At 37.3% G+C, this 72089-nt stretch overlaps 1 protein-coding gene across 1 annotated transcript; it reads right to left on the bottom strand.

The window, feature by feature from the left end:
- Positions 1 to 20963: 20963 nt before the first annotated feature.
- lmbrd1 (LMBR1 domain containing 1) lies at positions 20964 to 71876 on the bottom strand. Its single transcript, XM_046843026.1, has 16 exons — positions 71761 to 71876; positions 70615 to 70791; positions 67606 to 67669; positions 57200 to 57297; positions 55638 to 55705; positions 52718 to 52806; positions 45772 to 45845; positions 42523 to 42648; positions 42217 to 42369; positions 36789 to 36853; positions 36356 to 36458; positions 34820 to 34924; positions 34125 to 34274; positions 31340 to 31391; positions 23190 to 23281; positions 20964 to 21679 (listed from the first exon to the last, which is right to left on the bottom strand). The coding sequence occupies exons 1-16, from the start codon at positions 71833 to 71835 to the stop codon at positions 21569 to 21571; spliced, it is 1602 nt and encodes a 533-aa protein (XP_046698982.1). The 5' UTR covers positions 71836 to 71876; the 3' UTR covers positions 20964 to 21568.
- Positions 71877 to 72089: the final 213 nt, after the last annotated feature.

Raw genomic sequence — 72089 nt, 5'->3', positions numbered from 1 at the left:
AAGAACGGCCGCTTTGAGGATGGATTGGACTGTAGTTAATGTCAACAGTCTCCTACACTGACTCAGGACTACTTTTCGCTTCTGATCATCATCACTGCACCGCGCAACATCGTATATCTGCTATAAATGGACATTCGGTGCAACCCAGATGAGGATGGGTTCCTCTTGAGTCTGGTTCCTCTTAATGTTTCTTCCTAATGCCATCTCGGGAAGTTTTTCCTTGACACAGTCGCCACCGCCTCGCTAATCAGGGACAAACTTACTTATAAAGAACATATTCACTTTTAATCACCACATTATCTGTGTAAAGCTGCTTTGATATAATGTTCATTGTTAAAAGCGCAACACAAATAAAAATAAATTAAAATGAATTGAATTTAAAACAAATATAATCTTTAAACTTTTATTTATACATTTACTTCTTCTTCTTCTTCTTTCAGCTTCTCCCATTAGGGGTCGCAACAGCGGATCATCCGTCTCCATACCCCCCTGTCCTCTACATCTGCCTCTTTCAAACCAACTACCTGCATGTCTTCCCTCACCACATCCATAAACCTCCTCCTTGGTCTTCCTCTTTCCCTCCTTCCTGGTGGCTCCATCCTCAGCATTCTCCTACTGATATACCCCATGTCCCTCCTCTGCAGATGTCCAAACAATTTCACTCTCGTCACCCTCGCCTTGTCTCCAAAACGTCCTACATGCCCTGTCCCTCTAATAAACTCGTTTCTAATCCTGTCCATCCTCGTCACTCCCATTCAGAGGTGGCAAAAGTACACACATCCTTTACTTAAGTAGAAGTACAGATACTCATGTTTTAAAATACTCGGGTAAAAGTTGAAGTACTGATTATACTTTTTTACTTAAGTGAAAGTAAAGAAGTCTTGGCTCTGACCTGTACTTCAGTAAAAAGTAGTTATTACTTCTACCCGTTTTAGCTGTTAACTGGACCTCACATCATATTAATATCAGACAGACAGACAGACAGACAGACAGACAGACAGACAGACAGACAGATAGAGAGATAGATAGATAGAACTTTATTGTCATTGCATAGTACAGGTACACAGCAATGAAATGCAGTTTGGCATCTACCAGAAGTGCAAAAAGTAGCAATCGTGCAAATAGTGCAGATAAATATGTAGCATATTTACAGCATGTGATATATATGTAAGCATATGTACAGTGATTAAATATAAAGGCTATAACAGTGCAGAGACATGTGGACATCATTAAGAGCCTTAGCTATCTTTCCACACGGACAGTTAATGCAGTGATACCGGAGAAAGTGCACCTCTTCAAGTCAAGAAGCTTTTATATATAATCATAGACATTTTCACAGATTTGTAAGATGTTTTGTTTTTATCTGTACAATCAATAAAGACAGTAATTTATGTTCGTGTCGCCATTATGAGGGAAAAACCCACAAAACGCCACCTAGAGGGTTAATTGTGTAAAACATGGCGGATTTGGTGTTTGATTTGAGACTTTGTGCAAAAATAAAACAAAAGTTTACTGATTAAAAATTTTTCGGTGGAGTTTATTTATTTATTTTATATCAAAGTAAAGAAGGGAAGTCGTGAATAAGTGTATGTTTTGCTGGAGGTTTAATTTCGCCTCTTTTATATTTAGTTATTTATTTATGTATTTATACTTTTTATAAAAATGGTAAAAACAGAAATGCGCGCTGAATTAATAGCATTAATAACATCTAGCGCCGTTTACAATAATTTTAATTTTGACAGCCAAATTTATATATATTAATACAAAACTAATTAAAAATGTTGTTACCTAATGAATGTATCCAGACTGAAGATCCACATACAGAACACAAGCAGAGAAAAGATGATGATGATCATGAATGTGTCTGTTCTCAGTCATGTTCTCATCACTGACTCCCTCTGTCTCATCCACATTAACCCCAAACTTCTTACTGCCTTCTGCCTGCTGATTCTTATCTTCATAAAGAGTGAGAGTCAGGACTTTATACACCAGCGGATTGAAAAAGACGCGCAGTAACAGGAAATCCATTGTTCGGCTGAAATCGGCCCGCAGTGTAAAAAATATATATTTCACCAAATCAATGGATTAAAAGTAAAGTAACGAGCCGGTTTTGAAAATGTAAGAAGTAAAAAGTACAGATTGTGTAAAAATGTAATGAGTAGAAGTGATAAGTTGTCTGAAAAATAAATAGTGGAGTAAAGTACTGATACCAGAAAAATCTACTTAAGTACAGTAACGAAGTATTTGTACTCCGTTACTTCCCACCTCTGCTCCCATTAAAACCTCATCTTCATCTCTGCAATCTCCATCTCCGCCTCCTGTCTTTTACTCCGTGCCAACTTTCCACTCTTCATCCTCTTAATCACTGCTCTCACTTCCTCCTTACTAATCCTATTCACATCCTGCTTCACCAACTCCAAATCATCCAACCTTCTCTCTCTCTGATTTTCCTCATTCATCAGCTGCTCAAAATCCTCCCTCCACCTTCTCAACACACTCTCCTCACTAGTCAACACATTTTCATCTCCATCCTTTATTGCTCTAACTTCAGCACATCCTTCCCAGCTCGGTCCCTCTGCCTGGCCAATCGGTACAAATCCTTTTCCCCTTCTTTAGTGTCCAACCTCTCATACAGCTCCTTATATGCCTTTTCCTTGGCTTTCACCACATCCCTCTTTACCTGCTGCCGCATCTCCTTGTACTCCTGCCTACTTTTCTCATCATTCTGTCCATCCCAATTCTGTTTTGCCAACCTCTTTCTCCTTATGCTCTCCTGCACTTCCTCATTTCACCACCACGTCTATTTGTCTTCTTTTCTATTTCCAGATGTCATAACAAATACCTTCCTAGCTGTCTCCTTTATCACTTCTGCAGTAGTTGCCCAATCATCCTGCACCTCTTCACCACCACTGAGCCTCTGTCTGACCTCTTCCCTGAACCTCACACTACAGTCTTTCTCCTTCAGTTTCCACCATCTTATTCTTCTTTCAGTCCTCACTCTCCTCCTCTTCTTCTTTACCTCCTAAGCCATCCTAAAGAACACCATCCGATGCTGTCTAGCTACACTGTCCTCTCCCAACACCTTACAGTCTCCAATCTCCTTCAGGTTGCATCTCCTGCATAGCACATAGTCCACCTGTGTGCACCTTCCCCCACTCTTATACGTCACCCTATGATCCTCCTTCTTCTTAAAATAAGTGTTCACCACTGCCATTTCCATCCTTTTAGCAAAATCTACCACCATCTGCCCTTCCACATTCCTCTCCTTAAAGCCATACCCACCATCACCTCCTCATCACCTCCTCATCACATCACCTCTGTTCCCTTCACCTAGATGCCTATTAAAGTCTGCCCCAATCACCAATCGTTCATTCCTAGGTACACCTTCTACCACTTCATCTAATGCCCTCCAGAATCTTTCCTTCTTCTCCATCTCGCAGCCCACTTGTGGAGCATAAGCACTGATGACATTTATTATCACCCCTTGAACTTCCAGCTTCACGTTCATCACCCTATCAGAAACTCTCTTCACCACCACTACACTCTTACTGTACTCTTACTTCAGAATTACCCCTACACCATTTCTCTTTCCATCCACACCATGATAGAACAGTTTAAACCCACCTCCAATGCTCCTGGCCATCCACCTTTCTCCTGCTTTGGCCAACAGTAGCCCAATTTCCACCGGTACCCTGTCGGCTAACGATACCTGTGGCGGTCGTTGTTAACCCGGGCCTCGACCAATCTTGTATGAAATTCTGATTCGTGATCCGCATATTTGATTTGGCACATGTTTTACGCTGGATGCTCTTCCTAACGCAAACCTCCCCATTTATCTGGGCTTGGGACCGGCACTAAGAGTGCACTGGCTTGCATATTAATACAACTTTAACTAAGATCAACACTAAAAGAAAAAAGAAGAAAATATGAAAGGCAATCTGGACCAGCTCATCTTTTTATTATTATTTTTTGGCCATGGCCACATGTCATTAGCCAGACCACACTGTCAAATAATAATTTTCTTTGTTATAATGTTTTTCACCTTACTTTAAAATGCTAACTTTAGTTAGTTTAAGATTATAAATGTATTATATATATCCCATATAGACACACTGACTGAATCACCCAGGACTTTTAGTAATTTGTTCTGTAATTGATTTTGAACAGTGACACACTGATCCACTGTTTTATGTTGAGAAAATAAACATTTTTGCCTACTCTGTAGAGTAAAATGGGGTTAAAGTGTCTATGAGCAATAGACTATATATATCAATATAGATCATATTATATATTGCGTTTAAAAAATGTGAGTGTAAAGTAAATTGTATTTATTTAAAAAATTATGTAGCATGAAGGAGGCTGTTATTTAATATACTATATTTTATTATTAAATATACACAATAACAGCTTAAATACCTGAATCACGAGCTGTGCTTTCTTTGTGTGCCTATTTAGCATTTCTAAGGGATGTATTTGTTTTGCTGCCACCAGGTCAGTATCCAGAAAATTTGGAATTTGTTCATCACTGTTCACAGACTTTTCATGTTCTCAGAGGGCGGGGACACACAATTAAACCCTGATATTTACTGGTTTCACTTCAGGTGTGTGACAGATACTTATATTCAATGGACAAAGAACCTATTCTTCTGCTGGCCTTGATTGGTGAACTTGTATTTAGGTTTGTTAGGGTTATGGAGGCCCCACCTCCAAAACCAAGGCCCTTTGCCTGCTCTGCCTATACTTTAGCTAGTAAACCGATCCTGCCTGGGAATCATGCGTTTCCCAGTTTGATGTCAGGTTGGATTGAAATGCGAATTCAGTCTCTTCGGTAGGTGAACACCAGATCTGTTTTGTTTTACACACATTCAGAGACAGGTTCTTGGCTGTACACCAACTTCTTACTATCTGTATGCTGTCAAGTAATTCTTGCTGATGAGACCCACCAGTGGTCGTGTCATTCTAGAACGATGATGTGGTTGGAGCTGTGCATAGCTGCACAGTTGTGAGTCAGCAGGGGCCTGAGCACACAGCTTGGGGAGCCCCAGTGCTCAGTGTGCTGGTGCTGGAGGCACTGTTCCAATTCAGACTGACTCAGTCCATACTAAAAACTGTGAAAAGCATAAACTATTTTTCTGTATTATGTGACTATAGTTTTAATGATATTTCTTACCCATAAATTAAAATAAAAGGCTACATTAAGCTGTTTGCTATAGAAAAAACAAGCATGAATGCTGGAACTTGTGGCATGCATGTTCAACAGCAGGGCTACAGCACTCTTCTTGGTACATTGTGACATTTTATTTTCCCTAGACTTTGTGTATATTCCCCAATGGTTTACCGTGTAAAAGAGATTTAGTGGCAAATTGATTAAAAAAATTTATTTTGACAAAGTGTGTGAAACCCCAAGCCAAAGGAACAGCACTGGCTACATTTCTTATTCTTAATAAAATAACCATTAACATTCATCTCAATGCATGACTCCAAACAAAGAGAGGAACATGCCTTCATTACAGTAAAACAAACAGCAATAAAATATCTCCAAATACAGAGAAGCCACCCTTATCCAGAGCAATTTACAATGATCTTATTTATACAACTAAGGGTTAGGGGCCTTGCTCAAGGGCCCAGCAGCAGCTTTGTGGTGGTGGGATTTGAACTCTCAACCTTCAGAGCAAAAATACAACATCTTAAGCACCGAGCTACCACCTCCTATATTCATCCTGCATCTACCTCACAGCTGGATTTAAAGTTAAAAAGTTGGATTTAAAAAATTTTATAAAGGTTTTGCATATTTTAATAAGCAGACCCATGTTTTATGCAATATACTGTATAGGATGACCTTTTACTTTAAAGCAGCAAAATCAAAGTCATTCTGAAATGGTTTGTAGTATTGGTTTGATTTTAGTTTGTGCCTATACAGTGCTTCTGTATATATTCTTATTTATTTGTTTGTTTATTGTTTGTTGTTGATTATTCTCATTGTACCCTAAAGTTGTATGATTTTGTGTTTGAATAATCCAATAAAAATAGGTGTGAGTAAAAATCCAATATATATACAGTGAGGAAAATAAGTATTTGAACACCCTGCTATTTTGCAAGTTCTCCTACTTAGAAATCATGGAGGGGTCTGAAATTGTCATCGTAGGTGCATGTCCACTGTGAGAGACACAGTCACAGTAACTATTTATTTGTATGATACAGCTGCAAATAAGTATTTGAACACCTGAGAAAGTCAATGTTAATATTTGGTACAGGAGCCTTTGTTTGCAATTACAGAGGTCAAACGTTTCCTGTAGTTTTTCACCAGGTTTGCACACACTGCAGGAGGGATTTTGGCCCACTCCTCCACACAGATCTTCTCTAGATCAGTCAGGTTTCTGGCCTGTCGCTGAGAAACACGGAGTTTGAGCTCCCTCCAAAGATTTTCTATTGGGTTTAGGTCTGGAGACTGGCTAGGCCACGCCAGAACCTTGATATGCTTCTTACAGAGCCACTCCTTGGTTATCCTGGCTGTGTGCTTCGGGTCATTGTCATGTTGGAAGACCCAGCCTCGACCCATCTTCAATGCTCTAACTGAGGGAAGGAGGTTGTTCCCCAAAATCTCGCAATACATGGCCCCGGTCATCCTCTCCTTAATACAGTGCAGTCGCCCTGTCCCATGTGCAGAAAAACACCCCAAAGCATGATGCTACCACCCCATGCTTCACAGTAGGGATGGTGTTCTTGGATGGTACTCCTCATTCTTCTTCCTCCAAACACGTTTAGTGGAATTATGACTCAAAAGTTCTATTTTGGTCTCATCTGACCACATGACTTTCTCCCATGACCTCTGGATCATCCAAATGGTCATTGGCAAACTTAAGACGTGCCTGGACATGTGCTGGTTTAAGCAGGGGAACCTTCCGTGCCATGCATGATTTCAAACCATGACGCCTTAGTGTATTACCAACAGTAACCTTGGAAACGGTGGTCCCAGCTCTTTTCAGGTCATTGACCAGCTCCTCCTGTGTAGTTCTGGGCTGATTTCTCACCTTCCTTAGGATCATTGAGACCCCACGAGGTGAGATCTTGCATGGAGCCCCAGTCCGAGGGAGATTGACAGTCATGTTTAGCTTCTTCCATTTTCTAATGATTGCTCCAACAGTGGACCTTTTTTCACCAAGCTGCTTGGCACTTTCCCCGTAGCCCTTTCCAGCCTTGTGGAGGTGTACAATTTTGTCTCTAGTGTCTTTGGACAGCTCTTTGGTCTTGGCCATGTTAGTAGTTGGATTCTTACTGATTGTATGGAGTGGACAGGTGTCTTTATGCAGCTAACGACCTCAAACAGGTGCATCTAATTTAGGATAATAAATGTAGTGGAGGTGGACATTTTAAAGGCAGACTAACAGGTCTTTGAGGGTCAGAATTCTAGCTGATAGACAGGTGTTCAAATACTTATTTGCAGCTGTATCCTACAAATAAATAGTTTAAAAATCATGTATTGTGATTTCTGGATTTTTTTTTAGATTTTGTCTCTCACAGTGGACATGCACCTACGATGACAATTTCAGACCCCTCCATGATTTCTAAGTGGGAGAACTTGCTAAAAACAGAGTGTTCAAATACTTATTTTCCTCACTGTATATATATAAAATATTCTGCAGGTTATAACACACTGCAATAGTTCCTGGAGATTTATATATATTTATATATCCAGCAACTATTGCAGAGTGTTTTAACCTGCAGAATATTTTCATTGAAGAGAATTTTGAAAATTGCCTTGCAGGATTATTTATGTAGTAGGGAACCATTTTTGCAGAATATGTGCAGCAATTCTGAAGGAATTATAAAACCCTGGGTGTTTTTTTTTTGTACAGCAAGTATGTGAAACATGTCTGTATATTTTTACAGTACTTCACAAAGAACAAACGAAAGCACAGAGGAATTAATATAGACAAATTCATAAAAGGGTAAATGGAAACAACTGTGGGCAATATAAACATATGAGGGGAAAGAACTAATAAACACCTGCTAAGCATCAAACTAGGAAAGTGTGACAGAGCACTGCTGATAGATATACACTCCATAGTATTTTGCATGACAGGAATACTATCTGGTCTGCATGGCTATTTCTTTAAGTCAGATATTTTTCACCTTTTGCATGAACCCACTTGCCATTAACCACTGGTAAGAACTGGAAATTTTACTTGGACTACAACCTGACGTTTTGAAGAAATTTTTTGGTGTTGGATGGAATGTGGACATTCAAGAAACGGCATATTCTACAACAAAAAATTCTGAACGCTGTGTAAAATGTAAATAATACAGAATGCAATTATTTACAAATTGCATAAACCCTATTTTATTCACAACAGAACATAGAAAACATATATGTTTAAACTGAGGAAACAGCTAAAAAAAAAAAAAGAAAAAAAAGGAAAAGAAGAAAAAGAAACCGCTGGAGAAACATTAGGCAACAGGCCCATAACATGACTGGGTATATAAAGGACATTTCAGAGAGGCAGAAGTAAAGATAGGCAGATGTTCACTAATCCGCAAAAAACTGCATCTACAAATTATGCAACAATTTTAGAATATGGTTCTTCAACATGAATATTAAAGACATCTACAGTACATCATCTTATATGCAATATGCAGTTACATCACTAAAAAAAGTCTACTGAAAAGTTACAACAAATCAAACATCAAAATAATAGCAAATAAAAAAAATGTAAGAACGCTCAGCTGCATAATTTATTCATGCTGAAGTGCATTCTGGGAGTTTTGTATTATTCTGGCACCCAGCATGCATTGTGGCATGGAAGTCTTTTGTTAGTAGTCGCCATTGTTGAGTTTCATTAACTGATTCTTGATGTTTGTGTGTCTCTAAACAGTGCTGTGGCTCTAAAGGTGTTTAAAATGTTTTCTGATAGTTTTAAAAGGTAGTAACATGAATATATGAGATTAATTCAAAATGACCTGTTAGATTAGTAGTTGATCACTAATTGAGATTAGATAATAAGGTCAATAGTGTGGTAATAATAACAAATTGACCAAAACCACTTGATCAAAAATGGATTGATTGAAAACTCAATCACAAAACAGTCTACTAAGAAAGTAACAACAAACAAACAACACCAAAATATTCAGCTGCATAATTTATTAATGCTGCAATGCTTGCTGGGAGTTTTGTACTATTCTGCCACCCAATACACATTTCATTGAAATGGTAATGCTGGTTTTGGAGTTGTTAATCATCCTCTGTTTTAAATCAGTTGATTTTGACTAAGGCTGTATGTAGGCTGTAGTTTTGTAATTCACAGTATACTGTTTATACTTTCTCAAAAACAACAAAATTATTTAGAATGCATCATTTTATAGGGGATTTTACTGTTAATAAAAAACAGCATAGGACTGTCCTGTGAATGTTTGTTTTACAGAATTTTTTTACAGTATGTGCTTTTAAAACTGAGGATATTGCTGTGGGATTAAAGAGTTAAATGTGTGAAATGGCAAAAAGAAATGTAACTGTAAAACAAAAACAGTAGTTTATGTAAATATCAAGGAAAAAAACAGCAAAACCTAATAGTTTTTCTGTTACTATTGTGCAGGAGTGTAGAGCCTGTATTTAAGTCAAGGACAAAGATGGATTGATATTATGCTCCATGGTGCTTTTATTCAAAGGCAGTCACTGTATAATTACTGATGTAGTGTAAATGTCTTTGCTAACTTCAGAATTTTTGTAATTGTAAACAGAAACATGCTGTCTTGTTTTCGCCTGCCATGTTGCCTCCACCTACCACTCACATAACTGCCACTCAGGTATTGAACAGGCATCACTTCAGCATCCCTGCTGTTGTGAATATCACAAGAGCACATAGACTTGGGCCGGAGCTACAAAACTACAGTTGATTGGTCTTCACTGCTGGCAGCAGCAGTGAGAAGCCGTTAGAGCAAGGGTGTATAATCTGTGTCCGTGTGTGTGCAGGTTTTCATTCCAACCAAGCAACCAAGCGCAACACCAAAATCTAATGATTTGCATTGCAAATGATTATCAGGTGTTTTCTTGATTGGTTGGAATGAAAACTTGCACCCACACTGGCTCTTTGTGGAAAAGATGTGTTACAGGATAACAAGGTATGGCAGCTTCTGGGTATCTTTTTGGAATAATTTTTCTAATCCTAGTTTTTCAGCTTTTTATTGTTGTGCCAACTAGAAGTTGCTATTGCTTGAAAATATTTTTTATTTAGTTGGTGTTGATATTTCAGTTGTTAGGCCTTCGAATAATGTGAAGAATTTTAGCATATTTGAAAAACAAATGTTTTCCAAAAAAGTCAATTCAGTGAAGTGACTGCAGAGAAAGAGTCCTACACACAACCTGTACAAATAAAATCTTTGGACTGTCACACACATCAACTATCAGTGTTTAAGTCTCAACATGGTGACAAAAAAATGGATAAAAAAAACAGGCAACCATCTCTAAACATCACAAAATAGTCTACACCAAAATAAAAACAAATCAAGAAAATAGTAAAAACATTCATAATTTATTCATGCTGCAATGCATTCTGGGAGTTTTGTACAACAACAGTACTGTAGCTCTTAAGGTCCATAAAATGTTTTAAAAATGCTGTCTAATTGTTTTAAAAATCTTAAAACTTTGTCTTCATCTTCTACTTCTTTTGGCTGCTCCCATTAGCCACAGTGTATCACCCGTCTCAATACTAATCTGCCTCTTTCAAGCCAACTAGCTGCATGTCTTCCCTTACCACAACCATAAACCTCCTCCTTGGCCTTCCTCTTTTTCTTCTTCTTCCTGGTGGCTTCATCCTCATCATTCTCATGTCCCTCCTCTCCACATGTCCAAACCATCTCAATCAGGCCTCTCTCACTTTGTCTCCAAAACTCTACATGCGCTGTCCTTTTAATAAACTAATATTTAATTCTGTCCATCCTCGTCACTCCCACTGAAAATCTCAACATCTTCAGCTCTGCTACCTTCAGCTCCACCTAATGTCTTTAAGTCAATGCCACTGCCTCTAAACCATACAACATTACAGGTCTCACCACAGTCCTATAAACTTCTATCACATATCACTCCTGCTATCCAACTTCTCATACAGCTCCTCATATGCCTTTTCCTTTGCTTCTGCTACATCCCCTTTCACCTGCTGCCGCAGCTTCTTGCTTTCCTGCCTACTTTTCTATGCCGATCCCAATCCTGTTTTGCCAAACTCTTTCTCCTTATGCTTTCCTGCACTTCCTCATTTCACCACCATGTCACTACCACGTTTCTATTTCCAGATGTCACACCAAGTACCTTTCTAGCTGCCTCCCTCATCACTCCTGCAGTAGTTGCCCAATCACCCACCCCTGTCTGACCTCTTCCCTGAACCTCACACTACACTCTTCCTCCTTCAGTTTCCACCATCTTATTTTTAGTTCATTTCTCACTCTCCTCCTCTTCTTCTTCACCTTCAAAACCATCCTACAGACCACCATCCGATGCTGTCTAGCTACACTGTCCCCTGCCAACACCTTTCAGTCTTCAATCTCTTTCAGGTTGCATCTCCTACATAGAACATAGTTCACCTGTGTGCACCTTCCTCCACTCTTATACGTCAATCTAGGATCATCCTTCTTCTTAAAATAAGTGTTCACCACTACCATTTCAATCCTTTTAGCAAAATCTACCACCATCTGCCCTTCCACATTCCTCTTCTTAAAGCCATACCTACCCATAACCTTCTCATCACCTCTGTTCCCTTCACCTACATGCCCATTAAAGTCTGCCCCAATCACCAATCTTTCATTCCTGGGTACACCTTCTACCACTTCATCTAACTCACTCCAGAATTTTTCCTTTTCCTTCAGCCCACTTGAGGAGCATAAGCACTGTGCTATGCTCCTCAAGTGGGCTGGAGGAAAAGGAGCATGAGCACTGTGCTCTCAACTTGTTCATGTTCATCACCCTATCAGAAATGTTCTTTATCTCCACTCCAATCTTTTTGTACACTTCCCTCAGTATCACAAATACACCATTTCTCTTTCCATCCACACCATGATAGAACAGTTTAAAATCACCTCAAATGTTCCTGGTTTCTCCACTCCATCATATCAACTACCTCTCTCCCTTTACCAGTCATATTACCAACATTTAAAGTGCCCACAATCTTAGACGTCTTCCTCCTCTCCTTCTTCTCCATCGGCCAACAGTAGCCCAATTTCCACCGGTACCCTGCTAGCTAACAATAACTGTGGCAGCCCTTGGTAACCCGGGCCTCGACCGACAAGGTATGAGATTCTGGATTGTAATTTGCATGTTTGATTTGGCACATGTTTTACGCTGGATGCCCTTCCTTAACGCAACCCCTTTCCTATTTATCTGGGCTTTGGTTTGGCACCAAGAGTGCATTAGCTTGTGCAACTCTAATTAAAATTTTGTTTAAATTTATTAGTTAAAAATCATAAAAGTTAACAATTTGAATATATGAGATTATTTCTAATAAGATTAGTCGATGACTGAGATTAGATAAAAGGGTCAATAGATGATGATAATTATATCACTAGCTATCAGAAAAACACTTAACTACACATCTTCTCTTGACTGTTCTTATCTTACCAAAATTATGTTACAAACACACTCATAACCGCCACAACTAAAATACTGTAATGTTAAAAAGTAAAAGTAAAGCAACCACTAATCTCCAAAATGGTGAGGTCAAACAAAACATTTTGAATCAAATATAAACCTCTGTTAAGTCTCTAATACATTTTTGGCAATATATGACAAATAAAATCAAACTGTAATAACTTAAGCTGGTTTTTGAAGTTGTTAAATTATTCTCTGTTTTAATTCAGTTTATTTCGTCTGTAACTGTGTGTCAGTTGTAGTTTTGTTTCTTGTTTTATCCTCCAGTGATTCTGCTTGTTAACAGCAGATGTTCATCAGCGTCTGAATTCACTCATTTGTTTTTATTCACTCTGTCAAGTGGACTGAACTATTATACTAATGTAGGGAATAGTGAATGAGGGTGTAGGGTGTGATTTCAGACACAGTCTCTGAGTGTATCGCTGTAAATTAACAGTATACTGTATACTTTTCTGTGGAAAACAACAAAATTACTCAGAATGAATTGTTTTATAGAAGATTTTACAGTGTTGAGAAAAAAAAAACGTTCAGTATGTTGCCATTTTATTACAGCAACATTTTACAGTGTAGTGTTGAAGCTCCAACCCATGGCCATGTCTTCAAACACGGTCTACAATAGCAGCGCTGAAGAAGTGTTACACATCCAGCACCAGGATAGCAGAACTGGCAGAAAAAAAAAAAAAAAACAGACGCTGCCATTCCTTGTTATCCTCTAATGGCTTCTCAAATAGGGTGAGGATCTGCTGCTGCCAGCAGTGAAGACCAATCAAATGAAGTTTTGTATCTCCACCCCAAGTCTATGTCCTCTTGTGATATTTCACAAAGCAGAGGTGCTGAATTATCGTTTCCCGTTCAGTACCTGAGTGGCAGTTGTGTATGTAGAGGTAATATGGCAGGCCAATTAAGACAGTATTTTGTAAGCTCAAAAATTCTGAAGTTAGCAAAGAAATTTACACTACATCAGTAACTGCACATGACTGCCTTTAAATACCGCACCGTGCAGCATAATATCAATGTCTCTTTTCGTCCTTGACTTAAATACAGGCTTTACTCTCCTGCACAGTGGTAACCCACAAAACAAACAACAGGGATTTGACTGTTAGGTTTTCCAGTATTTTGCTGTTTTTTCCCCTGCTTTTATTTTGGTGTTGTTTAATTTGTTGTGACTTTTCAGTAGACTTTTTTTGTGATGCTCAGAGTTTTCAATCAATCCATTTTTGATTAAGTGGTTTTGGATAACTGGATAACTTGATCTGCCACACCTGTGAGGTGGATGGATTATCTGGGCAAAGAAGAAGCGCTCACTAGCACAGATTTAGACCGATAAAATATTTGAGAGAAATAGGCCTTTTGTGTACATAGAAAAGTCTCCTAAAAAATGGGGACAAAGACAAAAGGGTTGGGTTTATAATTTTGTCCTGTATAATTTACTTATATTTAAACATTTGGTCTATAATTCTTACATTCTGTAAAGATGTTTCTTTGAAACATTGTCCATTGTGAAAAGTGTTCTAGAAATAAGTGAATAAGACACAGAACAGCATTCAAGCACTAATTTATTTATATTAGGTGGTTAAGTAAACAATCACCACATCACTGGTTTTAGGCCAATGATCCAAAAAAGCATGCAACAGCACACACTCTGAGAACACTAGCAAAAAGACTAATGGTCCATACTGAGCAGATCATACTTCTACAATCTTTATGAAGGTATGAAAGGTAAGAACAGACCTTTATGAAAGGTAAGAACAGACTTAAACTACATGCTGAATCTGCCAAACCCTGTTACCCTCTATTGACTTCTCAAGAAGGGTGAAGATCTGCCACTGCCATTAGTGGATACCAGCCAATGTAAAGTTTTGTAGCCCTGCACCATAATCATTTATTGATTATAAAATACTGCTACTGACATCAAACATTTGGTCCATTATTATCTGCCACACTGTACAATGTAGCCTACAGTGGGGGGAGAGCTTTCTCTTAAAAAGCCCTAGAGTTATGGAAGTTTTCATGCTGTTTGTTCCAAATTCTGATTCTGGCATTTGTCTGTTTCAGCAGAAATTGAGATTCATTAGACCAGGCTATATTTTTCTCCAATAGTCCAATTTTGGTGTGTCAGTGTTGTTCAGTTTTCTGTTCTTAGCTGACAGAAATGGAATTCAATATGTTTACCTTAACAGATTGAGGTGTTGTCCATCCTTAGAAACTTTTGTTGATCAACACAATTGTACAGGGTGGTTATCTGAGTTACTGTAGCCTTTCAGTTTACTTGAACCAATTCAAACAATTTTTCTGACACCTCTAATCAACAAGGAATTTCTGTAAGCAGAACTACTTTTCCTTAAATGTTATTTTCTTTATTGCACCATACTAAGCAAATGCTAGAGAAAATTGTGTGTGAAAATCACAGGAGATCAGTAGCTATATTTTCAACCAATCTGGCACTAACCAAATTCATAATTAATAAACTTAGATCACATTTTCTCCCTACAGCTGATAGTTGATGTTGCTTAAATCTGGTGCCCCCTATCGGTATAATTCTATACTACCACACAATTGATTAGGTAAATACCTGAATGACTTAACACACCAAAACAAAACAAAAAGGTACTAAGTGATTGCCGCTTGAGGCTGTGATCACAATAAAAGAGACATTTATTTTCCATCAGAGGCGCAACTAAGCAGAACTGAATCAGGTTGTGTTGCACTCTGTGATGCTTGGAAGTACCTGAGAAGCTCACACATGGAAGGCATCCGAATCCATGGTTGAGGAATTATGTATAGTACCAGCTGCCTTTCTAACTGTCACTAGTGGCTGGATTTAATCTTCATCTGCTAGTTAACTGCAACTTAACTGCTAATCCTAGACTTTCAAATACTTTTGTCACTCAGATATTTAATATTTAAATCTTTTTCTCAATAAATGAATGACCATGCATTATTTTTGCTTGTTAGTTTGACTGAGTTCACTTGTTAGTTTACTTGGCTAATGCTAGGACTTGTGTTATAATCTGATGTTGTCCATGCATTTCTTTGGTTGTTTGCTTGTTAACTTCATTTATTGATTCTTAATGAATCACAAACATTTAGCAAATGTTTCAAAAGACACATACATGAATTTACATGATGAAAAAACACCAGCAAACTGGTCAAGAATCAAAATCACAATGAATTAGAAGATGAGCCTACATGAGGTTGGTTTCTCTCAAAGGCTCTTCCTTCACTTTTTTTCAGCTACTAAGCAGAAACCTCTTTCGTCAAAACCACTCGTAACCTATTTAATACAAAGTTTCTTAGACTTAGAGATCATAAAGAGCAACTCTTGATATAAAGTAATGATCACTTATTTGAAGAGGAAAAATAAGAAGAAAAAAAGAAAAGGGTTTGCCATGTGCCTTGTTACACAAGCCTGGCTTCTCAAGAAGGATTAGGAGCTGCCTCTGCACCAGAAGACACCAGCCAGGTGTTGTTTAGCAACCCACCCCATGGACTTGTGCTTCTACACTGTCCACAACAGCAGGAGTGGTTTTCAATTAGTGTTATGCATCCAGCACCTGGGTAACAGTCCCAAAAGGACCATACATACTGTAGGTTTAAGTCTTGACCCACTATGACTTCTGTTTACAACTGCAAAAATTTTGTAAGAATCTTCTTTTCTCTCTCCCTTTAGCTCCTCTATGCTCTCTCTCTCTCTCTCTCATTTGAGTAAAACATGCTCCTGACCCTTTCTACTTTTTGTATCTACCTGATTCATCCTTACTCTCTACATCTGGATGGAGTTCTCTACAGCATTAAGATCCATAAAGTTGCTGAGCAACTCAAAAACTATGAGGATGATTTGGACTGTAATTAATATCACCAGTCTGGTACAATGGCTCAGTACCACATATTGCATGAACACTTCTGCATTTAAACATCCATCACTGAACTGCACACCTCAACAATGATGAAACTGTAATGAATGGACTTTTTTGTGCCAACTTAATGATGGGTTTCCTGTTGAATCTGATTCCTCTCAAGGTTTCTTCCTCATGCCATCTCAGAGAGTATTTCCTGTTGCCACTAGCTTGCTCGTTAGCATTAGGGATAAAATTAAAGGGATTTATTTATATGTTTAATTGTATACATTATTAATTTATTAATTTCTATTCTTAACCTATTTAACTCTGCTTTTCGACAAAGTTCCCTGTTAAATCCAAAAACAGTTTTATTGAAATTACATTAAATTAAATAGAAGCAATAAACACAAGAATATCTGAATGATATAACCCCTGCGGAGAGCGAAGAACACTGAAGAACTGAAGAACATTCAATTCTTTGTTCTGGAAAACCGACTGATTGCCTTTGCTTTGTGCATTAGATGGTAGATTGAGGACATGTAGAAATGCACATGATGTTGATGGCTATCATAAACCAGTTATTTCTGATTTTTTTTTCTTCATTATTGCACCATTCTGAGTAAACTCTAGAATTGTGTGTGGAAATCTCAGTAGATCAGTATCTAGAATTTGAAACCATCTGCTACCAACAATCATACGATAGTCATTAATATCACATTTCACCTGTAAATGCTACCCAAACTGTTGATTCCTGCTGTATATACATTCAATTCAATTCATTTTTATTTGTATAGCTTTACACAGATAATGTGGTGATAAAAATGAATAAGATGTTCTTTATAAGCGCAAACATACATGACTTTATGCTATAGATCACTTCCATACAATTGTACAGAAAAACAATAGTATATTACTAAGTGTGTAAAAGGGTTGTGTTGCAAACACTATGGCTATACTCTTTATCTTCACAGATTTGATCTTTCAGATAAACTACCATTCAAATAGGGTGAGAACATAAAACTAAGGTGAAGCACACAGGCTCTGTGATGCTTGGAAACACCTGGGAAGCTCATACATGGAAGGCACTGGGATCCTTGGTAGATCCATGAAACAATGCTGTTAAAGCATACATACTGATTATTTTCAAAGTCTTTGCTGCACAATTGTTTCTTGCAGATTGTGGCCCCATTTTCTGTCATCAATTACAAAAAGTGGTAAATAAACAAGAGATGCAATAGTCTCAGAAAGCTCCTCAGAAAGCTCTTGTGTTTGTTCAATTATACAAGATCAGACACTGACCTTTAACTGCTTATCCTAGAGGTTTAGATACTTTTGCCACTCACAGACATTTCATATTTGGATCATTTCTCTCAATCAATAAACGACCAGGCATAACTTGTTTTGGTCTAAGGTCTCTAATTGAGTTCACTTTGACTATTTTTAGAACTTGTGTAAACATCTGATGAGCTTTTAGGCCATATCTTGGTGTTTGCTTGTTAAGTATCAGCATTTTAAAAGACAAACATTCATATAAATAATTAGGCAAACACATAACCCAGCCATTAGGGCTGCACAAGCCAGTGCACTCCTAATGCCTGTCCCAAGCCCGGATAAATGGGGAGGGTTGCGTTAGGAAGGGCATCCAGCGTAAAACATCTGCTAAATCAAATATGTGGATCACGAAAGAGAAATTCATAACGGATCGGTCGAGGCCCGGGTTACCAACCAGGTATTGTTAGCCAACAGAATACCGGAGGAAATTGGGCTACTGTTGGCCGAAGGAGGACTTTAGTAGTTTGTAGTAGGTATACTGTGTATATTATTTAGTAAAGTTTCTATGAAAGTCAAGAAACTCTTGAAGTCTTTGCTGCATTTCTTTTAACCAGATGGGAGAAACAGTTTTTGGAAAGTAGCCCCGTTTCCTGTAGTCATGTCCAAAAACTAGTAAATAAAAAAAACACAACATGTAATTGTAACTCGTCAGAAATCTCCTTGGTTTTTGCCATGATACACTTCCACAAACACATTTTGTAAAGAATTGACTTTGATAGATTCCTGTTTTTTTTTTTTTTTTTTTTATAAATCAGTTCATCACTGACATGATTTTCACCCTGTGGACTGAAAACAGATGAACTCCAACCTGACCTTCAACTGTGTATTCAGATATTTACTATTGGATTATTTTTCTCAATAAATAATTAACTATAAGTAATAATTTTGTGTCATTGTTTGATTAGGATAACTTTGTCTACTTTTAGAACTTGTGATGAAGTTTTGTTTCATATTTATGCAGAAAAGAAACCAACCAGATCATATGAAAGAACAGAATTGCTTTGTGCCAAATTCTGACTCTAGCATCTGTTAGCATCTTAGCAGAAACATAGAATTAACAGACAGTTAACAATCTTTAATTGTCAAATTGTGATAACCCTGTGCCCTTCAGCATTCTGTTCCTGTCTGACAGAAGTGTGTTGTGTATCCTGAGGCACTCACCACGATTGTACAGAGTGATTATCTGAGTTAATGAAGCCCTTTAGGTCGGTTGAACCAGCCAAGTTCTACTGATAGCTGTCATTGAAAATGCATTTCTATTAAGCACTACTAAAAAACTACTGCTAATTTGATTGTTTTGTCTATTGTATAGAATTTTAATAAACAATATTGCAATTCTATGCAATAAGATTTGATATAAACAATAAACAAGTGGTCTCCAATTGAAGACCACTCTATGCAGCTGGGGATGGTTCCACATCAACAGCCCACAGATCAATGAAGTTACTGAGCATCTCAAGAACTTCAAGAATGGATTTGACCTGTAATTAATATCACCAGTCTACTACATTGGATAAGGACCACAGTTTGCGTGAGCAGTCCTGCTTTTATCAACAATGATTAACTGTAATGAATGGACATTAGGTGTTGAGGATGAGGATGGCTTCCCTTTAGAGTCTGATTCCTCTCAAGCTTTATCCTTTGTGCTCTACAAATAAAAATGAATTGAATCAAATTAAATTAATAAACAAGTAATTAATTGTTTCATAATACCTTCATCAACAATTCACCAAATGCATTATTTACATATACAACATATAATCTGTTTAGGGTTAAATGAATAAAAACGAGCATATACAGCATTTTTAATAGTTTTTTAGTAAAATATATATCATTTTCAAAAAAACATTGACATTGACTTTCAATGTCTTTTGTGCACCTTTTAGAAACTTTTTTTCTTCAAGCTTTTCCAAACATTTTCTTCATAATTTCCCAAAAACTATATATAAAAAAAAAAAGTTAAAGTTAAAAAAAACAAGTAAATAAGCAACAAATGTTTTTTGGAGGTCCTCTGAAACACCTGATTGTCACCCTGTTAATTAAAATCACTTAAAAAAAACAAAAGCCAGGGATATGTAGGTGAATGGGAACTAGCAATCTGGTCAGGAGCAACACAACTACAATCAGTCACAACAATTACTGAAGATCTACAATTAGTGACAGATTCTCATTAATTTGACTTTTACATTTAGAGCTTCAACTGTAGGTGAAGCTCTAAATGTAAAAGTCAAATTAACTGATTTTTAGTAAATTAATTAATGTTTAGTATACGTTTTTAAAAGATAAACAGCGAATGGGGGTCTAAATGAGTTTGGTTCCTTTTATTGTTCTTTCTCAACTTTTTCCAGCTAATTAGTGGAAATGTCAGTTGTCAGAAAGTGCTTGAGCTATTAAACCTGTGTGCTTCAAAGTGCTGTAATACTGGTTTACTTTGTGCTCTTACCCCAGTCTCCGAACAAATTCAGAGATACAAAGAAAATAATTTCAGTGTGTTGTAATTGTGGTTCCTCGGATAATGGCATGTCTATGGGATTTCAGCCTCTTGAAGTGTGGATATCACTTTCATATGAGCTTTCAATTGTATTATGTACATGCCAGGGCTTAAAACAGTGTTTAGTGTTTGGTTAAGAGGGTGTTATGGAATGGTATTTGGTATTTGATGGTATTTGGTAGTGAAAAGATTGCTGGCATGAGCAAGGTGCACTGAATAGTGCAAGAAAGAAGTAGCTGAATCTTTCTTTTCATGTGCGATGATTTTGAGGATCCATTAAAGATATTATTGTATTACCTACACTGTGGATCTCAGCCACTAAACTGATTTGTCCAGATATGAACAATTGTTATTATTACTATTTAAGAATCATTAGGGGTTCCCTGGTGGTCTAGTGGTTAGGATGCGGCGCTCTCACCGGCACGGCCCGGGTTTCAATTCCCGGTCAGAGAACCAACCCCAGCCAGTAGGGTTGCACAAGCCAGTGCACTCTTAGTGGCGGTCCCAATCCCGGATAAATGGGGAGGGTTGCGTTAGGAAGGGCATCCAGTGGAAAAACATGTCCCAAATCAAACATGCGGATCAAGAATACTGATGATCCGTTGTGGCGACCCCTAATGGGAGAAGCCGAAAGAAAGTTGACTATTTAAGAATCATTCATTATGAATTCTTCCAAGTTTTCACATCTTTTATTCAATCGAATAAACAAAGATCATTTCCAAAACAGCAAATACACTTCTGATTGTGCTTTACATCATATCCGGGCTCTAAATATGGCAGATTTCTGTTTAAAAATTCTGCTAGAACGTAATCAAAATAACTATTATATTCTCAGTCAGAAACATCATCATCAGTAGGCAATGTAACATCATCATCTCCACACACACAGCCAGAAAATACTAAATCAAAGAATGCTTAAGAAAAGTCTTTCATTTCTTGTTTGTTTGTTTATTTCCATGCAGAACATTTATTAAGAAAAATATAGAGAGCATTGTTTAATCCTATTTCCTTACTTTCTCTAGCTTTAAAAAATGCAGTGAAAGTCTTTAATGTCAAATGATCTCAATTTCTTTTTTCCCCCACAAACAGTTTAAACCAGATCCAAAACATATATTGTCTGGCAATGCAACTTTTTTTCCTTTTATATATATATATATATATATATATATATATATATATATATATATATATATATAATTACCCAATACATTAACAACTCCTTGGATTTAAGAAGCAATACACAAAAAATAACACACTTTAACCACTTTTGTAATATTAGTGCAAATACTCGTCATCACTGCAGTCAGAATCATCAGCTTCCACTTCACCCTCGATCACTGACTTCTTCCCTTTACAGCAGGACACCACCAAACCAATGAGAAACACCTAAAAAAATAAAAAACAAACAAACAAAAAAAAAAGGCATTTTACAACCTGAATTCTGAAAAAAAGTTGCTTTGTAAAATGTAAATAAAAACTGAACGTATTATAGAATATGGGTTTAAGATATTTGCATCACTCCATTATGGTTTTATTTACATTTTGCACAGCGTCCCAATTGTTTTGGAAATGGGGTGGTAATGAATCGCATGGTTTGGTGCGATATCCTGCGCAGTGTAATACATAATGCATTTCTTAATGTTATTCCGCATTCGTTCACTATGGAAAGATATTCCAGGCACTTTTTAAAAGGAATTGCAAATTGTATTTGGAATTGCGTTTTCCACATGTGGACGCGAACATTGGGACGTAATCCAAACGCAACTGCAAATCTCGCATTACTGTTTGCGTTTACGCTCTCGTGAGCGCACAGTGACCGCCAAGTTTCAAATGGAAACGCAAAATCCATTTGCAACTGTATTTCCCGTGTCTATTTAAACAGCACTATAAATGACCACGTCTGCTTTTTCACTTTCTCTGTGTCGCGTGTGTAGCCTGCAGAAACTCACATAGAATCGCATGTGCATTTCCAATTCCTTGCACTGTTAGCTGTCAATCAAGTGCCAGGGGTGGGACTGTATTACTGTTCATGTTTGTATTCGGAAGTGACATCACACGCAGTCACAGCCAACAGGGGAAATGCCAGTAACATTGCGGAATGTTTCAAACAATGAAGGTAGTCGGTGAAATTGTGGCAGACTATATGATGCTCGTGAAGATTTCCTCATACTCATTTAGTTTTGGACATGTTAAATGATTTTGTTGCCTTGATGAACAGCAACATCAGTAATGTTTTCCCCAACCTAAGACTAACAGGCTTTTTGTAAAGGACAGAAAAAACAATGTCCTTTGATGGACATACCAAGAGAAATGACTACGTAATATGTGGTTACTCATGTGTCCAGCTGCTGCATGTAGTATCCACAATTTCGTTGACTACCTCAATTTTTCAAAACTTTCAGCAAAATCGTCTGTTACTGGGCATTTCCCCTGTGGGCTGTCGAATTTCCAATATAAACACGCCCAATAATATAGTCCAACCCCTGACAATTGATTGACAGCTTTCCGTGCAAGGAATCGGAAATGCATGTGCAAAAGGATCTGCGTTTCCATTGGAGTTTTGGCAGGCTACATACATGACACAGATATTATATATAATATATGCTATTCAAATAAGATATGGTCATAACTCGTAAGACACGGGAAATACAGTTGCCATTTGAAATGTGGTCACTGTGACTTCACGGAAGCGCAAACACTAATGCAAGATTAGCAATTGCATTTGGATGATGTCAGAATTTATACGTCCACATATGGAAAACGCTAATACATGTAGCAATTCCGTTTGAAAATGGCCCAGAATACCCTTCCATAGTTCACTTTAGCGTACTTCTATTTATGATGAAGAATCATGAATAGACTCTGGAGATGAAATAAGATCATACACTGTACTTACTGTGAGAAATGCCCAGTTGCCAAAGTAGTAGATAGTGCTGAAGAACCAAAACTTGTGCAAGAAAAGGTAAGATCTGGTCACTGTGCACTGATCTGTAACAAAATAGGAATGAAAAATATAAAGCATTAAGTTAGCAGATACAATTACCATTAAATGGTACTCAAGAAATTCAGATAAACAAGTGTATCAGGCTTTCAAGACCAATTGTGTGAGCTATCAAAAGTGTAGAGAGCATGTTTGCTGCCTGAAATCAATCATGTTTAATTCAATCAGAGTAATAATAATAATTATTATAATAATAATACCAAAAAAGAAATCTAACAAGAGCTAATTAAAGTGGTATGTTAAAATGTAGTCCCTACTTGAAGAATCTAGAAACCCAGGGTACTTAGCAAGCCAGATATTCATTCAACCACCTGAGGGTTAAACAGCAAAAAACCTGGATGCCTGTCTTCCTTGTACTTTAAGACATAGTGAGGTACACTGTGGTTTTCCTAGCATTCCAGAGGGAAAATGGTGTTTTAAAACGGGCAGCTAAAGGTGGTGTGTAAAGGGAAGGCCTGCAAATGTCAAGGGAATGAAGAAGCACTTGAGTGGCCTCTGTGAACAGAAATGAACAGATCCTCCTGATGTAAAGTGGAAACCTGAATGACACTGGATAAGTGATGTGACAACTATAGATGATAAGACTGAGTTGAGTGTCATCTGACATCTGTATAGGATTCGACCTTAGCAAGGACCTAAAGCCTTGTTGGACAGCAGTGGAGCATTTGCATGGGACAGATGTGGTACATATGCATCATGATTGACTGTTTGGCTTTGAAATATGGCACTTTTTATCTTATTATTATTCAGTGGTGTTCAATAAGGTAACTCATTCTCGAGGTCGGATGCCTTAGGGGCAAGAAAAGGGCAGTGGGAGCTATCATGAATTGTACTAGTATTTCATTTTATTACCTCATATAAAGTTGACTGAACAAAAAACCTCTGGTTGGTTGTTTGCACGTTTCTATCACTCTCGCAGACAAGTTCTAAAATGGAAAACTGCTGTATAATGAAAACTTATGAAAGGGAACGAGCATACAGTATTTCAAAAGTGAGTACACCCCTCACATTTCAGCAACCATTTTAGCATTCCTTCTCAAGGAACAACAGTATAGGAATGAAACATATATTTTTTAGAGTAGTTGATATGCAGCTTGTACAGCAGTACAGATTTACTGTCCTCTGAAAACAACTCAACATACAGCCATTATTGTACAAATAACTGGCTGAGATCCTCTGCCACTCCTCCATAATGACGTCACGGAGCTGCTGGATGTTAGACACGTGGCGCTTTATCACTTAACACTTGAGAAGCCCCACAGGTTCTCAATATGGTTCAGGTCTGGAGACATACTTGGCCACTTCATCACCTTCAGCAAGGCAGTTGTCGTCTTCTTGGTGGTGTGTTATGGTTGTTATAATGTTGGAAAACTGCCGTTCGGCCCAGTTTCTAAAGGAAGGGCATCTTGTTCTGCTTCAGAATGTCACAGTACATGTTGGAATCCATGTTTACCTCAATAAACCAAAGCTCCCCAGTACAAGCAGCAATCATGCAGCCCCAGACCATGATGCTACCACCACCATGCTTGACTAAGACTTGGTCTCATCAGCACTGCTGCAGCACTCATGCATTTGTTTTTTGAAGCAACTTCTTTGAAGAACCCTTGCAAGGTCTGTTCTGAGTGGATCCCGACTTGGAACCCAGAGTGAAACCTCTGTATGACCCTGGCACTGTACTTTAACTCAGATTCTGGATGTTACTGATCTTATAGCCTGGGCATCTTAGTGGAGAGCAACAATTCTGATTGTTAAATACTCAGAGAGTCTTTGCCTTAAGGTACCATGTTGAACATCCAGTGGTCAGTATGAGAGAATTGAACTCAAAGCACCAAAATTTAACTGCTCTAATAAGAGATACACAAGTTTGTATGGTTCTGTCAAGCAGACAAAAACATGACCATGATGAACAGGACGTGTGGCTTTGCACAGTTACACAACGTACAGCTTTTATCACTGAGGGTGTACTCACAGTGATTCTGACAATAATGGCTGTATGTTGAGTTGTTTTCAGAGGACAGTAAATTTATACTGCTACTATGTACTCTACTATGTGCATGCTGTAATAGTCAGATCTGTATTTCAGATGTGGTATGCAGGGGTGAAAAGACCCCCCTGGTTACACACCTGTCATGCTAAAGGCTCTGGTTCTTAATACAAGTCTAGGAAAAGGTGGCTTTTCTGAAATTAAATAATACACAGCTATTGTACTAGCATTCATTTTTATTGTTGCGAAAGCACTGGATGTGGCTGAAAACAGACATCTTCAATTCTCTCTTTGTCTGTCTCTCAGTAACTCTCTTCCGTCTGCCATCTGCATCTCTCCATCTGCAGCTGTTACTCTGAATTACAGATCTGGCAAAGCCTCTCACAGATGGTTCTCAACAGTAGTCTGACTAAACAAATGATCATGGACATCACTGACCTCCTGACATTCAGAATGTGAACAGAGGCAAGAAAGGTGAGCCAGAACTTTAATAATAAAACTGATTAGACTGAATCTGATTTAGACTGGGATCTGAAACTCAAAAACAACAAGCAATACAGTCCTAAAGGCAGCGATCGGATTAAAAAAACACCCTCTTTCAATTTGTCCCAGACTCGGTTCAGGGCTTACAAAGTTCACCAGAGACTGTTTAGGCACCAGTCTGAACAAAAGAAACGTCCTTCATGATGGAGACAGGGAAACAGCCATAAAGACTCTGCTGAGTGCATGAGCTGAACCACAGTAGTTCCTGTGGCATGATGTGTATCTTCACTGTCACCACTTTATTATAACATACTGCTTTGTTTGGAGTTTTGGACCTCAAAATGTTCACTCACCTTTAATTCTTTTTTGTAGCTTTTTTTAACCCCTGATGCGACAGAACCAAATCGCAATCTAAAATCCAAGTAGGAATTTCTATCTATTTATTTAAGGTGAGAACAGCAGCATTGCATTTAGACATTTTAAATGAGTGACATCAGATGTGTCATATATATAAAATATATAGATATAAAACAGGCGAAAATGTATTTTTCATCAATAAACAGTTGTTTCACTGATGAGCCAAGTCCCAAATCAGCACCAAAATCCACCATGATGCACACATCCGTCAATTAAAACCGTCCGTGTGGAAACGGGTAATTTAAAACACCATAATTACTTTAAAACATTTGCAAGAATATTTTTTCTTCACGCTCTATGTTGAGCCTGGTTTATTAATAATAAACCTATATATATATATATATATATATATATATAAAATACGATTTCTCATTTACTGCAGCTCCTTGTGCTACACTGCCATCATCAGTTCGGAGAAAAATGATTTCAATGCAAATCCTGAGCAGGCTGCAGTACGAGTGTATGAAGAAAACAAGACCCGCCCACACACCGCAGCTTGAAAAAAGAAAAAAAAAAAAAATAGATGACAGGAAGTTGTTTGCACTATGGCACGATGTCAGAACACAGGTCAGTAATTTTGTTTTATGTCTATAGAAAGCAGGATCTTGCTTGACAACCTTTCGTTGAAAACTAGCGGGAGGAGGGAACAAGAGAATATGTTGAAGTCACTGATTTGAACGTCTGATAGAACATCTTTTGCATACATTTCTCCTAACAACTGTCTGTTGCTAGGAAACAGTTAGGATGAAGTGAATACTCAAATTATCCAGTGTTGCAAATAATCTATTATTCTTAAAGCTAAGAGCCTGCACTTGTGTGGGCTTCAATCTGATAGAAAAGCAATTATTTATTTGACCTTAACCTCAGAAAACAGCCATGTATTTTGCATTGCAACTTGTTTAGAATGAAGCGATGCATAAAAAAACACTCCTTCCTTCAGTATATCTCCATCCATGAGCCATGCATTTAAGATGGGATTATTTGCATGTGTCACATGTTGATTCCTTTATTTCTTCAAGGTCCAAGAGAGCAACAGGCCTAACAGGTGGAGGAGTGTACAGACCTGACGTGTGTGCTGATGAGGGAGGGAGTAATAAAGTTAGAAGTGTCAAGTTAAAGATCACTTGATACGTATTGTTGCTTTTGCCTTTGCACGATACACAATATGTAACTACTACATCATACATTAATATAATTCCAGTTCTACCTAAATCACTTTAACTCTCAATTCTAAAAACAGTTTATACGTTTTGCAGGTTATAAATCGATCTTTAGAATATAAATAATTGATTGTGCAGAAATATAAATGCCACTCACATGATGGTATTGAATTCTTTAGAACGGAATAGAAAAAGAATAATCACAGAAGGTGTGTATGCAGAATGTCGGTGAAAAAATGCATTCAAATGTAATTTATATATAAAAAAAACCTTAAGGACACAAAATCTCTTACTTCAGCATTGAGTTTGGAATAAAGGACTATTAAGTGCCACATTTGTAAAGAAATGTAAGAAGCTAAATGCGTGTTTGACAGGATTTTGAAATGATTTTCAGATGTCAAGGACGATGGGAAAAGTAAGGACACTGTATGGCCCATTTTAAAGCTGCACATTAAACTGGCACACTGAAGTGTATCCATGGCAACAACACTTGATGTGTATACAATGCGTTTTCTTTCGACTCTGGATGAAGCCGGAAAAATTTGCCCCGTTTTATTTTTTTTTTATGTGTACAATTAAGTTAAATGTGCAAATTATCAAAAAAGCATTTCTATTCAGAATTGTTCAGGATCCTATTGGTTTTGAGACCTTCTGGCTTTGTTGTATATCGAAACACAATATTTCAACAAATATAATATGCTGTTAAAGACGTGCAGTTCCTTCACCCTCAGTATCTGTTTGGCCGCTTTTAATGTAACAAAAAACAACTGTTATTAGTTACAAAACAAAAAGATCAGATTTTCTTAATTGGTTTCATTTTTATAATATGTATAAACCTTAGTATTAGACCTTATAACTTAATTAAGGAAATAAGTTAGATTATTATTATTAAATTTTTTACATTTATGGCAGATGCCCTCATCCAGAGCAGATTACAGCTGAGGTCATTTACTGAGCAGTTGAGGGTTAAGGGCCTTGCTCAAGGGCCCAGCAGTGGCAGCACTAAAATTTGCACGTACAACCTCCTGATCAGAGGTCCGACATCTTATCCACTGAGCTACCACTTCCCTGCCAACTACTACATTTATTACTACTAGTACTACTACACATACTACCGTAATTTCCGGACTATTAAGCGCACCCAAATATAAGCCGCACCCACTGAATTTTACAAAGATTTTTATTTTGAACATAAATAAGCCGCACCTGTTTATAAGCCTCAGTGTCTACACTGAAACTAATGAACTTTACACAGGCTTTAATGAAAGACAGTGTCTGTTACACGGCTTGTATCTAAACAGTAGCCTACCAAGAAAGTCATTGTTCACTTCCTTTCACAACTATTTCTCTCGGGAGTTTTTCTTTTGGCATCGTCGTGCGTTTAAAAATCACCATCGGTGAAGCTTTTCTCCCGATGCGGGTTTAAAACGTGGGAAAAAAGTAGCAGCCACACCAACCATCAGACCCATCAGACCAAAACATGATCCTGCTGATTTTAACCATGGGATAACTGTTGGTGATGGAGTCAGATGGGCTGTTTTTTTTTTTTCCTGTACATTTTTATCTCCTGAAATTTTTGTATGCACAAGTTGGTGCTGCACTTCTGCTTACAGAAACGCCTAGTAGAGCCGGCAAAAAGGCTACAGTATCTCAGATAACCACTCTGTACATCTGTGATTAGCAGAAAAGCATTCTAGAATCCACAGCATCTCGAAGCTTGAGGAGAATTCGGCAACAAAAGCAGTTCAAGCTTGGAAAAAATCTAGCCTGTCTGTGGAAACCCAATTTTTACAGATGGTATGGTCAAGTTTTTTTTGTGCCAACAGCAGGAAACCAACATGTCTTTTGTCAACAGCGCAGGCTGATTTTTAGGCACATATTGTTTTTACAATATAGCTCAAACATTCAAGTTCCTCAAAGTCTAATGGCTACTTCCACCATGGACCATGTCACAAGGCGGAAGACATCTAAAAGCTTCATGAACGGGTGATTGAGTTCAGTGTTCCTCACTGGCCTTCCTATCAGACCTGAATCAAGGAAAACATATTTACTAGAATGGGAGATTTGCTGTATGAAAGTTCACGGGAAAATTCCTTCCCAGTATTAAAGTGTTTAGTGAGTGTATATACTCAGAAAAACAGGACATTTCAGAAAACAGTAAACTCTTCTCCGCAGGAGCAAAGTGCTTCTGAAGTAGGAAGTGGAACCATTATGATATTGGAAATAATTGATGTAATTACTGTCGTGAGTGTGGTTGAGTTTCTACGTTTCTTATCAACAAAGGTAAGTTCCTTCCCCTTATTGCACTCGTTGCAACAACAATTCTAGGAAATAGAAAAGAGAATTTCTCAGGAATAAATGCCACCTGATGCAGGAAAATGCCACTCATGACTTCAGGCACTGCTTCATTAATATCAGTTGCTTCCATGCTCACTTGTCCTGTAACTGTCCTGTCTCAGTAATGTATTGTTTACAGACCACTTTATCTCAATGGCTATTTTAGGAATCTAAAGACCTTTAAAATAATTATTATAATAATAAAAAATAAATTAATTGTACATTTCTATGTATTCATGTGCTTAGGTGCTCAGTAGACCTGATGAGCTTTAAAAGAAGGAATAAAAAAACCCTGTACGTTTATAAATGATGTAATTGGTCAGGAACACATTATGTTTTTATTCTTGAATGTAATAGAGTTCTTTACGTGAACAGGAAGTGATTCCAGAAACCTATGGAACAGCTTGGGAATTTCTCAATACTTCCAAAAGAGAAGTCTACGCAAGAAGATCCACAGTGACGCCTCTAATCTGAGAGTAAAATGTAATTAAAGTAGAAGCATTTAAGTGTTAACAGTGGCTGCGGAAATCCTAAGAGAATATCAGTTGGTGGATTCTTCTCTAGTCATGCATTATGGAGATGTTTCAGGAGTACTGAATCCATCTTTATTAGGGACGGCTGTGTGTTGAGTCGTTATAGCGCAATCTGTGTTTTTCTTACATTTATAAAATATATAAACCTGCAGTGGATTGACTGGATAAATCCTACATCATAATAAACAATGCCAAAATGGTCCTGAAGATAAAAATTGAAGTTTTATACAGTATAATACCAGAAATACAATAGATAATATAATTGGAAAGAAACAGGTTTCCACCTCACAACTGGGCATTTTTAAAAGGTTTAATACAAATGATTAAGAAGCCTGTGACAATTTGCAATGAAAAGATGAAGTACTTTTAGATCTTGACGATACCTGTACTGAAATATGCCCACATTTAAAGAGAAAGGCAAACTTATAGACACGGTGTCTGTCTTTATTACATTTAAAAAGATTCTGTGATTCCCTTTGGCTACACTGACCTAAATGCATATTAATAAACTGACAGGACTATTACAGTCATGTCGTCATTGAGATATGGGTGCTGTATTATAGTGCCCTCTTCTGGATAGAGAACCTCACTGCAAATTATACTGAAAACACTACAAAGCGAAATCAATGATCCCGTTATATTCTTTGTGACATAATAAGGTGGCAACTAAACATGAAATTCATGTTTGAAAATCATCAGACCTCTGCGTTTAACATGACCAAATGCATTTACTGTATTTACTGACAGCTACAAGCACAAAGGTATGTTCTGAGAAAAAAGTCTATTATGAAGAGAAAATTATATAAATGCCATACACACATGGTGCTCTTTTTCTGGCTTCTTCCTTGTGCATTAAAACATGGACTCTTGGAAAAATGGATACTATTATTATTATTATTATTATTATTATTATTAAGCAATTTATGTTTAGCTGGTTACTAACAGCTTTTTCAAAAAATTGATTAAAAATTGATATTGATAAGGTTTTAATGGTTCCTAATGAATGCCTATGGAGTAGAATAAAGCATATACCATCACAGACCATTAAACCACCAAAATCATAATATTCACCCAGAGCCCATCAGTAAATCTAAAAGGCTTAAAGGAAGAAAAGAGGAAAATAAATCTTACCATCCGGAGCATCTGCATCACATGTCTTGGTGATGGCAGCAGTGCTGTTTTCCTGCAACACATGCATTTAGAATGCAAGAATCATAAATAATATACTGTTTTTAATGGGCATGCAGATTAAATAGTTTATTTGTAAAGCACTGTTAAAGGTTTCCTTCAACTGCCCTCCAATACTACCTCTTGAAGAGAATGCCAAGAGTGTGCAAAGCAGTAATCTAAGCAAAAGGTGGCTACTTTGAAGAACCTCCAATATGACATATTTTCAGTTGTTTCACACTTTTTTGTTATGTATATAATTCCACATGTGTTAATTCATAGTTTTGATGCCTTCAGTGTGAATCTACAATTTTCATAGTCATGAAAATAAAGAAAAATCTTTGAATGAGAAGGTGTGTCCAAACTTTTGGTCTGTACTGTATATATATATATATATATATATATATATATATATATATATATATATATATATATATATATATATATATATATATATATATAGATAGATAGATAGATAGATAGATAGATAGATAGATAGATAGAGATATATATAGATATCATCATCATATAGATTATAGCTTTTGTTCATAATATAGATTATAAACAAAAGTTCTGAGGAAATAGCTGGATTGGTTCAAACAATTCAATTAAGAACTCTTTACAAATGTGATGAGCAGAAATGCAGCTTAGAAAACATCTAAATCAACCTGGTCTCTTTTTCAATCTTAAACTGGCCAGTTTGTAGTAATAAGATTTATAATAATTAATGGCAAAAAAAAATTTTGTTTTTCAAAATTATTGTTTTATTATACATCGCCGAGCATAACTATTTACACACCTCAACTTAGTTGTCAGGGTTTGGTGCTAAACGACTAATAAGCCTGAGTGCAAAGTTCAGGATAAAATATTCATATAGATTTTCAGAGCAAAATAAAAAATAACCATAAGAAAATAATGGACTAACCAAGAGGTCATGGCCTGTTGGGCTGAAACGATTCCTCGAGTAAATCAAATACAAAAAAAATTATCATATTGCTTTGTTTATTCAATTTAACTACACACATTGTGTTTCCCCACAGACCCTTATTACTAATGCACCACCCGCTAATCTCTGGATAGCTCTGCACGGGTAACACAGGAAAGAACAGAGAAACGGGGAGAAAACAGTGAGGGGCGAGGAGAAGATTCAGACCAATGAAAACGGCAGAAAGTTTCCAAAGTTTGGGATCATTTTAAACTAAAACTTTAAAATGTATTTTAATATTTTTATTTAAGATTTTTTTTTTTTTATTTACATGTTTGTATTTGCACTAAATGGGTTTGGTTTTCACAGATATTCTTGTATGCAATTTTCAGCAATAAAAATGTACAGATTTTATCAGAAATGTTAAATGTTGCTCTTTACTAAAGAAAAAGCACTTCTTATCCGAGTAATCGATTAATCTGTGGAATAATCGGTAGAATACTCGATGACTAAAATAATCGATGGCTGCAGCCCTAGTAGTCTGACATTTTCTCCAATCTGTGCAATGCTGCCATACATTTGGTACAGTATATATAAGTGGTGGGCGGTCAGCCTTCTCTGTGACCTAAACACTATCAGAAGCACTGACCTACATTTACAACATAAATTCTAATATTTGTTCCATGAAATTGTATTAATTTATTCCCAACAGTTTATTCTCTTAATTTTGTAGCGTTTCTCTCGGCTGCACTGCTTCCAGTACGTGTATGTGGATGTTAGATTTGATTAGCTTTCAGACTCTATGTGCTGCCATGTCAATCTAATCTGCCCATGGCCTTTAAAGTCTGGACTGCTGGACTTTTTACCATAGTCTCCTTAAGAAATCCGTCCTCTGATTGGTTGGTAAGATGGAAAGTCAGACTTTTTGTTAGACTTTTTTTATGTCTACTGAGGAAGTGAAATTGATTTGGTCTTGGACATTCTTAAAAATACATTTTGAAGAAAAGCTAGACATGGTGAGGAGGTCGTCCAACCCCGAAGCTAGCTAGCTTGTCTCAGCTCGAGAAAGGGTTTGGTCTCCACTTCCAGACCAGTGAATACGAGCGGTACTACTGGATTACAGCCTCTGAGGGGCGCTGCAAATTATGAGTCTGCATCTCTGGTGAGTAGGTTGGATTTTATTTAATGTTTTAATGTTTTTGTCATGTTATTACACAAATATTGATTCTGAACTGCTCCAGATGTTGTAGGTGCACAGTTGTGGTTGTAGTGTAGAGGTTTGGAGTCTTAACTGGGTTTCTTGCTTTAGTAAAATGGTTTTCACCTCCATATGTGAAATTATTCTCTTTCTGTAATGCCACGCTTTGTTATATTGTGTTTTTTAATGGTATTGATGGTTTCTATAATTGTGACGTGATAGTGGTGTTATTAAGAGGTGGATTAAGTCGGGTACGTCCCCACTGAAGGCCCAGGTGCACGACCCACCACTGGTGTATTTTAATAAGATTGGACGTTCATTGCACAGCATCTATCCTTAATATATAATAATATGTATTTTATTTAAAATGTGTTATATTTAATTTTGCTTGAATTGTACTGTAATCAACTGCTTAGAAAGTGTACTAATTCTGATTCTGCCAGTCAGAAAATAAAGCAAACAGGGTTTGGGGTTTGCAGATTATGGACAAGGGTCTTGTACACTTGAACGGTTAAAGCTATATTTTATTCATTTTAACAGAAAAGTTATAGAGTTGATTCAATCATAAGTGAATATTTTAATATTTATTGTAACACATATACAAACAAACATTCTTATATTCTCACCTGCCAGAGGTACTTTTGACTGCCATACATGACATACTGAGGGGCGAGGCTGTAGATCATGTAGCTGGTGTGAAGCACAATCAGGAGCAGGATCATGCAGAGGAAGAGCAGGGCCTGTGGACGAGTTCTTTGTGGTCTTATCTTGTACAACTGCCCACCCATGCGTGCCCACACACACACACACACACACACACACACACACACACACACACACACACACACACACACACACACACACACACACACTTAAAGACCTGATGTAATTTTTAACTCCTATTGCGTTTGTCTTTTCTGTTACTCAGTAACTCTAAGCTCCGTAATGAATCCTTATACTTGTGGATAATAACAAAAAAAGTGTTTTTTATTCCGCAAGCAAACACCAAGACCATACCTGTCGATAGTCCTTTAAAACGTATTCATTTCTGTTCTGGTTTTCTAAACTTACTTTCAGATTAGAAGCTACTTTAAAATTAAAACATGTTTTGTAAACAATGCAAATTAGACAGCGTCTGTAAGGTACGTTGAAAATGATTTAAATGCATGTTTTATCAAAAGCATGTTTGATGCACTTTTTATGTACATTAAAAAGCAGAACATCGTAATCTTGAGCATGTCCAGGTATTTTACGACAAAGAACTTTTAAACAGCTTCAAATCAACTAAAATGGGAATATGAAATAAATTGAAAAACTTTACCCTTATCCAGAAAAACCATATGCCCATTTCACGAATGCCTGCCATGGAGGTGAACACAAAGTACATGGTGATAACAGTGATCAACACATAGTCAAGAGGAAAAACCTGAAAAAGATGAAAGAAATGCTCTGTCTCAGATATTTTCTGATGCCACACACTAAACCATAAAATACAAATAAACAGCATTTGTTTGGGTGCAAACATCTGTAATGCAAAGAGCTCCAGAATTCATAAAATGAGCAATGGCTACGATACTAAATACCACTTAAATACAGTTCAGAAATGTCTATTCATTGTCAGTAGTGATAAATATATAAAAACATTTACTGCAGAAGGCAGCTTCTAATAAACCCATACCCAAACTGGAGAAATACACAAATCATTCCACAGCCATTTTGACTACTCGAATTAAAAGAATACAAAAATTCAATTCACAAACCAATGATGAATTAAGGTATGAATAGGTGTTATGGTAACTAAATTAACTGGTTATATCCAAGTTGATAAATAAATAGATATAAAATTTGGAGATTGACAGCTGGAACTATTGGCGGAAATCCATTCCAATAGTTTTTCCGGGTTGCATTACACAGTACGAGATCGGCCTCTAGAGGTGAATCACTGATGTCCATGCTGTTTTTTTTATTATTCATTTTGGATATAAATGTAATACCAAAAAAAAAAGAAAATTTTTTTTTTATTTGGAGTAACTTTTTGTTATGTTTGCCTACTGCACGAAACTTTAAATATAAAATTTTATATATTTTTTACAATTTTGTTGTATACCTATATTCATCATAAGACTGGAAAAAAAAGTATGGAAAACCATCGCCATCTGTATTTATTTTTTCTTTGTATTGTTTGTATTGTCTGTATTTAGTAATTTAGTTGGTAAACAGTAAATGCACTGCCACTATCAAGATTGTTATCAATACGTTGTCTATGCCATAAATCTTAACATGGGGTGGTTTAGAGATCTATAGATCCCTAGCACAACGGTGTAATAAAAATCTTAGATTATACATTAGATTAAGACCTAATGTCTCTATAAACTAAATCTGTGATACAGATGACAAGTAATCATAATTATAATAAAAAATGTAAAATGTAATCTAACTAGAAATGAAGAAAATATCAATGCATTGCAATGCAACAACGCATATTATTTCATTGTTTTATATATTTGATACCATTTAGATTTTGTGCAACCTTTACGCATTTAGATATTTGGATATACATTATTATTGAAATTCATGCTGACATCTATCGCTTATAAGTGAATAGAGTATTCAATTATTTAATAAAATTGTTTATTTATATGTGAACTAATCATTGTGGCAATGTTTATTAAGTTGGCAGTGCAGACAAGAGTGAATCCTCACTTATATTCTATACAAAAGCCAATGATTCCAAACTAATGTTTCATTCAACGCAACAACAAACGCTGACCCAGGATTGGATATTTTGCGTTTCTAATGATTCACTGTCAGTAATGTATGTATAGTGGGCAATTTAACGCATCAAGCAGCCCCTCACCGGTTGCATTAGCAGCAGCAGCTCATTTAAGGGGTTTGTAAGGTTTGTTCCGAACAGAATCAGGCCGGTGCTCATCCCAGATGAATGCAGAGCTTTGTCCAAACTGTAATAACAAGCACAAAACATTTCAGTTTTATTTACTATTGCCATTACTTAAAGATAATTGTGGTAAGACTTCACCAAACTCCATTTGAGAAAACATGATTACTGCGGGTCAATGTTTCCATGTGTTTCCATCTAAAAAAACATTTCAGGTTTCATATTTATAAAAAGATCTTACAGGTAAATTGGTCAGAAAGAAATATGCACCACTGTTATAAACCTTAACTGAAATGTCTTTTTATTTTGAAAACCTGATAAATATTGATGAGTATTTTAGGGTGAAGGAGGCGGAGCTTGAGGCGGAGCTTAATATCAAGATTAAAGTGCTTACTTAGAAATGAAGAGAGATATGAAGAAGAGAAGCGCCACTCCAATGAAGAAAACGCCAAACAAAACCTGATGGCAGAGACAAGAAAATACACTGAGACAGAATCAGACAGACAGACAATATTTTCATTTACAGGCGAAGTCCTTAGTTAACGCTCAGACACCTAGCCAGGCCACACTGGATCTGCTCAGGTGTTAGTTTTTAAAGGAACATGCAGATAAATCCTGATATTAAATGGCCTTCGGACACACAAAACAAACAGGAAAGTACCATTAGACAGACTCTTTACTGTTCTGGCTCTGGGGTGGTGGAGTGAATGTTCCCTAGATGTCCAAACAGGTAAATCACTGCCCATCTTCAAACAGCAAGTGAAGTCCTACCTTTGCCTTAAACACTTGAACTAGCACATATTTTTTCTGTTTGTTTTACGTATAGTCAACCCCCGATAATTCGCGGTTCGGAACTCGAATTGAAAATTTCAGTTTTTTTTGTAAACTAACAGCAAGTTGCGGATTATCTTATATATAAGATATATATATATAAACAGTACAGACCAAAAGTTTGGACACACCTTCTCATTCAAAGAGTTTTCTTTATTTTCATGACTATGAAAATTGTAGATTCACACTGAAGGCATCAAAACTATGAATTAACACATGTGGAATTATATACATAACAAAAAAGTGTGAAACAACTGAAAATATGTCATATTGTAGGTTCTTCAAAGTAGCCACCTTTTGCTTAGATCACTGCTTTGCACACTCTTGGCATTCTCTTTATGCCTACTTTGAAGAACCTACAATATGACATATTTTCAGTTCACTTTTTTGTTATGTATATAATTCCACACGTGTTAATTCATAGTTTTGATGCCTTCAGTGTGACTCTACAATTTTCATAGTCATGAAAATAAAGAAAACTCTTTGAATGAGCAGGTGTGTCCAAACTTTTGGTCTGTACTGTATACAGTGGAACCCGGTTATGTCGATGTCCTAGGGGGTCGCCAAAAAGCATCGAGGTAACCGATAATCGAGATAAACGAAAATCAAAATGGCGGCAGTATATTAACGTGCTTGAAATTTCTTTATGTACATGATGTGGGTTAATAAATGAGAATGTGCATGCACGTGTTTTTGGAGTTTTTTTACACAACAGCGTTGCTGCGATTTGTTTGATGAAGGCATGCTATAAAAATGTACATACGTTTGTTAACAACAAAAGGCATAAGTGCGCCTACTAACAGCAGAGATTTACCAGTATACAATACAAACCACCGTCCATTCTCCACACAAACCTTTATTATATTCTCCAACATTATAAACACACAGATCGCTCAAAAAAAAAAAAAAAAACAGCGGCTGCACGGTGCCGTTTCACATTTAGTCCACATGTGGAAAAAAAAGAAAAATAAACAGTAACTAAGTTTCTGAAAACTTATGACCATCAGGCTGAAGTAATCCGCACAAACACACAAAGCAGTGTCCGAAAAAACTTACGTCCGCGATGCCGAGGGGGAGATAAGCCGAGCGAGAGAGAGAGAGAGAGAGAGAGAGAGAGAGAAGCGGAAAAACCCGGAAGATCCAAAACCGAACCTGAAACCAAAACGAGGGACAGAAAAGTCTCACGTAACGGCCGAAGGGCGTGGCAGGTGCTTTCTCTGCCGCTTTCTCTGAAGCTCCGACTTCAACTCCTTACCGAGAGCCGTGCTCCTTACCGAGAGCCGTGCTCCTTACCGAGAGCCGTGCTCCTTACCCTGCTCGCGCTCGGTAAGGAGTTGAAGCCGGTGCGCCGCGCTCCCGTTCATCGCATAACATTTAACAAAAATGCATATGTGCACTTACTAACAGCAGAGATTCACCAGTATACAATACAAACCACCGTCCATTCTCCATACAAACCTTTATTATATTCTCCAACATTATAAACACACAGATCGCTCAAAAAAAAAAAAAAAAAAAAAAAAAAAAAAAACAGCGGCTGCACGGTGCCGTCTCACATTTAGTCCACATGTGGAAAAAAGAAAATAAACAGTAACTAAGTTTCTGAAAACTTATGACCATCAGGCTGAAGTAATCCGCACAAACACACAAAGCAGTGTCCGAAAAACTTACGTCCGCGATGCCGAGGGGAGATAAGCCGGCGAGAGAGAGAGAGAGAGAGAGAGAGAGAGAGAAGCGGAAAAAACCCGGAAGATCCAAAACCGAACCTGAAACCAAAACGAGGACAGAAAAGTCTCACGTAACGGCCGAAGGGCGTGGCAGGTGCTTTCTCTGCCGCTTTCTGAAGCTCCGACTTCAACTCCTTACCGAGAGAGCCGTGCTCCTTACCGAGAGCCGTGCTCCTTACCGAGAGCCGTGCTCCTTACCGAGAGCCGTGCTCCTTACCCTGCTCGCTCGGTAAGGAGTTGAAGCCGGGTGCGCCGCGCTCCCGTTCATCGCATAACATTTAACAAAAAATGCATATGTGCACTTACTAACAGCAGAGATTCACCAGTATACAATACAAACACCTGTAGTATCTGTAAGGTTTGATTTTTCCGCCACTTTCGCGAGTTCTTCTGCGGCTGCACAGTGCCGATCGACATAACTGACGTTAAAATTTCTAATTTTTCCCCTCTTGTGCTCGAGATATCAGGGTTCGCGACATAAAAAAGTCGACATAACCGCTAAAAATGCTTAGAAAAAGCGAGAATTTGGCGGTTCCACTTCAAAACGTCGACTTAATAGGGTTGTCGAGATAACCGAGGCGAGATAACCGGGTTCCACTGTATATATATATATATATATATATATATATATATATATATATATATTTATATATTTATATATATATATATATATATATATATATATATATATATATATATATATATATATATATATATATATTTATATATATATATATATATATATATATATATATATATATATTTATATATATATATATATATATTTATATATATATATATATATATATATATATATATATATATATATATATATATATATATATATATATATATATATATATATATATATATATATATATATATATATATATATATATATATATATATATATATATAAATAAACTTTGGTCTGTACTGTATATACACACACACATACACACATACACATATATATACACACATACATATACACACAGTGGGTACGGAAAGTATTCAGACCCCTTAAATTTTTCACTCTGTTATATTGCAGCCATTTGCTAAAATCATTTAAGTTCATTTTTCTTCCTCGTTAATGTACACCGTCGACCGAGTGGAAAACATGATGCCTTTTACTCCCATTGCACAATTTAAAAGCCTAAATATCTTTGAATTCAAAGGTCCTATCATGACTGAGCTTTTGGAGTAGTTCACCCAGTACAGACCTTAGACCCAGAGCATAAACATAAGATGTGCATTAGGGTCGCTTCTCATCTGCTCGTATCAGTCATGGACATTCTGAGTTTTCAGGCTGGAAGGCATGCATTCTAAAACCTACTACCTGAAGTGCAGCATTATTATGGGGCTGAGCATAAAGTGGAAAAAGGAACAGCAGCTTGCCGCAGAAACACGTATTTGCCTGTTTTAGGGACTGATTTAATTCGGCTGTTTTTATTTATTTTTTATCTTCAGCAATTTTTGTGCTTTGGTGAAAAACACTTTTCCCCTAAATTTTATTTTGAGTAACTTCTACTAAATTCGGAAGAGGACCAGAGGCAGTGAGCTTTTTGATTATGTAGTAACAACACTAATTATACCAAGTACAGCAGTAAAAGCCCACAGTAGAGACTCAAGGGTCTCGTTTTAAGCTCATAATCTTATAACTACTATGATAATGTTTTTTAAACAGTAAAGTAATAAATATATAATATAATTAATATATATTTGTAGAAGATGAGAATGCATAATATTACAATAAAAAACATTATCTAATGTAATAGTTATTAAATAAATTGGAATGATACAGGAAAAAATCCATTGAGCACGATAAGAAAAAAAAAGTAAACCAAGGCAAGGCAGCTGCTGATTTCGCTAAAGAAGTACAGTAGAACCTCTAACCTGCGCAAACCAGAATCAGCTGGATTAATGCATGATGATTGGTTTGAAAAAGGCTTACCTATCTCTGAACACAAGTAGACAAACCAGGTCTCCCAAGACCATCGCAACAAAATAGTTGCACTACATAAGAACAGAGGCAGCAAGTACAGAAGTCACAGAGAAAACAGTAGGCAATGCACTCCAGTGCCACAATCTCCAAGCATGTTCACCTCAGAACCCCCGGGTGGACTTTCCAATCTTCTTTCGGCTTCTCCCATTAGGGGTCGCCACAGCGGATCATCTGTCTCCATACCCACCTGTCCTCTACATCTGCCTCTTTCAACCCAACTAACTGCATGTCTTCCCTCACCACATCCATAAACCTCCTCCTTGGTCTTCCTCTTTTCCTCCTTCCTGGTGTCTCCATCCTCGGCATTCTCCCCAAGCGATATACCCCATGTCCCTCTGCACATGTCCAAACCATCTCCATCTCACCTCCCTGACCTTGCCTCCAAAACATCCTACATGCGCTGTCCCTCTAATAAACTCATTACTAATCCTGTCCATCGTCATCACTCCCAACGAAAACCTTAACATCTTCAGCTCTGCTACCTCCAGCTCCATCTCCTGTCTTTTACTCAATGCCACTGTCTCTAATCCATACAACATCTCAGGTCTCACCACAATCCTATAAACTTTCCCTTTCACTCTCACAGATACTCTTCTATCACAAATCATTCCTGCTATCACTCTTCTCCACCCACTCCACCCTGCCTGCACTCTTTTCTTCACTTCTCTAACACACTCTCCATAACTTAGGGTGGACTTTCCAATCAACAATCCAAAATATACTGCAGTGTACGACTTTAAATCGGCTCCAGAGGGAAACAAAATGTTGGAACAGCCCAGTCAATCAACAGACTAAAACCCAAGAGACCCGAGGGACTGTATCAAGATCCCCAGGAAGTGTCGAAGTTTTGTTTTTTTTTTTTTTTTTTTTTTTTACAAACAAACGCTTTTCCACCAAGTAGTAAATAAAATGTTAGTTAACATGTTTAAAAATTGTTTCCTGCGTCATTCCACATAATTAAATGCAACTTTTCATGAATTGCAATATTAGGATTTCTTTATCTGTATAGATTTCTTTAGTTAATACCAATGTATTGTACCAAAGATGTATAAAAAATGTTATGTTTCACCCACTGTAAAAATTAGAGGACTGGGCAGTTCTAGTTACAGGGACGAATGTGCAATACAGAAATTGTCATTTAAATGCTTTAAAAGGCAGATAGCGCAATCATATTCTATTGCATTCAACACTATACAACACATTACATGAGCAGAGGAAAAGTTCCAGTTAAAGGAAAAACAGAAATGACTGCTGCAAACCTTTAAGGGATAGAAGGCCCTGCTCATTTTAGCACAGCAATTCCTTTCAGCATTCTCAAGGTGATGCCCCCGGCGGTGCAGCATCAGAAGCTTAGCCTCCAGCTCCTGCAGGTTCCTCCGGTCCCTCAAAGAGAGTGGCCTTCCCTCCGCACACTGCGCAGAGATAGAGAAGTTAAAATCTGCTCCCTGAATCACAAACGGTTTTTCATCTTAACGCAACGTACGCTGACTGAATCAGATACAAGAGGTTGAGTTTAACACTTTTCCCTTCTATCTATAGACACCAACATTGAGCCATTTACATACCTTAGCTTTCAGCTTCTCAATCTGGTCCTCGACCTCCCCGATGTCCTCAGTGTTCTCCAGGCGCTCATAAAGGACACTGCGAGTGCCTTTGATCAGGTTCAGCGGGAGCACAGACATGCCGTACGCCTAGTCGAGAGAGAGAGTTATAAAAGCAATTACACACTAGCTTTGGGCATGATGGGAAGCCTGCACAACCCCCTCCAGCTTCTCTTCAGCCAGGACAAAGCTGCAACATGGACACTAATATCTCTGGCCATGGAGGAACCCATAGTGTACATCTGTTTATTGGCAAGAATCTGACAATACGATACGGATCACAATACAGGGGTTGCGATACGATATGTTGCGATAATATAAGCAAAGCGATATATTAGGATATTGTTTATTATAGCTGTCATTAAGAGCCGACATCATAATGCACACGTTAGCTAAATCTAATATTGTGCAATACTTGAACAAGATTAGTATCATTGTACAACATGGTTTTTGTTTTTAATTTTTTTTTTTTTTTTTTTTTTTTAACATATGCACATATTCGTTAGACACCCAATATGAAGTGGGATTGATGATGATTACTGTATTATATGATTAGTATTAGGCTAGTAGTAGAAGCATGATCTAAACGCTAACCAGTGTTTTACATCTAAAAGCTACAATTATAGGGAGGTAAGAAAATAAAGAGCAAGAAAGAGTATTATTTCTTCTATAAAGGTAGAGAATGCAGGACAAAACAGGCATGTAATACACTCTCACAAGTGCAGTGTGCTCTATTTGTGTGTATAGCACTGTCACAAATTACGCTTCGTCTGGTTATAAGTGCAACCACGAACAGCACATGTTCCAGAGAAAACAAACCACACATAAGCAAAACACATGTCCATTCCATGTCAGTCAACACTGCAACTACTTCCTGCAGAAGTTCTACCCATAACCTTTTTTTCTTATAGCAGCACCCCCAGAAAACGGGTGGATATTAATGCTAACATTAGTGGTGTGCCCTTATGTGAGTACTTCCTGTCATTGTTTCAGGTCAACTGCCATGAATCTTGTACGATTTATTTTCTTAAATATCGATATTGCGTTTTTGAGAATTTATTCAGTATCGGCAAACTAAATATTTTCTAACCACAGTGTTTTTTTCTTTTTAATAACAGAGAGCTTTATGTAGTATAAAGTATTTTAGCAGAATTATAGGAAATGAGAGAGTGAAGAAGACCATAACAAAAAAAAACCAACACAAACTGATTACGGGGTTTAAGTTCACTTGTATAAGTGCAAAACCATTTTAAATACAGATTCTAACTCGACCTCTGAAAAGCAATTCACAATTCGCTCAAATCTGGCCCGTGTGACATCAATCTATCTGGAGATAAAAAGGTGCACTTTTCAGAGCCGGAATAATGAAATGGAAAAGAAAAATAAGGTAAAACTGACCTAACGAAACGAAAGGCAGACAATCGAAATGAAAGAGTCGACTGGTGCAGAGATATAAAGGCCATAAATCAGATGTTATTTAACACCCTAGTGAGCATCAATAAGCACTTCAACCTCCACAAATGAAGATGGAACTGACTGTCTGTACAGAAGAGACTTGGGTTAGGGGTCTGCAAGAAGCCAGCATATTAGTTTTATGAACTTAAATTAAAATAGTGAGCAAACTTCAATATTCCTGCACTGAAAATCAATAATACTAGACACGAGAACACACGAGAACACACGAACACACACAAACCCCTTTATGTCTTTATCTCCTGGCTATTATAAGCCTCTTAAGACCAGAGAATAGGACACAACATCCTGCTACTACACCCGGTTTCTTACATCAACTTTATTGATATATTAAAAAAAAAATGTAATAGAATAGAATGCAAAAGCAATGATGTCATAATAAATTAAATTCAATCAAAACTTTCAACATTGTCTCAAAGCAGCATTATAACTGCAGCATTATAGCGGTTATAAAGAATGTATATGTTTGTTCCTTATTATTGTGTGAGGAGTGAGTCAGAGGCGACTGTGGGAAGAAAAAAATATCTGAGATGGCATGAGGAAGAAACCTTGAGAGGAACCAAACTTAAAAGGGATCCGGTCCCCATCTGGGTGGCACTCAGATGTAATATAATTGCATGAGAGAGAATCTTCTATTTTACAGTATAAATCTATACATTTGTGTATTATGAATAATTATCCAAATCGAATTACTCTTAATTTTGTAGTAAATAAAAGACTTTGTTCTTCATCTTAAACAAACTGGTCATGATTTACATTGGGCAAATTTCCATCCTTACAGTAGAGAGTTAATGAAATATCTATCAGACATAAAACTTCTAATCTGTTTGCAGAGGGTAGACAGGTGAGAAGGAGATGCCAGAGGATTCATGGGACTTAATGGCACCTCAGGACATTTTATTCAGTCTAATAGTGGGGACTTTGAACAGGATGTTTGAGGAGGTGTCGGCTCAGGGGTTAAGGCTACGGGTTACTGAATCAGAAGGTCGGGGGTTCAAGCCCCAGTATCGCCAAGCTGCCACTCTTGGGGCCCTTGAGCAAGGCCCTATACCCCCTGTACTCCAGGGGTGCAATAACATGGCTGACCCTGTGCTCTGAACCCAGTTTCCTACATCGTTGGGATATGCTAAGAAATAACAACTTCTCTGTGGATCAAGTATTCTAAATATATTTTAAAAAATAAATCAAATTTGCCAAAGGTAATGAATCATCTGCTGCACATGTCAGGAGCAGTAATGCAGCTAGAAATTACACTCAGAAGGTCTCAGCTCTACATGTATAAATATATTAAAAGCTCTTGCATTTGCTTTCAGCTACAACAATTTTGTACAGAGTTTCCATTCAAGCCAGATGCTTGAATCTCGGGCAAGCGACCACATTGGTGCAACATGAGATGATAAATGATCCAGACCTGGACAAGTTTAAAACTCCATACAGAGCCCATTACTTAAGATTCCATTAAGCTGATCACATATAATAACATCATGCACTGTAAGAACTCATTTGTCACAGGAATAGGACAGCGAGAGAAAAGGCAGTGACATTGAGCCCCATAAAGATGATAATTCGCTCGCTGTCATCTTAAAAACCTTTTAAGTATTTTAATGATATTGCCACATTTGTTCTTGAGAGAGAAATGATGTTCACAGTAGTTTTTGCCCATTCTTCTGAGTCCTCAAGCAGGAGACACCTTGGAGATGTTCCATACCCAAAAATTTAGCAGATTTAAGGTGCACTTACTGTGTACGTGATCACTGCCAGCATACCAATCAAAGTCAGGGAGCTGATGGAGAAAGACAGTGCCACCACACCATCTGTTTGGGAGATAGATAGTGAGAGAGAGAGAAAGAAAGAGAAATACATTAACGAACATGTAGGCTTTATTAGGTTCAACTCCCAATCGTGTTCCAGTTGTTCAGAGTCTTGAGTCTTCAAACACATGTATTCACAGATTACTGAGAGAACATGTCTGAGAGGCATCTAGAATATCATACAGTGAGGAAAATAAGTATTTGAACACCCTGCTATTTTGCAAGTTCTCCCACTTAGAAATTATGAAGGGGTCTGAAATTGTCATCGTAGGTGCATGTCCACTGTGAAAGACAAAAAAAAAAAATCCAGAAATCACAATACATGATTTTTAAACTATTTATTTGTAGGATACAGCTGCAAATAAGTATTTGAACACCTGTCTATAAGCTAGAATTCTGACCCTCAAAGACCTGTTAGTCTGCCTTTAAAATGTCCACCTCCACTACATTTATTATCCTAAATTAGATGCACCTGTTTGAGGTCGTTAGCTACATAAAGACACCTGTCCACCCCATACAATCAGTAAGAATCCAACTACTAACATGGCCAAGACCAAAGAGCTGTCCAAAGACACTAGAGACAAAATTGTACACCTCCACAAGGCTGGAAAGGGCTACGGGGAAATTGCCAAGCAGCTTGGTGAAAAAAGGTCTAAAAGCAATCATTAGAAAATAGAAGAAGCTAAACATGACTGTCAATCTCCATCGGACTGGGGCTCCATGCAAGATCTCACCTCGTGGGGTCTCAGTGATCCTAAGGAAGGTGAGAAATCAGCCCAGAACTACACGGGAGGAGCTGGTCAATGACCTGAAAAGAGCTGGGACCACCGTTTCCAAGGTTACTGTTGGTAATACACCAAGACGTCATGGTTTGAAATCATGCATGGCACGGAAGGTTCCCCTGCTTAAACCAGCACATGTCCAGGCACGTCTTAAGTTTGCCAATGACCATTTGGATGATCCAGAGGAGTCATGGGAGAAAGTCATGTGGTCAGATGAGACCAAAATAGAACTTTTGGGTCATAATTCCACTAAACGTGTTTGGAGGAAGAAGAATGATGAGTACCATCCAAGAACACCATCCCTACTGTGAAGCATGGGGTGGTAGCATCATGCTTTGGGGGTGTTTTTCTGCACATGGGACAGGGCGACTGCACTGTATTAAGGAGAGGATGTATTGCGAGATTTTGGGGAACAACCTCCTTCCCTCAGTTAGAGCATTGAAGATGGGTCGAGGCTGGGTCTTCCAACATGACAATGACCCGAAGCACACAGCCAGGATAACCAAGGAGTGGCTCTGTAAGAAGCATATCAAGGTTCTGGCGTGGCCTAGCCAGTCTCCAGACCTAAACCCAATAGAGAATCTTTGGAGGGAGCTCAAACTCCGTGTTTCTCAGCGACAGGCCAGAAACCTGACTGATCTAGAGAAGATCTGTGTGGAGGTGGGCCAAAATCCCTCCTGCAGTGTGTGCAAACCTGGTGAAAAACTACAGGAAACGTTTGACCTCTGTAATTGCAAACAAAGGCTACTGTACCAAATATTAACATTGACTTTCTCAGGTGTTCAAATACTTATTTGCAGCTGTATCATACATATAAATAATTTAAAAAAATCATACATTGTGATTTCTGGATTTTTTTTTTTAGATTATGTCTCTCACAGTGGACATGCACCTACGATGACAATTTCAGACCCCTCCATGATTTCTAAGTGGGAGAACTTGCAAAATAGCAGGGTGTTTAAATACTTATTTTCCTCACTGTATACCATAAGCAGGATGTAGAGCAATAACAAGAAGTGATGAGCACCAAACTAATTGGAAACATCTGTTGATGTCTTTGCAGTCACGATAAGATGTTTATAATTCAATAACAGGTAGAATCATTTATTTTGAATAGGTTGAGGCATTCATCATCAAACGCTGTCTCCATAGCAACCGCATACAAAAGAAAAATTCAGAACCATCAGAGCGATCATCAATTTTCTTACAGCCTATGATTAACATTTACATGAAATCATCCTAGCTTGGTGTTTTCTTATTTTCTCCAGTAAAGAACTTGTGCCGCATATAAATTTGGCTTAAAGGGCAAAACAATACATAATACAGTGTCAAATCTATAGAACCCCCCCCGCCCCAAAAGTACATTTAAACAAGTAAATCTACATTCAAAATTTACACATTTTGTAAAAAAGCCACTTTTACAATTTACCCATTTTCTATTTTACAGCACCAAAATGTATTTACAAAAAGCTATCTCAAACTGGTTCCAGTATCAGTGACCCAACAACCAGCAGTTAATCTAATAAAGAACCAATGGATAGTGTTTACAACAGAATTATGCCGCTTTCAGATCTGCGTGTGTGAACGAGCGTGCTGAAAACTGATCTGCTTCCTCATAAACATTACAGTTTCAAAGCTTTGGAAAAGAAAAAAACAGAGCCAAGAGCCGTTCATGCCAAGACGAGTTCATATACATTCTGCTCCTGCTGTAGATTTTGGACATTATATTGTCTGTCAGTGAAGGAGGTTCCCCAGGGTTGAAATCTGTAAGCTCCTCAGCACAGTACTTGGGTAATATAAACATTTGATCATTTCTTTAAGGCTTTCGTGCTGCCACCAACCCAACCATCGTTTACTCTAAGTATATTAAATACACACAGCCGCTCTGCAGTCGAGGTATACTAGAAGGTGTACACGTACATCACATCACACATACAAAGGATATAAAAGGTCCTACACCTAATAAAAAGGCAGGTTTTTGTGATAAATTGTCAGATACTACCCATTAAAAAAAAAGTTGTGTAAACCCTTCAGTAACAGGGATGTTTCTTTGTTCAGCATTAACCAGCCATATTCAATCTCATGTTCAAAACTCATACATCTGCCCTTAAAAATAACAATTCTGATTAACCAAAAATAGCATCTGTAAGATTTTCATCTTTTTTTTCTGATCTCTGAAACCATTGTCGAGGACAAAGCTTAACAAAGGCTGCATGGTATCTCACTTGTTGAAATGTTCCAGATAGGAGATGGGCATACCAGAATTTCCACAACATTAACAGCAGTTAAGGCCATCAACAAATAGAGAAAATGCAGCACCACAGTGGCATTACCTAAAACAGGACAAACTTCGAAAATATAAAAAATATAAAGCACAAGACAAAAACATACCAAGGTGACTTTTAAGAGATCAAGTGAAATATACAGGGAGTGCAGAATTATTAGGCAAGTTGTATTTTTGAGGATTAATTTTATTTGAGGATTTAATTTGAACAACAACCATGTTCTCAATGAACACAAAAAACTCATTAATATCAAAGCTGAATATTTTTGGAAGTAGTTTTTAGTTTTAGCTATTTTAGGGGGATATCTGTGTGTGCAGGTGACTATTACTGTGCATAATTATTAGGCAACTTAACAAAAAACAAATTCATACCCATTTCAATTATTTATTTTTACCAGTGAAACCAATATAACATCTCAACATTCACAAATATACATTTCTGACATTCAAAACCAAACAAAACAAATCAGTGACCAATATAGCCACCTTTCTTTGCAAGGACACTCAAAAGCCTGCCATCCATGGATTCTGTCAGTGTTTTGATCTGTTCACCATCAACATTGCGTGCAGCAGCAACCACAGCCTCCCAGACACTGTTCAGAGGTGTACTGTTTTCCTCCTTGTAAATCGCACATTTGATGATGGACCACAGGTTCTCAATGGGGTTCAGATCAGGTGAACAAGGAGGCCATATCATTAGATTTTCTTCTTTATACCCTTTCTTGCCAGCCACGCTGTGGAGTACTTGGACGTGTGTGATGGAGCATTGTCCTGCATGAAAATCATGTTTTTCTTGAAGGATGCAGACTTCTTCCTGTACCACTGCTTGAAGAAGGTGTCTTCCAGAAACTGGCAGTAGGACTGGGAGTTCAGCTTGACTCCATCCTCAACCCGAAAAGGCCCCACAAGCTCATCTTTGATGATACCAGCCCAAACCAGTACTCCACCTCCACCTTGCTGGCGCCTGAGTCGGACTGGAGCTCTCTGCCCTTTACCAATCCAGCCACGGGCCCATCCATCTGGCCCATCAAGACTCACTCTCATTTCATCAGTCCATAAAACCTTAGAAAATCAGTCTTGAGATATTTCTTGGCCCAGTCTTGACGTTTCAGCTTGTGTGTCTTGTTCAGTGGTGGTCGACTTTCTGCCTTTCTTACCTTGGCCATGTCTCTGAGTATTGCACACCTTGTGCTTTTGGGCACCCAGTGATGTTGCAGCTCTGAAATATGGCCAAACTGGTGGCAAGTGGCATCTTGGCAGCTGCACGCTTGACTTTTCTCAGTTCACGGGCAGTTATTTTGCGCCTTGGTTTTTCCACACGCTTCTTGCGACCCTGTTGACTATTTTGAATGAAACGCTTGATTGTTCGATGATCACGCTTCAGAAGCTTGGCTATTTTAAGACTGCTGCATCCCTCTGCAATATATCTCACTATTTTTGACTTTTCTGAGCCTGTCAAGTCCTTCTTTTGACCCATTTTGCCAAAGGAAAGGAAGTTGCCTAATAATTATGCACACCTGATATAGGGTGTTGATGTCATTAGACCACACCCCTTCTCATTACAGAGATGCACATCACCTAATATGCTTAATTGGTAGTAGGCTTTCCAGCCTATACAGCTTGGAGTAAGACAACATGCATAACGAGGATGATGTGGTCAAAATACTCATTTGCCTAATAATTCTGCACTCCCTGTAGAAGGAATTGCAAGAATATTCAGCAAGTACTGATTAATCTCTGCTTGTGACAACCATCTTTGGTATTTTTCACATGCTGTTATTCAAGTATAGTGTATATTCACCATCAGAAAACTACATCTATTCCAAAAAAGTTGAGACACTGTGCAAAATTTAAATAAAACAGAATGCAGTAATTTGCAAATCTCATAAATTCATTTTCTATTCAGAATTTTAAAAAATTATCCAAACTGAGAATATATACAATTTTAAGGGGAAAAAATAATGTTAATTGGAATCTGATGGCTGCAACAGGTTTAAAAAATGTTGTCCATGTTTTCCACAGTGTAGCATCACGTCTTCTGTCCGTATACATCATGGAACTGAGGAGACCAGTTGCTGAAGTTTTGTGAGAGGAATGTTGTCCCATATGTGTCTGATATAGGACTGTAGCTGCTTAGCAGTTCTGGGTGTCTTTTGTTGTATTTTACGTTTCATGATGCACCAAATGTTTTCAAATGTTAAAAGGTCTAGACTGCAGGCAATTAAAAAGACATTTCTTTCTTAAAATAGTACATTTCCTCAGTTTAAACATTCGAAATGTTTTCGTTCTTTTGTACTTCTTTTACACAGTGTCACAACTTTTTTTGGAATAGGGGTTGTATTATAAATGCAACCCAGGTGTGTTCAAACACTTCAAATAACAAGGGAACAGTAAAAAGGCAACCTGCTTGTAAAAAAGAATAATCAAAATGTACATTTATGAAGTTTCTACAGTTTTTTGCACTTTACTGCAGGATCACATAAAATGTAATTTTCTTTGCGATTAATGCTGATGACAAGCATTTTGACCCATTACACAGCTGGCAATATTGTTATACCTTCTCCTCCTCTCAGAAATGCATTCTTGATTCTCGATTAAATCTTTTGTTGCAAATTAAAATAGAGAGCCACGAGTAGGAAAAAGTCACATCACACAAGCCTACTGAGACACAGATAAAGCAGCTCAAGGCAACTGCCGTCCCTGGGGCCCGTCTGTGCCAAGGTTCCAGATGCCAGTTGGAAATGTTTATTAGTAAGCCCTTAACTGAACCACTTCGCCTCATGTGTATAAGCATCAACAGGTCGGTCTCAGTTAAAGGAATTCCAGAAGCCTGTAAATAGCAACAGGACGTGTACAAGAACTTTCTTTAATTAATATATTATGGGAAAAAGAATTGTGCTGTACATGACAGACTGTGCATAAAAATTAATGATTGTAGATCGAAATAAAGAGAATTGGTGTTGCTGGCATCTTGTGGATGGGTCTCAAGAGAAAGCAAGATACAGACAGTATGAGTGTATTTTATATATATATATATATATTTATTAGTGCTGTTAATCGATTAAAATAATCAATCGCGATTAATTGCATCACTGTCATGAGTTAACTTGTGATTAATGGCAACTTAACTATACACGCACTTAGATATATCCATACAGAGTGACAACAACTGGTGACGGTGACAAAACAAATCCATATACAGTATAAAAGAGTGTGATAATGAGAAGAAAACAGCCGTACAGTGTATTGACACAGCAAACAGACCAGAGGTTTAGTGTTCTTTTGCAGGTGCTATAATAAAGGACATATTAAGGCTGTGCATTTATGACAAATGTTAGTATTTCCCAAATACTGATTGTCTTAAAAGGATTGTTCAGACACTCATCTGCACTTATATAACTAAAAGTCATTTGCAGCAGGACAAAATACAGCTGGATAAAGGCAGCCGTATTCCCTGAGAGGACTGCTAACACTAACATCAACAGCTGGCACAGCTTTCTCCGCTCACTGACAGAGGGTCCAGGCAACATAAAGGGACTTGCTGACATTGATTAAGCTTAAATGTCACAGCTGCCAAACCGATGTGTCACCTCTGCCATTCCTTTTATCGATGTAGCACTTGTTTTTTTTCACTCAGACCCCAACAAGAAAAACTCATGTGAGTAGAGCTGCTGTAGGTTCACCAGATCGTGCAACTAAGATCCCTGGATTCTCTAAGCATAGTGCATGAGACTAAACAATCATTTCTTATGTATATAAAAATCACTCTTCACTCTTAACGTCATTTATATAGATAAAATGGTGCTTACTGCTGCTGCCCAACTCCTTGAACAGGTACTGTAGTTTGTCCCATTGGGTAGAATTCTGACTGGGTGGAGGCAACAGTGGTGCAAAGGCCCTGTGATGACAAGATCAACAACAATTCAGTCAGTCATCAGTAACTCTGGCATTTAAATTGCAACTAACCAATACACACCTTAATAAAGTATTTGGTAATAGATAAAGTTCATTATCATGTTAAATTATTAATTAAATTTTAGAGTAGTCAATGTGCAGCTTTTATTTCAGTACAGATTTACTGTCCTCAATAACTCAACATACAGCCATTATTATCTAAATAACTGGCAACAAAAGTGAGTACACCCTCAGTGATAACAGCTGTACGTCATGTAAAAATGCAAAGCCACATGTCCTCTTCATCATGTTCATGTTTTTGTCCAAACAAATTTGTGTATCTTGTATTAGAGCAGTTAAAATTTGGTGCTTTGAGTTCAATTCTCTCATACTGACCACTAGATTTTCAACATGGTACCTCATGGCAAAGACTCTCTGAGGATCTGAGAAATAGAATTGTTGCTCTCTACAAAAATGCAGAGGCTGTAAGAAGATTGGTAACACCCTGAATCTGTTACAGTACCGTGGTCAGGGTAAAAAAAGAGTTTTTTTTCAAGATGGAATCCACTCAGAACAGAAGTTCTCGTGCTGCACGTCAGGTGCAGAAGCTGCTTCAAAAAACAGATGCATGAGTGCTGCAGCAGTGCTTTAGAGGATGCAGAAGCTGACGTACGCCACACACTGCAACAAGTTGGTTTGCATGACCGTCGTCCCAGAAGGAAGAATCTTCTGAATCTGGTTCACAGTAAAGCAGCCAGCAAACAGCTGAAGACGACCTGCCCAAGAGCATGAATTACTGGAACCATGTCCTGTGGTCTGATGAGACTAAGATAAACGTGTTTGGCTCAGATGGTGTCCAGCATGTGTGGAGATGCCCTAGTGAGGAGTTTGCTGTTTGTTTTGACACGTGAGACTACACGCTATACATCGTTCATGTTAGTTAATAGTGCATTACTTAAGTTAACAGAAAAAATAAAAATTTTAAAAGGTATTAGTCAATGTTGACATGAACAAACAAACTACTTTTAAAGCATTTACTAACCTCAGTTAAAGTTACAAAAGGAATCTTACTGTAAACTGTCACCATTTCACATAAATCTGAGCAGTCATGCTTAACATGGACGTCTTTAAATGCCAGAGCATTGAAATTACATTTATTTATTTTGTAATAAAGTTCATTACTATTTTACATAAAGTGTTACGTACAATTTTTTTTAAACCCAGTATTCATTTTAAAAACTATAGTTGAATAATCGGTTATTGGCAAGTACGATTCCAACCTACAGTAGCTATCGATAAAATCTACTATCGTTAGAACTCTACTGTTTACAATATTCAAATGTGACACTTTTATGCTTTGTTAGGTTCAATGGACTTTAAAAGTCTCCAAGGCCGTGTTAAATTGAAAGCCGAAGATACATTATCTCCTTATGTCCATCTTTAATATGATACAGCAAACCAAAATAACAAGTAAGCAACAAATAGAACAGTTTTAGGGGAAAATTAAATGTTTCAATAAACTGGTTGCATGTGTGTGCCCGCTTCAATCCATTCCATGTTTTCAAAATTGATTCAGATTTGGGCTTTGACTGTGCCATTCCAAAACCTATTCATCTTCTCAAGCCACTGTCTGAAAATCATGCTGGAAGGTGATCACGTTTTTTTCTCAACCGACTAACAGACGCTTCCAATTTTTGTGCCTAAACAGACATTTGGTCCTATCTATTATTCTCTCCACATCTTGCTTAGAGCCCTGGCACAATTTGAAGCAAAGCAGCCTAATAACATGATGCTGCCTCCATGATGCTTCGCTTTGGGTGACACCGGTGTGATAAACTGTACCAAATTTAAATTATTCCCAAATTTTAAGATACATTGGAATTTTTTCCATGAGAAATTTAATTATCTAACCAACCCCCTAATCCCCCTTTCTAAGACCGTCAAAGAAAAGTGTTCATATCCTCTGTAAGTTATCCTGTTTTGAAAACGGTGATGGATTTTCTCTGCTTGTTGAAGATTCTTTCAAGCATTTATTATGTTTCATGATACATCCAATGTTTAGATTTTTTCTGCTGCACCCTCTCCTAAATAAATACCTATCCAAAATGAGATCCCATATGTGATTTGCAAGCTCTTCTGTATTCAACTCAGCTAAAATATCAAAGTACTCCTAAAGAAACTGCTGATCTTTACTGTGAGGTTAGTCAGAATTAGAGCTCAACCGATTTTACCAATGCCAATAGCGAAGTTGGACCGTACTGGCCGATAACAGATTAATCAACAAATTTATCAAATAAAAAAATAAATAAATACCACTCAATGAAAAATAGGACTGAAATAGTATTACAAAAATAAAAAATTAAGACAGAACTTTCTTCATGAAAATGTGCCAAATAAAATAAAAAAAAATATAATAATTATATTAATAAATATTTAGGAAAATTAAAGACATACTTTTTGATTCAGTTTGAAAGCAACACTTCAGATAAACAAGAACAGTTACATTTAAAATAAATAAAAAAAGACACTTGATGAACAGCATGTGGTGTCAGTGATTCGCCTCAAGAGGCCACTCTGATACTGCATAGCGCAACCCGGAAAAACCATCGGTATGAATTTTTGCCAATAGCCGAAAGCCAATTAACTTATCTGTACCTATTGATTGGCAGAACCAATGAATCGTTCGACATCTAGTCAGAACTGCTTCATTGATGACCGGTTTATGATTCTGTATAGTGTGTAGCTTTCATTTTATACTTAATGTACATCAATAAAGCAAAGCGTCCTACTGCTAAAAGCTGTTAAGCTGGTGGACCTTGTGAGACATGAACTTACCCAATCAAGAGAAGCGCAGCACAGATTATGACAAATGCAACAGTGTACTTCAATGCATTTTTTGCTTGCTGTAATGACAAAAAAATAAATTTTCTTTTAATAAAAAACCAGGCTGAAAATTATTACAAACATTTCTCAATTTAACTGAACATGAACATATTTTTAGAACCTTAGCTAAGTGAGCGCTAGCACCTCCTTGCCAGGGTTAAACTGGCTACAGAGTAAAGTTAAACAATGGTTAGGTGAACACAAGCGAGTTTACACAAAATGTTGTGAAAAGCAATTTTAAAACAAATTGTGTGAGCGACAGTTCTTTTGCACTATGCTGATAACAGAGATACGTCTGAGCTGGCAGTGTCTACAGTATCCCAAATAATCACTAGTTTACAACCATCGTGAGCAGAATATCAGCATGTGCAAAACTTTCAACCTGATATTAACTACTAGATTTTGGACTAGGTTTAACTAAATTTTCATTCAGCCACAAGGGTTTTAGTAAAGTCAGGTAGTGATATAGGTGTGGTGAGGAGGCCCTGGGTTCAGTTCGGTCAGTGTTTACATTCATTCCAAAGGTGTTCAATACAGTTGAGGTCAGAACTCAAAAGTAGAAATATTAGATGGAGGATATAGTGCAGTCTGCCTTGACTCTGGTTAAAATTTGCTTAAATGTAAGGTAACTTTAAAAAATGCACAGGTAATGGTGTGTAAAAATACTTTAAAAGTTCAAACTGCTGTGTTATAACTAGATCCATTATTGGCAAACCTTCTTCTACTTCTTCTTCTTTCGGATTCTCCCATTAGGGGTCGCCACAGCGGATCAGCCGTCTCCATACCCCCCTGTTCTCTACATCTGCCTTTTTCACACCAACTACCTGCATGTCTTCCCTCACCACATCCATAAACCTCCTCCTTGGCCTTCCTCTTTTTCTGCTTCCTGGTGGCTTCATCCTCAGCATTCTCCTACTGATATACCCCATGTACCTTCTGATCAGTAACCCAACACCTTAACCACTGAGCTACTACTCCACCCCATTTTTGGCAAACCTGCCACAAAAAATTTGAAATAAAATAAAAATAAATACATTAAAAAAGGCTTTGTCCATACTTACATCATTCCATTAAGCCACTTAATGTTTATTTGATAGACCCAGTGAGACCAGTTCAGAATTAAATCATACATTACAAACTCATGGTGACAAAGCACAAGATATGCAGAACTGAAGCCTGACCAATAATAAATCCCTTTTCTAGAAGAATTAAAGTTTTGCTGTCTGGCACTGAACATTACGCAATGTTCATACATTTTAAAGGATCTTTACTCGATACTCAGTTCTACGTGTGGGTTCTGAGCACTAGCTTTAGAAAAACTGCATAAACGAGAACAGTATATACATGCCAATTAACACTGTTTATTTTCGATTCTCATTTTTCATAAAGGAGAAAATAAAACGTTCTGGTTTTCGGTTCTGTCATTTGCTAGTGTTCTGAGAAAGGATTTTTCTTTAATAAAATAATACAGTAAAAAAAAAAAACTTTTCTTTTGTTTAATATCGTAATCTTACCGAGCACTTGTTGGTGTCGTCATCATTTTTCTCCTCGTAGTAGAAGTAAACAAAGGGAATCCAGAAGAAGACACAGAAGAGGATGATGGAGTACAGAGCTGTAAAAAAATAAATCCAAATTCCAAGTCACTCATCCATAGTCAGAAACAAAATAGGCACAAAATCCGAACACCAGCAGTCATTAGCCTGGAAGGTTCACAAAGACTGCAGTATTTATACAGATGTGCATATGTAAGGTGTTAAACTCAATCATTTGCTACATGACAATGCTGTATTTATTTGCACCATAAAAAAAATAGAAAGCAGAATTTTAACACTATTACATTACAGAAAAAGGACACGAAGGATCAAAAGTGCTGATTGTGAATCTTGACTTTGACATGAGATTCCCTGCAGAAGTAGAAACATTCTCTACTAACGTGATATATTTTATCAAATCATATTTCCAAAGGATTCATTCACATACAAAACCTTTATCCGATCTAACATTCCGGTGAGAGAATGTCTGCTTTATGCTCATCCAATCAGAGTGAAAACGAGTTGTTCTGGGAGAAAAGCATTCCTGATGATGGATGTATGCATTAAATCGATCAAAAATCATGTGCCCTGTTGCACAGTCCTGTGATCAACCACTGATTAAAGCCAAAACAGGTATTACATCCTAATCTGCAGTAATCAACATGCAGTTCTGCTTCATTCTGCAGCATTCTGGGCAATTATTCTGTATATAAAAGTATTATTATTCAATCAATCTCTTCAATTATCCTGTATATAATTAATTGTATATCCCAGATTATCCTCATATCTATACATCAACTGTATATTCACCGTGTATAACGTTTGTACATCTTGTTTACCCGCTCCCACACGTTTTTCCACTGCACAGAGCCTTTATACTTATTTGTTGTACTTTCTCAATAGCTCATGCACAGTTTCAGAGCCTTTATATTTATTTTCTGTACATTTCCATCCATCCATCAGTTAAAAGCATTAACCACTGAACTAATCAAATTTCACTTTCAATATGTAAAAAAAAAAAGCTTAAAAAAAATCTAGGTTATGAATTACTACTGTTTTGTCATTATTTCTGTAAAAGCTCCACATGAATCTTTTTACTGTATGAAATTAACTTACAGGAAAAGTGGATCCTCTAATGGGCTGGTATATTGAATTACAGCAGTTATTTTAATCAAATAAATCTTATGTGCAGATGCAGGAAAAAAAATTTAAGTCAATGAATAGTTCAATAAAAAGGAAAGATGTGAATTACCAAGAGAAGCCCGGCTACACAAATAAATTCAGAAGCATAATTTGAAAATCAAAACCAAATGAAATAAAGGAACTTGTATTCTACATGCTATTTCATTTGTTGCTCAAAGTGTTATTTTAATATCCAGTAGGTGCGGCCCACCTTAATTTCCATTCAATTGTCATCCATTGACTAAATACCAGCAGCTACTTTTTTTTTTTTTTTTTTTACAAACACCTGAGCTTTTAGCAGCTATCCAGTAAAACGCAACACGGTAACTCAGTGATTTAGACTCTTTGTTAGTGATGGGAAGGTTGGGGGTTCCAGCCCCACAATCACCAAGCTGCCACTCTTGGGCCCTTGGGCATGGCCCTTAACCCTCTGTGCACCATTGCCTTTTATACCATTAGCTGCCAGGCAAGAGCTTCAGTTCTAATGATTAAAGATCAGAATGAGAAAAAAAGAAAGTGACCTCTGTGAGTATGACAGCAGCATGGTTGTTGGTGCCAAATGGGTTATATTTACTATAATCTTCACACACAAAACATCTATAGAAATTTACACAAATGAAAAATGATGGCTGTTTAGGGGTATAAAAAATTAAAACCAGATGTCTGGACAGAAAGCGCACCCTTATATAAGCTGAATTTGACAAAGATTTTTATTTTGAACATAAATGATAATAATAATAAATGTCTACACTGAAACTAATGAACTTTACACAGGCTTTAACGAAAGACAGTGTCTGTTACACGGTGTAATGGGTGAAATATGTTGTGGCTTCTTTAAGAGCAGAGCGGCATTTTGGGAATAGGCTGCCCCCAAATTTTTCCGCTATTACTGCATGTGTGCAAGACCGAGGAATATGTCCTTATTATTTTCTGATGCTCATTTCTAAGTTTCTTTGACTAAACCGAAACGCTGTTGCCAAGAAAAATAAAAAAGTACGAGTTTTGGAAACCTGTCTGTGCTTATATGATTTCTGTTGTAACTGGAGTTAGCGAGCTCTCCCTTCACCCAGACTCAACGCGCTACAACGGCTTGTATCTAAACAGTAGCCGACCAAGAAAGTCATTGTTCACTGTCTTCCTCCTTCCTTTCACAACTATTTCTCTCGAGAGTTTATCTTTTGGCATCGTCATGCGTTTAAAATTCACCATTGGTGAAGCTTTTCTTAGGAAAAATCCATATATTAGCCACTTCGTTGTTTAAGCCGCGGGGTTCCAAGCGTGGGAAAAAAAGTAGCGGCTTATAGTCCAGAAAATACGGTAGTTCAAGCTGACAGCAAGACTAAATTAACTTCTTTATTTTACCCAATTCATTTTGAATCTTGGTGCATGGAACTTGAAAGCTTGAGGTCAAGCGTTTAGAGTTTTGGCTCTCTGGCTTAAAAAAAGGAAGAAAAACAAGAAGTAGAAGAAGAAAAGGAAGCAGAAGAATAACTGAAGCTGCAAGAAGAAGTATTTTTAGAAACCAAGCACCCAAACTTAACAAGCTGCTCATTCACAAATGTGCTACAATTGTTTCACAGTCAGTCACATGAAAGCAGAGCTACAGGATTAGGCAAAGACATTCGAAAGTGGAGTTTCTCTCATGTTGTGTACATCTTGACCCCAGACAGTGGTGAAAAGGTCAGAACTGACAATCAGGCAGTCTGGAGACACACAAATATAAAAAAAATTATTTGTATGATTATATTTACATTCAAATTACATTTGTTAATATCATGATATTTCTTTTATTCAGCTCTTTGAATTAAAGCCGAAAGGTTTGCAATTATTCGATTGTTTCATTTTAATGCGATTTTGGTGACACACAGAGCCAACAATCTGGAAATTGTTTCACTGTCCAAAAATAGACAGACTTCAGTGTTTGTAGGTTTTATACAGAAGAAGAACTGAAATCTGACCTACTCTTTAGTTAAATGTACAAACCCTAAAGGAGCTCAGAAAAGAGCTCGACACATTCGTGAACTTTCAGATGACCTGGTTAAAAAGTGATTTTTATGTTATATTTCAAAATATTTTACCGACTATTTTGAATGAATCCTTAACATAGGTGGACAAATTTTAAACACTGGGTTTAGCTATCAGATAGACCATGATTGATTTCCATTACAAACCTGCCCAACTTGAACTCACCAGAAATCCTAAAAAACATCTGTACTGGGGCTATAGACAGCATTCTAAATCATCTCAGTTTGGTACAGCAGTCGCTCCGAACAGGACTGTAAAGTCCTTCAGAGCGCATCTCAGGGTCCCCTCAACCCTCTCTGCAGGATATATAACATCAGTGGATGCAGAAACAGAGATGTTAAGATCATCGTCGCAGTAACTGTTTGTTCGGTCCGCCGCCATCACTGTCTGATGGCCAAATCTGAGATGAGCTCCTTCTCCCAAGCTATCAGAGTCTCTTATGCTCAGTTTTCTTTTACAATAATTCTGTATTTAACTACAGTATGTTTGAGACAAAATCAAATCTTGATCTCCGACATGAAACTATTCTTTGCTTAGCCATTTGATAAGAAATGCAGCTGCACAAAAAAAAAAAAAAAAAAGTCCTTCACTTTTAATTTGTCAGCAAGAATAATACTGGATTATAATAAGTACTTTTTGTCTGAGGGGTCAAAGATCACCAGCATCCAATATTCATTTTCATCCTTGTCCCTTGCAAAAAGAAATTTCCACAGAGTCTTCAAAAGTTTTGATGATATTATGAAATGTAATTAACCTAAATAGCTGCAAAATGTTTCTCCAACTGTATATTTTTATTAACAGGTTCATTTACCAGACGTTTGTTGCCTGGTCCTAACTTTTTGAAGACGTGTTGCAGCCATCAAATTCCAAATGATCTCATATTTTACCTCATTATTTACTTAAAATGCGACATTTCCTCAGTTTAAACATTTGATATGTTTTTTATGTTCTATTGTGAATAAAATATGAGATTTACAAATCATTCTGTTTTTATTTCCATGTTACCCAGTGTCCCAATGTTTTTGAATTGGGATTGTAATACATACAGACAGCAATCAACAGGAGTCGTAGCCAATAGTGAGATGATCCCAAAAACATGCAACTAGAACCTTCAGTATAGTTCACATGACCTTAAAATAAAGTTCAATTTCAGTTCACTGGTATAAACATACTGGGATTTTGACCTCTGGTTGCCAGCACCACCATTTCAGGTAGGCATAGAGGAAGAGAGGCAAAAATGCCTTTAAGATGACAATGCATTTATGCCTTATCAAGGTAACTGCATCCTCCCCTATCAGCAATTTAAAAAAAGGAAAGCTATAAGAACAGGCACTGAAAGCCGATGATTTATTTAGGGGGTTACAAGGTTTTTTTTTTTTACCTTGTTGCTCTAAGCTTTTATGATCTGCTGGGAAATGCAGTAGAGTTTAGACAGAAGTAAATACTACAAACTGCAAGGCTTTCAAGTGATTAGAGGTCTGATCCACAAGAATTATTGGACGCTTACTGTCGCCTTAAAAATATCTGTGCAAGCTTCCACTTATGCCAATGGCCTTTTGAAGAGAGAAAATTAAAAGAAGAAAGAAGAGAAAGAGCGAGAGAGACAGAGGTCCCACCCAGACCTAATACTAACTAATGAACTGGTGATCTAGTGATAAACACAAGATAGAATTGGGTTAAGTGCATTTTCCTGTCACTTAGACCAACTGTAAGCATCATAAGCAATGGATCAAAACAACCGGTGCCTATTCACGTAAATGAAAACTGAGCTCAAGGTTTTGTGGAGATTTACTTCAGGATATTACAGCTCATTCACAGTGATGGTTTCGATATTAGCTGTTGAGCTCAGCATTAGTTTTAAGAAATCTTACACTAAATGTATAGATACAACACACGGGCCTTTTATTATACATCTTTAAGGATCCTGCGCTCTCCAGAGATGTACCAGCTATAGTTGGATCCCACTTCATGAACATTTCAGACTTTGTACTTTGTGGTTAAACAGCCTCTTTAATATTCAATACTCTAAATAACATGCTACTTATGTGGTTTCTCCATCATTAAACATTTAAAGGTATAAAAGAGTTGGTGTCAAATCTATTATGTTTTTAGATGTTAAGCTAATTTGATATTTAGTTTCTCAGAACCTTCTGGTTCCACAACTCTAAAGGACCTTTGTCATATTCATGCACTCCAATACTCATGATATTTTTTACTCTCCAGTGTTTGTAATGCTTTAATGATTTATAATCATACTCTTGGTGTGATTATACCCAAATGACAATGGGTTCCCCCTTTAGTCTGGTTCCCCTCAAGGTTTCTTCCCTATAAGACTTTTTCATCGAGCAACACATCAATTTAAATATAAGTGAAAGTTGTTCTAGAATTCTTACATTCTGTAAAGCTGCTTTGAAAAAATGTCTATTGGGAAAAGCACAATAGAAATAAACTTAAACTGAATTGAATCTTCTAATATATTCGAGTTTATAGTCGTGTGCATTGGGGACAGTTTCATTCATTTTGAGTGCAGGTCAATAACCTCACCACAGCATTGACTAAACTAATGTGTGCACCATTATATTTCTATTTTTCCCCCACATTCCTCTACATTCATTTGTCTGATTAAAAGCACAAGTTCTATAAATATAGGTTTAATCTCCCTCAGTTTATAATGATAATACATGAGGAAGGACTTTGCAGTTACATGGAAACATTTTGGGTTTTTATCTAATTATTTTTTTTATCTGGATTTGAAGTGACATCAGGTTTCTTTTAGCAAATTTGAACATTCTGATCCTTGAGAAGTGGCCATTAAATATGTGTTAGAGACGCATGAAAACACCAGGTGAGAGTGGCTCTACATCTGTGTCTTCAATGTTGCTCCGAACAGAGCCAGAGAAGAGAAGTGACCAAGAAAATGGGGGGTTTGTGTGCCATCATTTCTTTCATCTGTAACCCAGAACATTTCTCAGCCCATAGTATATAATACACTAAATGTGCAGCCCTTAACATTTCAAAGGCACAAAACTAATAACACATTTAACAGCGTTACACATCAGCAAGTGTAGTCATATTCTGATTAGGATTATTATTTAAAAAAATCAGGACTAATAAACAAAAATGCTCAATACACTAAAAAGCAATCCTGTAATATAATAATCCCAACAGCTGTGTGCACAGCACTGAACATGAACATCAATATCTATCAGATCTCACATTTTGAATAAATCCCCATGAAAGCGTCTGAGTTACTTGGAGCTGGATGAATGTAGCATGATCTCCACCTACAGGCAGGAGAAGGAGCTATTTGCATGGATTTGCTTTAAAATGCAAATATATTCGATCACCTCAGTTACATCATCACACTTCAACCATAAGAAAAATCGAATCTTCGAACAAATTGGTGACAGCAAACTAATCAGACAACGGTAGCTAATTCACTATTCACTACCCACGAGGGGAGGTGGTAGCTCAGTGGTGAAGGCACTGCTCTCTGGATCTGAAGTTCTAAACCCAGCACCACCAAGCTGCCCTCTGCTGGTGCCCTTAAGCATGGCCCTTATTCTTTAACAGCTCACTTGTAAGTCACTCTGGAGAGCTTCTGCCAAATGCCATAAATGGAAATGAAAATGAAAACAAAAAACACATGTCAGATGATCCACAAACAACAGACTGGGCAGTGAAACACACATTTTGATCAACATTCTGTATTAAATTAAACAGACTCTCTCACCCTGCTCTCTCACCTTGTACTCAGTTCATATGAAACTTATTTTCAGAACACTTTTGAAGCAAAAAGAAAGAGGTCATCGCTGATAATGTGCTACAAATGAAAGTAATCCTGGGCATCCACACCCACTTATTACATTAGCACTAAGTATACCAATAGTGTTAATATTAATTATTATCAAATACCACTGATATAACGTGTAATATTTTTTTAGTTTAAGCATTCATTGAAGTACGATCATAAAGCATATTTCAAATTGCATATAATGACATGTACAATGACCCATGTGTTATAACCAGTGGTGGAGGAAATACACAAACCATGTAGTTGAAGTAGAGATGCATTCGGTAAAAAGTGCCCCTTTAAACTTTCACAAATGTACTCGTAGTATTAAGTACTCTAAGTTATCACGACTATAATGATCCTATTGTCGTTTTTGTCACGAGACTCTTTGCATATTCAACTCAGTTTATGTGAAAAGACTTTGTGACTCTCAGCACACTGATCTATTAATGGAATGATACTAATGAGTCAAACACTTATTAATATTTATTAAAATGATCTCGAGCCCAAAACCTTCTGTTCAACTACTTTAAATAAATCATGTAAATAAGGTCACGGGTGTTGTGGTGAGTTCGAGTCAGGAGTTTCTCCAGCATTTATTCCTCTCTAAATGTTCTGCGTGCTGTTGAACTGATGCTGAACTGTATGTTGGAGATCAGTAGATACACCGAGCAACGATCACGAGTTTAAAACAGAGCAAGGGCTCGACCCTGATTAGTGACTCGCTGAGCAGTTATGTTTTTATCCTCATAAATAAAAAGAAACGACTGATTTCTCAAAATGTAGTTAAAGTTCAAGTAAAAGTCTCCAGAAATGGAAATACTTCAGTAAAGTACAGATACGTATAAAATATACTTAAGTACAGTAACAATATTACTTTGTTACTGTCCACCATGGATTTCATGTACAAATTATACTATAAATTTGTTGCAAACTATAACCTTTTTTTTTTAAACCAAGAAAAGTAGCATAAAAGGGGGAAATATTGTATTATTCATATAAAGTAGTAAATAAAAAATTTATGAAAAGTAATTCACAATTTCTGTTGAGTTTACAGTGCAGTACGATTCCCCTTAAAAAAGGAACATCAAAAGTAGAGTCAAAAGCCTCTATTTTTTTTTTTTTTACTGGCGAGGGGCCGCAGAACCTAACAGGGGGTTGCACTGTACATGATGTGTCCTGATTCAATTTCATCCAGAATAACCTTAATGACTATTGTTAAGTACATAGATATTAAACAGAGTAGATCTATATTCAGATAACCTTCAACCCATTTCCTCCATTTTCCCCACAAACACATCCTTCTTTAAATGAACAAAAATAGTCATCTTTTCCATCCAAATCTCTATGGTGACATGTATCCAGTTATCAAAAGATGATTTCTCTTTTTTTAATCTATTTACATGTGTTGCTTTCTTACTGACTGCCAAAAGCACAACCATCAGGTGTTTATTATCTGCTGATATACATCTGGACATACGCAGCCAAAATACAGCAAATCTGTTCTACAAATATTCTCAAAAGCCTCCTCGATTTCTTTCTCCTGAATATGTGCACATTCCCAGAACATATGCTAATGATTTGCTTCATCATAGCCACAGTTTTGCCAACATTTTGGCGAGTTGTTACTATATTAGGCCGTGTTTCAAACTATCTAATAAATGTAATAAAAGTATTCCTTCAAATTTAGTGAATGAAATGATTTCAATTAAAATTTCCATATAGCTGACGACTCATCAGTAAAAATTAAATGAGCGACAGATCACAGTCATCCATTTCTCTTTGATATTAGTTCGGAGTAAACGATATTTAAACCTTGTCTCTGATCATCTTATTATCATCACATCTATCAAGGGAGGGATGATATATTTCACATCGAGTGATGAGTCAAATCTTGAAGTTGAGAGGTTGAAATCAGGGAAAATGGGTGTGAAAAGCAATACAATAGTGTAAGTTGTGATGACTGGGTCACTGCATCACTAAAACCTCAAGTCCTCTGCTGTATTCCTGCAATTTATTGCTTACTACCCACTAAAAGTGGTACAAGAAAGGACAACCAGTGATCCGGCAACAGTCACAGGCTCACAGATACGTGGTGAGCGATCCCACACAGAAGCTACTGAAGTGCAAATTGGTTCATGCTGGCGCTGGTAGAAAAGTGTCAGAACACACGGTGCATTACAGCTCGAGTATGGAGCTGTATAGCCGCTGAGCGGTTCTGCTGGAAAACCTTCCCAGCATCCTGGCATTCACGTGGATGTGACTTTTGTACGAACCACCTACCTAAACATTTACAAACCAAGTTACACCCCTTCATGGCAACAGCAAACTCTAATGGCGGTGGCATCATCCAGCATGAGACCCCTCCCTGCAACACTGGAAAAATTGTGTAGGAACAGTTTGAGGATCGAGCATCTGTCCAATATCCTGGACAAACACGTGCAATCCATGGAGGCACAACCTCCACCTTCAGAGGTTTTACAGTGTCCAAGCCTTGACAGGTCACAGGGGTTTTTTTTCACAGCGTAACCAGCAGCCAAATGCGCTTCAGACACGCCTCCTTAATTCACACTAGCAGGATCGCCAGGGATTTTTAACAGAAGATTGGCTCTAGTTTAGAAACAACACATCGGAAAGGTGTTAATTCTGTTACAAAGATGAAACAAAAGTGTAATTTTTCCAACAGCCATAACCTGAGAATTCCTGCCCAGACAACAGAACTGCTTCACTATATTACCCTCAGTTACATTATAATGCACAGCCGTTTTTTTGTTACATGCTGCTAATCATCAGCGTCTGAATGGATCAGAGAAACATTAGGTCATTATTAAGTTGATATTATTTTACATTGCACTTCGACAACGGTTTAAATCATCTAAGAAAAGGAAGACGAAATAAATATTTAGTCAGTAACTATTTTTGCTGCATCGGAAAATGTATTTGATCAAGACATCACTTATTGTATCGGATTTGGTTTTCTGTATTGTTTGGTGCACAGGTTGCAGCTCGGTACGTAAACCCTAGACACAGCACACCTATAATCATTTTATTTTTTAGAGTATCTGACAATACCAGGAAAAAGGTCAAATCTCCTGATTCTGGTGCCTGGTAGCGTAAATAAAATGCTCTAAATTTTTATTCTTATCAAAGTAATATGAAATATAAATGTATATTTGTGCCAAATGTCATTATTTCATCTCACTTCAGTTTGCAATTCATAAATCCATAAATCATGAAAAACCAGAGTGCAAATGTCTCAAATGACAGAATTAAATTGTGGAATTTAATTCAAAATGTAAAAAAAACATAATAATAATTTAATGGACGATTACTAAATTTCAGTTCTAATTGCATTAGTTGTGAGTGCGTGTTGGTAAAAACTACTTACTGTAATATCCATATAAGACTGTGTCTTCAATTTGCCTCCTGGTTTCATTATTTGTTGCCCAGTCCTGAAATTGATCAACCAGAAAAGAATGAGTTAAATAAGAATCAGGTGTGCACATAGCCAGGTGAAGAAGTGTCACAGTTTATTCACTAGGTGGTGCAATACAGCTCAGCTTTGTTTTTATGTCAATCACCAAGCGAACACATTCACATTTCTCTCAGGTACTTACCGGTCTGAATTTCATGGCAGAACATAAAACTAGAATTTAATATGAGCAGATTATCGACTATTCAAACCATGAGTACAGAATCTGTCTGAACAATGCATCCGGCTGGAAATTATTCTCTACTTAAAGAAAATGTTACACTCAGACGCTACTCTGTTGTCTGCCAAAGTTTCTCAAGTCATTTTAATAGTCGAGTTAAGAGTAGAGGTTGGCTGATAGTGTATCTGATAGCTAGGATGGATCGTACTTGCCGATAACTGATTAATCAACCGGTAGTTTTTAAAATGGATAAAAACAAACCAAAGAAAAACCATAACATTTATGTAAAATAGTACTGAACTTTATTACAAAAGTCAAAAATAAAAAAACTGAAACATGAAAATTAAATAAATATAAATATATTAATTAATAATTATAATTTTCATAAATTATAAATAATAAATATAATATGGCGCTCTCCGTGCAGCGTACAGTCTCGTGTATACACGGACAGCATGTGGCATCGGTGATTCGCCTCTAGAGGCCGCTCTCGCAATGACAGAGGACCTTTTCAGCTACAACAACAGAAACAAAACATTTTTAGCCTCAATGCTTTATATTTTTAATTAGTTAATTATCATTTGTTCTCCATGATCACAGTATAAAACGTCTGATAGTGAAGTGAAATTATACAACAAAAATATCCTTATGTCACTCTGGTATAAAACGCTAATCGAAGAACAGAAAATCTTAGACTCAAACTCAGAAAACGCAAAGTTACAGCTTCTCCCATTAGGGGGCGCCACAGCGGATCGTCTGTCTCCATACCCCCCTGTCCTCTACATCTGTATATCAAACCAACTACCTGCATGTCTTCCCTCACCACATCCATAAACCTCCTCCTTGGTCTTCCTCTTTTCCTCCTTCCTGGTGGCTCCATCCTCAGCATTCTCCTACCGATATACCCCATGTCCCTCCTCTGCACATGTCCAAACCATCTCAATCTCGCCTCCCTCACCTTGTCTCCAAAACGTCCTACATGCGCTGTCCCTCTAATAAACTCGTATGGTATTGTCATGTTTATGAACTGTCAGTAAAATAAATTGTTGGATTTTTGGATGTTGGTCTAAAAGATAAAGAGATCTAAAGACCTGCAATCATTATTGAGTATAACTGCTGCCATTTTCATGCTCATCATTCACATGTTCAAACAGGCCGCTTCCATCAACACTGAAATCTTTCATTACATGCAGTTATTAGTAAGAATAACTTTGATAAATGAATATTAATGAGCAGTGACCCTGATGAACACAATCCTTTGGCTGCAATTAACAGCTGAACTCTGAAATAGGTCTCTGTGGATCTGGATCTGACTGCAGTTCCTCATTCTGTCAGCTTGAACAGTTGAAAAACAGCATTTTCAGGTCTCTCTGCAGATTATCAGTCAGATTATGGTTAGGGTTTTGATGGGGCCAAGTGTAAAACAGTAATAGAGTCATCGTCCTGCTGAAAACCACACATCCTGTCGTGTGTCAAATATCTTTCTCAGGTTTCCAAACCCTTACTAATGAAAAGCATCTACAGACATGGCACCATCACCATGTTATACTTAAGAAACATTAGAATGGTGTTCTCATGGTTATGTTGAGTTTCTCCCAAATACAGCTCTTTATAGCTTAAACTGTCAAAAAAAAGCGAATCATTTCCACATTTCTCCTACATCTCCACGCTTGCATAAATCCCAGCTCTGTGGAGTGTCTGCACTATCGTTCTTCTGAGAACATCTTCTCTCCTCTGAGCTGCGGCTCTTTAAAGCTGCTTAATGTTAATCTTCCCACTTACGGGCTTCTCTGTCTAATGCCTCCTTACCCGATCAATGAACTTGAACAGACAGCCAAAACTATTACGCGATAACATTATATTTCTACACCAAACAAATAATAACTGGAATGATCTTTTCCAGGATCTTGTGGTATCCCAATCAGAGGTCAGATGTTTACTTCTACTGCTGAGGATAAAGATATTCATAAGGGTTTATTCGAGGTGGTAAAAAGTTGAGACTAATGGCGATAACTAGTGCTATTCTGGCCACGTGTGTTACCACGTCAGCAATTTCATCATGGACAGGAAGTTCAAGGAGCAAACGTGAAATTCTGAGTGAAACTGAGCGAAACTGCCACAGAGACGTCTGACACACGGTGACACTGCAACAAGTCGATTGAGGTGTTTTAAGTGGCACACAGAAGAACATGACTGAAAGACAACGAGAGGTCAGGAAGACTAAATCATTCAGCAACTCGTGCATGATGATCGTCGGAGAACAATCCATATAAGCTCACTTCCGCACCCACCCTACTCGCCAAATTTGCCTCCTGTGGACTTCCCTTCTTCTCAAACATGAAGATCCAGCTCAAAGGTCGCCGTTTTGACACCATTGCGAGAATGTGGAATGAATTGCAGGAGATTCTTGACACGCTTTAAAAAGACAACTCCAGGACACATTCCAGAAGTGGCAGGAACGCTGGGAGCGCAGTATTGCTGTGCAAGGAGACTATTTTGAAGGTGAGAGTATGCAAACCTAAATACATAAAGTACTTTCTTGTAAATGTCTTGAAACTTTTTAACGCCACCTCACTACTTATAAAACACTGCTGTAATTCCTACATCATCCCAATTCATGAACTTACAGACACAGTCTTGAATAGAATAATACAAAACTTTCAGCTTTGAGTGGCCTCAAGTAAGGATTTCATTCATGGCTCATTTTGATCAATTTGTAAAAAATTTTAATATACAGATCATACCTTGTATGTGCCATTCTGATATTTCATGAATGACACTAGAAAAATATCCACTGGGAGGAGAGCTGATGTGATGAGCGCAATAGCCAGAGCGCATATGGCCGTGATGGTGGAGATGACTTCACTCTCCTGCCGACTCTGGTAGTTTCGAATGTAGATCCAACAGAAAGCCAGAATAACCTAGTAAAATATATGTAGATATAAAAAAAATGATATCTATATAATGGTGCATGCATGCAATGCAAAATGAATCCTTATTAACAGTAATGCATTTTCTCAGTACGATACTTTTCAAGGTCTCTTGTATTGCTATTAATGAACTGTCCTGCTGACATGCTCAGATTCATTCCCACTTCCTTCAAAATACAAATATCTAAATCTGCTTTGCTCTGCAGGTGCGCTTCCCTTGTGAAATTAAACTAACCACAAAGAAAAATATTAAAACAGTCAATGACAAAATAATGTCAAAACAGAATCCTAGAAATGTCTGTAATTTCTGTTCATTGTTCCTGAGATGTTTCTACACCTTGACAGGAGTCTACCTGTGAAAACGTTTATTGATTGGACTTGATTTAGAAAGGCATACACCTCTCTATAGAAGACGCCACACTGCGTATCAGAGTAAAACTAAGCCCTGAGGTCAACCAAGTACTGAGTAAAGGGTCTGAATACTTAAGTACATATTATATTTTGTTTATTTCTTTTTTTTATTTTTATTACAGACATTTCTCTAACTCTGTTTTCAATTTCTCATCATGGCATTATTTATGTTTTATATATATATATATATATATATATATATATATATATATATATATAATGTGTGTGTGTGTGCATGTATGTGTTTACTGATGCATGTGTGTAAACATAAATAGACAAAGCACCTAAAGTTTATTTAAAACTATCACTAACATTTACTTTAAATCTCAAAAAGAATGACATTAGTAAATATCCCTCTTAGTGGTTAAGTTATTCGACTAATAACAGCGAGATTTATTTCATCACATGTCTGTTTGTTATCTGAGACCACCATCCAGTGTGTCCCTCTACAGCCCTGTACACGCGGACCATGTATCCTGCTCACATGATCAACTTATACACTAGGAACATGCTTCCTACAATATTTAAACCAAATAAAACTTCTCTTACCAACAGTACAAGAGTGAAAATAGACCATCCTAACACGGATTCGGTGAGCAGCCGCGTAGAAACCGCCATCTTCATTCCACTTCCTGCAACAGACGAGCGCCTGATCACGTGACTGATCCAAACACTCAAACCCGGAAGTAAGAAAAGTGTAAATAAGTGTAAAGTAGCGTGATGTCGGTGTGTGTGTGTGTGTGTGTGTGTGTGTGTGTGTGTGTGTGTGTGTGTGTGTGTGTGTGTGTGTGTGTGTGTGTGTGTGTGCAGGGTCACTTTTCCAAAACATAGAAAGCTGAACAATAACTCTTATTTAAAAAACAACTTCAAGTATAATT

Source organism: Silurus meridionalis, chromosome 28 (assembly GCF_014805685.1).
Source record: "Silurus meridionalis isolate SWU-2019-XX chromosome 28, ASM1480568v1, whole genome shotgun sequence".
Lineage (NCBI taxonomy): Eukaryota > Metazoa > Chordata > Actinopteri > Siluriformes > Siluridae > Silurus > Silurus meridionalis.
Note: the sequence above shows the minus strand (reverse complement) of the source record. Positions and strands in the feature narration are given on the sequence as shown.

What these genes read in the sequence shown, in the direction of transcription:
- lmbrd1 (XM_046843026.1), bottom strand. Translation starts at nt 71,835, where the DNA reads ATGAAGATGGCGGTTTCTACGCGGCTGCTCACCGAATCCGTGTTAGGA. An exon ending in TGCTGCTGCTAATGCAACCG is followed by an intron (nt 34,925 to 36,355) that starts GTGAGGGGCTGC and finishes CATCTTTTTCAG; the next exon opens with GTTTTTCCTCTTGACTATGT. An exon ending in TGATGCAGATGCTCCGGATG is followed by an intron (nt 23,282 to 31,339) that starts GTAAGATTTATT and finishes ATTTTGTTACAG; the next exon opens with ATCAGTGCACAGTGACCAGA.